Raw genomic sequence first — 72,089 nt, forward strand, 5'->3', positions numbered from 1 at the left:
AAAAGAATTTTCGGGAAAGGAGCGGGAAAATTATGACAGAAGGCAACTGAAGAACAGATTTGATGTATTGAGAAAAGATTGGAAGTTGTGGGAAAAACTGATGTCTGGGGAGACTGGCATTGGTTATGATGCAGCCACAAATAGGGTGTTGGCCTCTGATGAGTGGTGGCAACGAAAAATACTGGTAACTATTTGTGTTAGTTGAGTTTTAATTTTGAATATCAGAAGGAACATCGCTTAATTATGCCTAATTATGTTCATGTAGGTGGACCCTAATTTCAAGAAATTTAGACATCAGGGGTTGATGTTTGCATCAGATTGATGAAAATATTCAGAGATGTTGTGGCTTTGGGAGAGTATGCGTACGCACCATCAGCTCACAGCCTCAGCCAGCGTTTGCTCCACAGCCTGACATAGAAGAGGAGGAGGATGTTTATAGAGTCGGGCTAGACCAACAAGAAGGGTCAGGGGATAGTGAGGATGAAAACTTTGGTGTGGACCCAACAGCCAGTGTAGGGTTCACAAATGACTTCGCTGCTTGCAACATAAACACCCCCGCAAGTACTGGACCAAGTGGCTCAGGAAGCTATGGAAAGAGAAAGAGGGGTGAGACATCAGATGCAAAGAAGAAGAAGAAAGTTGCTGCATCTACATTAATTTCTGATAGCCTGAGTGTCATAGCAGCTGCTTCTGACAAGCGAGCAGCAGCATTGGTTGAAGATCCCCAAGTAGTTGATAAGGTTTTGGCACACCTGACTACCGTTGAGGAGCTTAATGATGACAATCAACTATATTATGCATGTGCCAAGATGCTTACGCGGTTGAGATGGGCTAGGCGAGCCTATTTGGGGTTTATGCATGATAGAAGCAAGTTGTTGAGGTGGTTGATACCGGCAGCACAAGACCCAGACACATGGAAGTGACCTGCAGAATAGGATTTAGTTTAGGACTTAGCTGTTTAACTATTGTTATTGCACTTGTTAACCTGAACTACCTGCTGTTTTAACCTAAACTGATGTGGCATGTTGTAGGAACTTTATTAATCATTATGTTTTAACTTAAACTGATGTGGCATGTTGTAGGAACTTTATTAATCATTATGTAATATATTTACGCTAATTTCTACTTGTCATCTATGCGTTTGGTTTTTCTGTTTGCAGTATGAAAATTATTTACACTTTGTTTAGTGTAATCCTTATAATGCTTACATTTTGTTTTCACCATAATTACAGGGTTAATTCCAGAAATGGCTAATTGGAACGATGATTCACCATGGAATGAAGATACTTTATGGAATTGGAATAACGATTCACAGCCAAATGAAGATGACCATTCAACCATAATTAATGAGGAATTAACACAATATGAAGCAGTAGGTGCATTGGTTGGTCATTATTGTGAAATGTACATGTTTAAACAACCGTGCAGAACTAGTGAGCAGACAGGAAATTTATGGGTACAAGGCATTATGAATGGGCATGATGATCGATGTCATGAAATGTTTAGAATGGATAAAGATGTTTTCCACCTCTTATGTACTAAATTGGTGGAACATGGTTTACAAAAGTCTAAGTACGTAGGAATTGAAGAAATGGTTGCGATGTTTTTAAACACGGTTGCACATGGACAATGCAATAGAATGATCCAGGAACGATTTCAACGATCAGGGGAAACTGTAAGTAGGCACTTTCATAATGTACTGCAAGCTTGTCTTAGCCTATCGAGTGAACTTATTCGACCCATAGATCCAACATTTCGTGGAACTCATAGAAAAATTGAGAACGATCCACGTTACTACCCATTTTTTAAGGACACAATCGAAGCAATTGATGGCACTCATATACAGTGTGTTGTCCCCGCTGCAAAACGAGACAAATTTATTGGCAGAAAGGGATATCCATCACAAAATGTCATGGCTGTATGTGACTGGGATATGTGTTTCACTTTTGTCTTGGCAGGATGGGAGGGATCTGCACATGATGCTCGTATATTTGATAGTGCTATTACAAATTCATCTCTTAATTTCCCTCATCCACCTCCAGGTATATGTTTACGTGTTCCAATCATGCATGTTTTTTTAATTATTTCATACTTTTATTCATTTCACAATCTCTCAAATTGTTTCATGAATCATTAGGGAAATATTACTTGGTTGATGCGGGATATCCAACACCAAATGGATATCTAGGTCCATACAGATCTGAGCGCTACCACCTTCCAGACTTTCGACGACAAGTAGGATTCCGAAATAGCAACGAAGCCTTTAATTATTATCATTCCAGTTTAAGGTGCACAATAGAAAGAACATTCAGTGTTTGGAAGAATAGATTTCAAGTCCTACGAAATATGCGCAGTTACGACTTCCAAACACAAGTGTATCTGGTTTGTGCAACAATGGCCATTCATAACCTTATAAGGAGACATTCGAGCTCCGACTTGTTTTTTGAATAAGCTGAAAATGGTAATAATGTGGGCGAACATGATCAGGCTGAAGCTAGTCAACCATCATCTTCAAATGTTACATCACAGTCTTCATCGCATATGAATCGCGTCCGTGATGCAATCAGAGACCAAATTATCCATAGCTTATCTATTGATTAGTTATGTAATATTATTTAGTTTCACTTTATTGCAATACTGTAAATTGGAGTTAAAAACATGTTTACCCATTCAAATTATGTTTCGTTTTATATTTGCAATTTTTTTTTTCATTTCTCTTATGTTTTCAAATTTAATTCCCTCGATCAATTTCACTTCTTCATATCAAATTAACAATAATTCACTGTATTATATCAATTCATTTTTTTTCATGTTTCACATTATATTTAAAATATTTGTTATGATTTTTTTGAAATTTTAAAATTTAATTCACTCATTAATTTGACTTCTTCATAATAAATTATTTTAATTTCATTGTATTATGTCAAATCATTTTTTTTTAATCATATTTCATTATTTATTAACACTTATACCCATTTTAGTCATTTTATAACCAAACTCACTTTTACTCAACTATAATCCAAACACCTTTTTACCAATCTCACTTCTGCAAATTAGCTTTTCTGAACTCCAATCTAAACACAATTCAGCTTATCCAATTTAGCTTTTACCAACTTCACTTCTCCATAAGCTACTTTTCCTATAAGTTGCTTTTCCAATCGCTCATCCAAACGGACCCAAGAAATCGATTCTTTTACCCGGTTCATCTTGTTCCCAGGGACTGTTTCGTTTCGGACTGGGTGAAGAAAGGCGGAAATGTAGTGGCCTGTTCGACTTTTCCCTGCAATATTTTAAAAAAAAGAGCAAAGGGAAAAAAAAAGAAGCTCGAGTGAAGACGCAACAGGGAGAAGACGAAAAGCGTTAGAGGGCGAAAATAGTGAGAAGTTCAGACGAAACGAGGTAAGAGTAAAATGCATGTAACGGTCTTGGGTTGCCTTCTGGTTCCGATTTCAACATTCAAGGTTTCCCTCGACGATTCATGCACGTTTTCGGTTTTGTTCATTTCACTCTCTCATTCTCTCTGAGATACAAACATTTGTTTGAGGATTGAGTAATAATTGTTTTTTCCCCCATTGCTGCTACGATCAGTTCTATTTTCACTCATAGAAGAAAGGCATTGACTTTCCAGATTATTAGTTTTTATTTGGTGAACTAGGGCGCTTGTGGGTTTCAAAACCATTTTTCAGGTTATGCTTGTTTAAACTTAAGATAAAGGATGAACTAAGGACTGATTCCAAATACAGCCACAGAATTTAGAGTGATGCTGAAACATTTATAGTCATTAGTGATATATCAGCTTGTTTAAAATGCCTTAAGATGGTTGATGACGATATTGTCAGTGCGCTTGGTCTACTTCTGCTATACGTGGATATAATCTTGAATTGATCTTCTATCTTGTATGTCTTTGTCAAACATCCTCTTTGTATGGCTAACGGATTCAAAAGCCACAGTAAGGAGACATAATAATCACCGTGATTTTCTCCTTTTGCTTTCTCATCCTTGCAGAAGAAGCAGCCCAGAAATCACAGTAAGAAGCCTTAAGCAGTCATGAAATTGGAGCAACAAGACGATACCCTCAGTGTAAGAGAAAATCCTAATTCCACTGTATTTGTTTCCGAAAGGAAATTTTACTTGTTCAAAAGGAGGGATCAAGAAGACTGGGCTTCTCTGTATAATTGATTTTCAAAAAGTTATCGTGTTTGTTTCCATTGCAGGTTGAACCTTGTGATGTATGTGGTGCTCTTGGGGCCAGAATCTATTGCTACGTGCTCCAAATGCAATGTAGCTCGCGAACATATGTATTGATCTCTCACCTTTGCCCCTTTCTATTTTTCAACATCAGTGGTTTGTATTTGTGTATGGTTTTCATTTCTAAGAGAAGGATGATTGCGTTAGCCACTTCCTTTTATAAGCCTGATGTGTGCAGTCATCCATCAAATGTCTTTAGTTGGCTTGATTTTCAATTGCTGTTGTGCTGTTTTTTAAAAAAAAAAAAATCCTTTTCTCCATTTTACTTGTGCAGTAATTTTGCAGAGCAAGTTAAAGAGCCAGATCTCATATTTGACATTTATAATCAATTTTCTAGATGTTATTACATAATTGGTCGCCTGATTGTCTTGCGATCATTTCAATGGCTTCATGAATTGTATTTTTGGGGCTAAATAGATCTCATTCTTAATTAATGCTATTCTCTCTGTTTGCAGTTATTGTATGCGAATTTCTGTCCGAAAAGCTCTTGATGATTGGATTTGTGAAACTTGCCATTATACAAATTCATTAAACATGAAGATCTCAAGAGGCCCTGGATTTGATGCTTCTAATAATATAACTGAACCTGAGATAACGCCTTCAACCAGTGGAGTTCAAATGACTAAAGAACATGGCTCTCATTCATTGGCAAGAGGTACTCTCTGTCTCTAGCTCCTCCCCTCTTCTCCCTGAAAATATGGAAACTTGGGCACGCACATGGAAGACATTTGATGGAAAGATAATCTGATGCTTTGTGATATTTTAAATTGTTATATTAATCTATTTATCTTAAACACTGGATTAGTTTGATAGGTGTTTTTTTTTTTTGAGGTCATGTTTAGCTTAAGCAATCTCATGTAGTGGGATAAGACTTGTTGTTATTTAGCTTAAGCTATGGATCATTTGGACCCGCACACATTTTAAACATGTTTATCATAATTTGCTTTGGAATGAGTAATGTTCTATCATTTGAATATTTCAGGAGGTTCAACTTCTAGGGAAAACTCTGCTGAATTCGTTTCAAAACTTGATGGGTAATATTCTTTCATGTTCTTTTTTTTTTTTTTTTTTTTTTTTTGTTGGGCTAAGAATTTCAATCTACTTACCTATCTCACCTTATTTTCTCAACAGGCACATGGAGGGTTCTAGTGGGAATAACATGAAGGGCATATCGAGTAGGAAAAGGGGTAGAGGCATAATTAAGTTCACAAAGCTGGGTGCACATCATGGTGCTACTGACAGGATGCATGTGGAATTTGATGATGGCAAGAATCCCCTTGGTGCAGAGGGGGGTAGATTCATTAGCTATATAGGCTTTATAGCCCAAAGTAAAGTTGGCATTTTGTTCCCTAATTGGAAGTCAGTACCAGAAACTACAAGGGACACGGTTTGGAAAGATATTTTGGCATACAGTTTTCTTCTCCTTTTCTTTTAAATGTTGTTTTAAATATAATTATTATTGGTACTTTTAATTTATTCAAATGCATGCAGCATACTTATGATGTCCCTCCCACCCATGAGATGAAGAAGCATTGGTTGCAGCAAGTACATGGGCGATGGAAAGATTTTAAGACAATACTCACCAGAGTATACATTCAAGGTGCTAAGAACAATGAGGATCCACGTTTAAAATGCCCATTTCTTGATCAAGAGACCTGGAGAAAGTTTGTGGAGTCACGTCAAGACCCTGAATTTCAAGTAAATTTCTTTAATCATCATTTTAGTTTACAGACAATTTATTTTGATTTATTTTATTTCATTGACTTAGTTTGCTTTGTTTTATTTTTACAGAAATTAAGTGTTGTAAATAAAGAGAGGCAGTCTAAAAATTTATATCAGCGTTGTATGTCTCGTGGGGGTTATAAGAAAGTAGAGCAGAATATCATGCAAGCTAATTTGAAGACAACGCAGGAAGTTGCAAAATCAAATCCTGGCATCATTGTTCAGGCCCCATCTCGTGCAACTCGCCACCAAAAATGGAAGGAAGGGAGGATAAAGAAAGGCCAATATATAAATCCAAAGGTTGCTGAGATTGCTGGAAAAATTGTAAGCAATCAAATTTAAATAAATTGAAGTTATGTTCATGTCTGCTTAAGATTATATTTATTGCTTGTATGTTACAGGATGCACTTGAGAAGCAAAGTAGTCAAGGTTCCTTCACTCAAAAGGGGAGAATGGACATCTTGGCAACAGCAATTGGGAAGCTGGATCACCTTGGTCGTGTTAGAGAGGTAGGAAAAACGATTGGTCTCATTCAATACTTTGGGCCAACTTCACGAAGCTCTCCAGCAAATGTATCTAAAGAGGAGATTACGGCCATGGTTCGAGAACAGATTCGTAAAGCGCTTCAGGAAATTTGTCAATCAACTCGAAATGAGATTATTGCTGAGCTTCATGATGAGATGAGAACTATGGTCTCTAACCTCTCTAACCTCCAACATGCTCAGACTCAACAAAAAAATTGTACATATCAGGTCTGTCATTAATTTCTGTTAAATTAGTATGGAGTTGATGTTTCCTTCATTTAGTTTAATTCTTCCGTTTCTTTCACCTAGGCTTCCCAAAGCATTTAAAGCACCAAAGATATTTATAATCCAGATGAGGCGTTGGCACCGCATGACCTTAGTCCCAAGGCAGAGGATGGAGATATGGATATTCTAGAGCCTCCACCTTCATTTGTTGATGTTGGACTCGGAGTTCAACCATCCTGCTACCTGTTCAGATTTTCCTAATTTGGCTGCTAATGATTTCTAAGGTGATATATGATTGAATATTTGCAGATTGGACTTCGGATGTATATTGTATTATGGGGAATGCACTATGACCATGCATAAGGATTGATACTGCTTTGGCGTTATTATTTTGCTAGTGAATCTGATTTGAGTGAATTTGATTTGATAGGTCTAAATTTACACACGTATTTTCAATGATATGAATCCATTACAGGGGATGACTTTGTCATAGAGGTTGATTAGTTCTGAGCCATCTGATGCTGACATTTCATTTTTAACTTGACTATATGTATAACAACTTATTGCTTGTAATCTAAGACACATTTAGTTTTGAATAGCTGGATCTATCTGAGATCATACGATTAACAGGTTCTGAATGGTTTAGGGTGGTTTGACATTGAAGATTTTGATGGTCAATACATGGGCATGGGAATATGGGATCTCTGCAGACAAGTTTGCTTGTTTGAGGTTGGTTTGATCCTCATATGACTTCATTGACGTTGGTTGGTTCAAGGTTGTTTTTCACTGAAGATTTTGGGGAATCTAACAATGAAGGGTGCAACCTTATGATTCTGCATTCTAATTTTGAACAAGGTTCCATTTCTAATGTGCGTGTCATTCAATTCTTCGTTGAAATAAAGAGAAAAAGAAATGAAATCTACCTTTATTCTTGTGAGTTCAAAATAGGTTAGGTTTATGTCTCTTATTCTTTCTTATTCCGATTCAATGTATCTTCGAATGTAGATTTATCAGAAGATCATCCTCTGCTTAGTTTAGAATTTTCCTTGTGGCATAACAGCACATTTTGGAAAAATTGTAGTAATGAAGTTTCTTGTTCTACTTTATGATAGTTAATTGTACACTGCTGGTGTGGAAAATGAGTTGCCATGTACTCTCTATATTTTACTAGTAACAGCGTACTCATTAGAGGAATTTGGCAATGCTACTTAGGTTTCAATTTCAAATCCTCAATATGCGCAAATTTTATGCCCAATGAGCTACTGAAAATTGAGCCGGCTTATTGAATCGGGTAATCAACCCAATCACAATTAAAATAATATGATTTGATTAAAATATACAAACATATCCATTTATAATCGTGAAAACTAAGGCCTTAAATTAAAAATGCAAGACCAAGAAATTGAAAAAGGTCCATTCACCGATAAATGCGAGAGGGTCTTGTACCACACCATCAACTCTAAAGCAAGTAATTAAATTGGCAATTCAATTTCTGCTCTAAATGTTGTGCTCAAGTAGTTTTAGATTTCAATATTTTTGGAATTGGTCTATGCCGATAGAGGGGGGGGGGGAATATCCTTGCAATTCCACCAATTCTACCAAATCTCAGTGATTCGAACATCTTGGGCATTCAACTATTGACAAACTTCCTAAACACGAAACTACACATAAGCAAGGGGGAAAAGGAATGCAGCAGCCATTCGCAACTAAAAAACCACAAAATTCAAAAAGCTAATACCAGAGGTATATGATTGAGCCAGAAAGATGAAAAGAAAAGGGGCGTTCATCTCTTGATGGATCGGACAAGATTAATGGAAGCAAGGTTTCGCATGTGATCGAGAAAATCAAAGAACGAGAGCGATTGCGAAGATGTTAATGCGCCCATGGAATCAATTGTTGGACCCAGTTGAATTGAAGAACGAGCAGCATATTAGAGTTAGATCAATGCAGAGCCCTAGGCAATACGATGAACATTAGGCATTGCGCACCCACCAGTCCAGCGTATTAATTTATACACAAACTGGTAGTTCGGTCCAAAACCCGTCAGAAGGGTACGTGGTTCTCGCTTTGTATTTTTGTAGAAGTTATATAAATTAAACTCAATTCATGTGTATCCAGTATAACTGCCTATACTCACTGTTTTTATGGGATTCTCGGCTAACACTTCCTCAGGTTCTTATTATAAGTCACAAGACAACAATTAATAGATACTTTTAGTCTTTTTCACAAGGCATTTGCTTAGTTTCAAGTAGTATTGAATTTTTTTTCTATATATGTCCATAATAAGAAGGGCAATGAGATAATAAAAATTAATACGATATCGGAACTCAATATGTCACTGTGTTTCTATTTATAAGTCATTTATAGTTATAGCAAAAAGGTTTGTTCTTAATTAATGAACTTTTTTCACCTTTACTTCTGTTGACTAACAAATACTGAGAAAAATAAAATATATGAGTGAGAGAAACTATGAAATATATTTTTAATACATTTTCTGGTATGTGAGAATTAGGGTAATATTAAAATTCACTTGAGTTTTAATACTTTATGACAAATTCAGTGCTATTAATTTTTTTTATTGGTATGTGAGAAGTATTGAAAATAACTTATAATAGGGACCAAAGGGAGTAGTATTTATCTAACATTAAATAATTATATGTTGTTAATATTAATATTAGCACTCCTCATGTCCTAAACGTAGAGATGAGTTAGGGAGTTGATTTTAATCTTAAATGTAAGACTATAATTCATTTTATTTTTCATATTTATTATTATTTTAGACTAAGCTATTTAACTTATAAACTAACATGTAATATAATATTACGTAGGAGTATTTTAAGAAGATCATGTCATATTTGCTAGAATTAAGTAATTTATTTTTTTTTATCCATCTAAACTAGTTAAGTAACTCTTATGTTAAAGATAGGAGGAATATTAACTTTGAAATAGTTTATAAGAATATCTCAAATGTTAAAAAGCTGCTATATTCACACTTCACAGATATAAAATGTTATGTAATCATGCTTTCCCCTAAAATTTTCCATATTAAATTTTGCCATGTATTTTCTAGTTCTACTTTTTCATTTTATTTCTTAATCAATGGTATTGCAGTGCATGCAAAAGGAAAGGTTGAGTTTTGATGGTTCACATTTGTGTATATAGCACAATCCCCCTATTATTTTTTTATCAGTTCCCCATTATTGTTATATACTCTTCTGCTTTAAATTTAAGAATTAGAAAACTAATTTATAAAAATTAAAAAAATTAATTAAGTTAATTATTTATATAAAATATGTGTTGTTTTTTTAAAGTACTCTTTTAATCATTTGTATTATAAAATAATCCTATTAAAATGCATCCCATAAACACGTGCGAGTAAACAGTTTTCCCTTTGTTATTATTTACAAATCATATTTCCAAAACCACTTCAGATTCAATTCACAAACATTTCACATATGTAATTCGGGCTTTCAAAGGCAAGTTCACAAATTCATTCACAAACCAACATTTGAAAATCATCAACAAATACCACTTGAAAATCATCAAAGGCGAGTTCACAAATTCATTCAAAAATCATATTAATGGGCTTTGCATATAGCTATTATAAATTATAATGTCATATTTGGTGCTAATGATGAAAAAGATAGATGGTACATCTATATATGTGTGCCTAATTTATAATTTCTTTTGTTTGTTATTTTGTATCTACATGGTAGAATTTTTGGGTTATGAGCATATGGAAATGGAAATGGAACCCAATTCCATGCTCTGAGTATATTTGGTAGCATGGAATTTGAAAAAATTCCATTTCCATATCCATCAAAATATATGGAAATGATTTCCATGTTAAGACCCCAACATTTCTAATTCCATATCAGTATTTTCATTTTTAGCCTTTGTCTCTTCCCTTTAAGTTGTCGAGCCACCATCTCCCTTGTCCTCCCGCTGCCGACGCAATCCACAGACAACTTGTGCTCACAAATGTGACGGCGATGGTGTTGTCGAGCGGCAACCTGGCGGTGGTGTCCAGCTTCATCTTGGCCTCCTCCCCCATTTTTCAAGGATCTCTAGCTTCATCTTCTCCTCAAATTTAAATTTGCCTTCTTCCCTCATTTCTTTTACTTTTTGAACAAGATTGTGCAACGGCTAATAGCACCCATGTTTTCTTCTCTGTCTTTGTCCCCTTATATCTGGCAACCGTCACCTTTCTCGATGTCGATGACCCCATCTATGATGACACCCTTGTTTTTCCCTACATTTGAACTTCTAAGCTTTCTCTCATGCTTGACAGTATTGATTGTAAATGATGATTTCATCTATTCATTGCATCTTGTTGAAGTTGCTTTGGGATTTTGAATTTTACAACCGATTAAGTATATTTGTAGTCAAATTCAATAGTGCATTAGTATTTGGCAAAAGTTGGCTCGACTTTTTTTTTGTTGCTAAAGCTTAGATATCTTCCTATTTGAGGTAATGCTATTCAAGGCACTATTGGATACTAAACGTGGGCACCTCTCATAGCGAGCAAAAGTTGGCTTAACTTTGATTAAAAAAATAAATGTAGGAAAAATAATACAAGATTCCTATCTTAGAAACATCATTTGAATGCTCATTTGGTGGAAACTTAGAAAACAAGAAATTCATATTGCTTCTAAAGGTGACAGTGGTTGACGAGTGATATGTAGGATGTCGATTTTGAAAGTTGATAATGTCCTTGGACTGTGTGATTATTTTGGGTTTGATTTATGTTGCTGGATTTTCTGGATTTTTCTTAGTGATGCTGCTTTGATTTATCTTGTCAATGAAGAAGAATGGTTTTTTATGAATGTTTATTGGGCAGGAGTTTTGTAGGAGGGCATTTTAGTATTTTATACAAAAATCCCATGTGTATGCAAACACAATTTTAAACTCTATTTTCATCTCCATATCCATTTCTATTTCCGTCACTACGAAAAACAGCAAATTAGTGACAAAATTTAGGGAGGAAATTTCTGTGACTAATCAAAATTAGTGGCAGAGAAAATTCTATTGCTAATTCCACTGTTACTAATTATTTAGTGACGCAATTCAAAATTCCGTTACTAATTAGCAACAGACTACTACCATATTATCAATAAAAATTGATGATGTAAAATTTTTGTCATTAATATATCACTAATTAGAAACGGATATCTCATGAAAATTCTGTCACAAAATAATGACAAATTTGTAATAAAATCCTGTCACAAATTAGTGATGGGAATTTATTTATCTAATCAAAGTTGCTAAATTTATTAGTGACCAAAATTTATTTGTTTAATGAAAGTTGCTAAATTTATTTGTTCTGTAAATTTAAAATACCACATGACAGCCATCACGTCATCATTACCCTCCACTTCACCTGCTTTAGAACCTCTCCTCTTCCTTTTCAATCCTCTTCCTTCCTCTTTCTTTTCTAAGCATTAGTTTAGCATACTTCAATAGTTAATCATTAATATTTTTATTCAAATATTAAATCAAATAATAATTATATTATATTTATTATTTATTTTTTGTTTATAATATTTGTATTTTTTATCTATATAATATATTTTGTGAGTGGAGTTAGGGATGGATTAGTAACAGAAATTAATGATGAGAAAATTCTGTCACTAATTCTTTTACAATAGAATTAATGACATATTAGTAACAGAATTTAAGAATAGATTAAATTTTCATCACTAAATTCTGTCACTAATTTTAGGAACGGAATTTGTTACAGATTAGCGATAGATTAATGAAGGAATAAAATTTGGTCGCTAAATTCCATCACTAATGCCTTTTTTTTTTTTGTGGTGCACATCTATGTCCATTTTCATTTCCATCAAAATCAATTCGAGCATACTAAACGACCCATTAGTGCTTGCCCATCATTTTAACATTTTAGGTGAGAGATCAAGTAGAAGTCAAGAGAATGCATTAAAGGAGGGAATCTTGAAGGCTTTATTATGCTCCTTGAGCACAAGTTGTGTTCATTTACATTTGATTGCTATGGTACTAAAATTGTATTTTATTTTATAAAATGTTTCGGCTTGAGTAACTGTTTGAGATTAATCCTTTGAGATAACAATTGCGTTAGGAAGGTTTTGTTTGGGCTTTGCATGGCTCTGGGACGAAGTTCTTAAGCCCTTATATGGTGTAATTAATTGGACACTAAGTATCCAAGTTGCGTGGTTGGGGTGTCATACAAAATGTTAGTACCTATAACTTTAGAAGGACATGAAATTGAGTTTAATGGTGTGACCTTCATCAATGTCGTTAAGTATATAGAGACCAAAATTAAAACTCATTAAAAATATAAGGATCAAAACCAAAACTTGTTAAAAGTATAAGGATAAGAATCAAAACGTGTTAAAAGTATAGATAAAAAAGGCAACTTAAATGCATGATGAGGGGTGCGCACGAGAGAAGATGGGATTGGCATACCCCCATCCCATGTCCCATCTTGAAAACTCTCATAAAATGGAATTCTCGTCTTGTATCCCATCCCATCTTGAAAGTTTCTTGGTCTTAATTGAGATAGGGACAAGACTAGGACAAATTAGGACGTCCTGTAAAAAAAGAAAAAAAAAGGCCCATCTAAACAACATTTAGGATAGAAGAAGCAAAGATAGAAATTAATTCTTTTCGGTACAAATCATTATATTAGATTGAAGCTTCATTTACACCAACTATAAAAAACAAATATAAAGCATAAGAAAATCAAAATCAGACTTACTCATATCCTTTTCTCTCACTTCATGGTCATCACTCTTCACCCTAATCCTCTTCTTCCCTTTTCTTTTCTATTATTTTATTCACCTTGATCTTTTACCTACGCCCTTCTCCTTTTGAAATCACCCAGGTTCAAAATTGTAGGTTCTTTTTGAGCATTGCATCAATGATGTTCTCCTTCTAAAATCACCCTTATCTAGATGAGTTTTCAAATTGAGAAGAGAGGGAGGAGAAATGTACCTAACAATGCTAGAAGAGTGAAGGCGATAGGTGATGAGCAAGCGGCCAATCATGATGAGTGATTGATGGGGAAAATGAGCAGGAGGTGAAACATACTTCCTTTCAACCCTTTTAGTGCATGTCTAAAAGCAAATTTAGGTTTAAAAGAGATAATCAAACGCTTTAAAATTTGAGTATAGTTATCAAAGTCATTATTGATAAGCTATGTTATCAATAAACTTATCGACAAATGGCTATTCTCTTGAAAGACAATGAATTGTCAAAAAGCTTATTGATAACTTTATCGATAAATTTTGATGCAAGAAAAATAAAGGTCAACTTTGAATGATTGTAAATCTTTCAATTCAACTCCAAATGTTACAAAGGATCTATCACCAAAAAGCTCTTTGAGTCAACTTTCCAACACAAGTCCTACTACAAAATGCATTGTTGTTTCAAAGTTATCTTCATCAAAGTGACTGAAGGTCAGTGATAAGGCACGAAACCTCAGTAGCATATCTCCTTCATATGAAACTCATTGGAGCTGATCTTGGTGTCCATGAACCTTATACTAAGTCTAGTTTTATATTAATCAAGTTTCACCTCAAATGATTTATAGTTTAGGAGATATTATAGAAATATTGAACATGTGTCAGAGCTGAATGAAGAACAAAACATAACATACTGATTTTTCAAAGAGGTTATAGATAAATATGTTTATTGATAATGAACTCAAAAAACACACTTGAAAATCATCTATGAAGATTATTTTCAAGCTTAGATAAAAGGTGACTGAAGGTATATTGATATAACTTCCAATTGGGCTTTTTAAACTTTCTGTTGTGCCACTCCAACTTCTTGTTGAGCATAGTAACCTTCAATATCAAATCTGAGAACTTAAATCTTAGCATTCCCATTTGATCTTGCAAATTCTTATTTCTTCTATCTCTATTCTTCTTCTTTTGAATCAATCTCATGATAACTTCTTTCTTTTGTTGAACAAATTACATAAGATAATCACATTAAGTATGGTAGTTGGTCAAAACATGAGATTAAGGAAGAGTAACAGGCTGGTTGGGCTACCCAGCCCCTAACCTATGGCTTGCCCATTTAAGATTATATGGGTATGGGTTAGCCCGTACCTGTAGATGCCCTGTTAAAGCCCATTGTTAAATCGGCTATTTTAACTAGGCGGGTTTTTGCGGGTTTTGGGGAAACCATTTAAGATACGAAATTCTAAAACCTATTTAAATTTGAAGACATTGAAATATTATATTATATTCTCATTCCTACTAAACCTTTTCAGCTTAAAGACAAGAAATAACTCAAGCAAGCAATAAATAAATAACTAATTAAACCATCAATCAATCATAACATAATATGATAATAATAGTATAACCATTAACCAATCAAATTTCAAGCTAAGGTCTTTCATTATTGAAATTAAAAGTTCAAACTTCAAAAAATCAAACCATAAAATAGAATGATCATCACTAATCAAAGTCCACACTCCATAGTACACAAAATCACAAACCATCTTTCTAATGTTCAAGCTTAAAATAGGACAACCACAAATATAAAAATCTAAAGGATTATTCATCGAATCATCATCATTCATCATCATAATCATCTTCTTCTTCAGAGGTGAGATAGGGAGACTAACAGGGAAGGGAGATTTATAGCTTACTAAAGTGTAGAATGTAAATACTAGGAGGTGAGAGGGGGAGACTAATAAGTAAGGGAGACATCGTCGTTGACATCACAATGAGGGAGGACGTGAGATGCCAACAAGACTGAGAGTGAGAGGTGATGCGATAGGAGGAGTTATTGTCGGATGTTGCTACTTTGATATTGGGACTAAGTGATCGATTGAGCGAGCAACGAGACTGTGGGTGTGAGAGACAGAGCTAGAAGGCAAGAGCAAGAAGCGAGATGGCAAGAGTGCGGAGAGTTAGAGTTGGGAGGCAGTGCCGAAGGTAAGACATTGAGTGAGGGTGTGCAAGGCTGTGTGTTGTGCGACACTTTTTGTCCTAGGTCTCCCACCTTTTTCTTTAACCAAAAAAAAAAAAGCTAAACGGGCAGGTACGGGTAGCCTGTTCCTATGCCCATAGCCAGCCCATTTAATATTGAAACCCACCCATTTATTTCTTTTTTGGACAGGCTCAAATAGGCCCAATCTTTATTGTTGCGGGCAAGGTGGTCAAGTTGCGGGTTACTTGTCAGCCCTACATGAGATAAACATTTGCTGCAAACCTTTTGTTTTGATATTTGACATCACCAAAACTAATAATATCTAACAGCTTTTTGTTTAAAATTTATAAAATCGGAGACATAGATAGCATTGATTATTAGATTATGAGAATAAGCTAATCATTTTAAACATCAACCAAAATTGGAGTTACCGTGTTAGTTTTAGTGAAAAAAAAAAAATTTGACCGCTTAAACATAAGGTTTTGAGTTTGATTTGAATTCATGTGACTACAAAAAAAAAACATCATTTGAAGAGTTGTTCTCAATTTGGCCTATTAGATACTCATAAAAAAATTAATTATCTATAGCAAGAAAAAAGTTAATCATTTTAAACGTTTTTAACATAAACTTCAATTAAGAAAAATATTTTTAGAATTTTTTACCAAAACATTATTAAAAACTGCTAAAACATAAATAGATTAAAATTAAGGCTGTGAAAATATTCGAAAGTTTTTTGTAATTTTAGCAAAACTGAGGCATGTCAAGTGTTATACCAAAAAAATTGACCTTGATAGTCATACATCATTTGATGACAAATATTAAAGACTCACAAAAGGGGACCACTTTAAAACGGACAAAAAAGAACAATTGTCACAGCAGCGATAGAAAAATTTTGTATTTTATTTGAAGTAAACAGTATAGTGAGGAATCTTTTGCTTTTCTTATGTGAAAAAATTTGTTCATAAATGGGAAAGGAATTTGGCAAGAGAGGAGTGGAGAAGAAAATTCCATGATTCTTGTTCTATCATGATTGATTTGTCCTATCGTATAGTGATTGGAGAAGAAAATCTTCATTTAATTTGCCTGATAGTCATATAACACATTATATATATAAAAATATTCTTATGATTATATTTAAAAATATTGCTGTTGTTATTTTTTTAAAAAAATTTTGTTAAGTTGAAAAGGAAAAGGATTATATATACGTTTTTGTTTTATTTGGGGTGAAAATATTGTGAGATAAGAAAACTGTTGTTTTTTTAAATGTCAAAAATTTCTTTGTTGATTCGAAAACACCTTTTGAAAATAAGAGAAATGAGTCGAAAACCCTGCACACAAGTTTCGTATTGTTCACTCGTATGCAGAAAAAGTTTGCCAACTATGTCTCTAATTTCCAGAATTTGCAACCATTTTTCTAAAATTGCCGTTCGACTGGGGGGGTTGAAACTAAAAGTTCAATCCAATTGGCTTATCTTCAAGTTATTGTCTCCATCTGAAGCTTCTAGATTTTTTACGTTTTTTTTCCAGTTTTTTCAATGACTCGAAAAGATTTGTGTAGATCAACGCACTTGATCTAAATCAATATAGTAATATTGATCAGTGCCATTTATTTTTGCACATTTGAAAAACGTATGATATTTGACGCACTTTGAAAAAAAATTTATAAGCATTTTTGTAAATTTACTTTTTATATTTTTTAAATAGCATGTGTCCCACTATAAAAAGTAAACGGATTTTATGTTATTTTAGTAGTTGTATCATTTTCACTCTAATTTTGCATTTTTATGTGCATTTTTGAACCTCCAAAAAGCATATGATGTTTGGTGCATTTTATGTAAAAGTTAATGAGTTTTTCTGCACACTTGGCTTTTTAAAAAGAAAAACAATAATTTGTGCTACCTTTTTTATTGCGGGTTCTATCTTCATTAACCATTTTTTTCATTGTAGGTCCCATACCCACTTTTTCATTGGGGCTTTACATTCTCCTTTATTCTTTTTTACTATGTCAAAATTGGAAAATATTATGTAAAATAAAACTAAAGCCAAAAGAAAATAAACATTGGATGGGTGCTCATCCGACAAAAATTATAAAGGAAAGAGAGTTTACTAAAATATTTATTTAAATATTATGCTGTTTTTTGTTTAAGATTCATTAAATTGACGACAAAGAAAGCATTGATTGTTAAATTATGATCTTAGTGAAATAGGTTTTGATCGCTTAAATATGAGATGTTGAGTTTAATTTGAGTTCATGTGAATTTAAAAAAAAAACATCTTTTAGAGAGTTATTCTCAATTTGGCCTTCTAGATAGTCATATAAACATTTTTAACATAAACTTCAATTAAGAAAAATATTTTTAGAATTTGTTACCAAAACATTATTAAAAAATGTTGAAAATATATATTAAAATTAAGGTTGTCAAAATATTTGAGAGGTTTTTGTAATCTTAGCAAAATTGGGGTAGATCAAGTGTTATACTGAAAAAATTGATGTTGATAGTCACACATCATTTGGTGACAAATACTAAAATAGAAAAATTTTTGTATTCTATTTGGAGTAAATGTTAGGGTGAGGAATCTGTTACTTTTCTTATGTGGAAAAATTTGTTCATAATTTGAAAAGGAATTTGGCAAGAGAGGAGTGGAGAAGAAAATTCTATGATTCTTCTTCTATCCTAATTGATTTGTCTCATCGTATAGTGATAGTAGAAGAAAATTTCTATTTAATTTTTCTGACATTCATATAAGACATTATACATATAAATATTCCTATGATTATATTTAAACATAATATTCATTTAAAATTATTTCTGTTCTTGTTTTCAAAATATTTTAACTAGTTGAAAAGGAAAAAGATTATACATGCCTTTTTGGTTTGTTCGGGATGAAAATATTGTGAGATGAGGAAACTTTTATTTTTTTTTTAATGTGAAAATTTTTTTTGTTAAATTTGAAAAGAGCTTTGGAAAATAAAAGAAATAATGAGTCAAGAACCCTCCACACAAATTTTGTATGGTTAACTTGTGTGAAAAAAGTTTGCCGGCTATGTTTTTACTTTCCAGTATTTGTAACCATGCATCTAACATTATAAATATAAATATTAATTGAGTAAATTTATTCATGACAATTCGACTAATTTGTCTGTAGGAAATCCTATGAAGTCCAACACTTGTATAAGAAACTCTTTGGATCCAACAAACAAGTTAGGTAGGGGAGTCATTTGTAATTATCACTGAAGGGACAATAGAAAACTTCGCGCACATGCACTCATTTTTCATGAAATTTGAAAAAGATTTTATAATGAGAAAGAATATATGAACATATTTTTTAAATTAGAATCAATTATAATATTTATGAAGATTTATCAATTAAATTTTATTTATTAACAGTTAATTAAATTGTCAAAGGCAGATTCTTCAAGATTTATCACTGGTACATATATAAAAAAGTATAAACACCTTACTTATGAGGAAAAAAAAAAAGTACATATGTAAGAATATATTGTATACGAAGATTAGGTGTACTGTTCCTTTAAATTATTTTCATCAATTTATACGTATGTATGTGATTTGCTAATAATAGCAATAACGTTTTATAACTTTTACAGTCATATTTGGAGACGAATATAACAATTAAAATTACTTAAATCCATGATTTTTTAAGGAAATGGTGAGACCTATTAAGCTATAACTTTGCACAAATAATAAAGAATTATGTATACCTTTTACATACATAATCGTCTCAAGTTTCACATCTCACTGTCATCGTGTATTGACCAAGACGCCTATAGAATGAATGCTTTGCTAGGAAGTCATTCACTATTATGTGAAAGTTTTGCTTAAACCCCCACTTTCTAACACTATAAATACCAGTAGTTTTGTGTAGAGTTGTAAGCCAGCTCTAGTAAAGAAACTAATCAAGGGTCAGTGGGAAAATACCATTATGTTCATTTTGATTTGCTCACTCACCCTATCACTAAACCCCTTATGCAAATGCAAAGCATCTGATCAAGTTGTTTGCATTCCTAGTGAGAGACAAGCCCTGCTTAATTTCAAGCTACATCTTCGTGATCCTTCAAACAGGCTTGCCACTTGGTGTGATGATAACACAAATTGTTGCAACTGGACATCAAATTCTTGCAATCACGAAACAGGTCACATTCTTGAACTTCACCTCTCAACTTCAATTACTTACTCGTATGGGGGTTATGATGTTTCTGAGATATCAATGTTTGGGGGTGAAATACATCCTTCGATACTTCAGTTGAAAGAACTAAGTTACTTGGATTTGAGCAGCAACTATTTTGAAGGCATGTAGTTTCCAAGTTTCCTTTGTTCAATGAAGAGCTTGACATATTTGAACCTCTCTTCTGCGGGATTCAGTGGAAGCATTCCTCACCAAATAGGAAATCTCTCTGGTTTGCTCTATCTTGACCTTGGAGGAGATAATTATTTTATTGGAAAGATTCCCCATCAAATTGGTAATTTATCAAATGTACTCTATCTTGGTCTCTTCGGTGGTCATCAATATGACGAGGATGGGATATCAGTGTATGAAGAAAATCTTCAGTGGATATCATCTCTTTCTTCACTCCAATATCTTCAATTGAGTTCTGTTAATCTGTCTAATGCCTTTGATTGGTTGCCTGTTTTGCAATCTCTTCCCTCATTGACAGAGTTACACCTACAAGAGTGTGCTCTTCATCACAATTTCCATCCAGCCATTGCCATAAACTTTTCATCTTTAAAAATCCTTGACATTTCCTTCTCTTTTGATTTTGGATCTCCTTCCATTCCAAAGTGGATTTTTCGGCTAAAGAATTTGGTTTCGCTTAAATTAAGAGATAATTATTTGCAAGGATCCATCCCAAATGGTATTCATAACCTCTCTCTCATTGAAGATCTTGATTTGTGTGAAAATTTGTTTAATTCTTCTATCCCTAATTGCTTATATACTTTGAACCATCTCAAGTCTCTTGATCTTTCTACAAACAATTTGCATGGAACAATTTCACATGCAATTGGAAACTTGACTTCTATGGTTACTCTTGCTTTGTCAGGCAATGAGTTGGAAGGACCATTTCCAAACTCTTTAAGCAATTTCTGTAACTTAAGAAGTGTTTATCACTCTAACAACAACTTCAGACAACAAGTTTTTGGGTTAGTAGAAATAATCTCTAATTGTGCTTCCCACACACTCGAGGATTTGTCAATTGGTGGTTTAAAAGTTTATGATAATTTGACGAATTGGGATTTTCAAAAATCTCCGTGTCCTTTCTATCCCTGACTATTCTATTCAAGGTGCAATTCCTATATCTTTAGGAAATCTTACCTTTTTGAAATTTCTTGCTGTTTAGGGAAATAAAGTTGATGGGAATCCTTTTGATGCTTTGCAATCATTTTCTGAATTAGAATATCTTGATATCAGAGATAATCTTTTTCGTGGAATTGTGAATGAACATCACCTCGCCAATTTCGCTAAATTAAGTTATTTCACCGCATCAGGAAACAGACTTACTTTAAAAGTAGGTCCCAATTGGAAGCCATCTTTTCAAAAGTTGATCTCCTTGGACATGATCTTATGGCATTTAGGTCCCCACTTTCCATCATGGATTCGATCACTAAAACATCTTGAGGAGTTGTACATACCTAATACCAACATCTCTGATTCTATCCCCACATGGCTATGGGGTGCATTCCCCTATGCTTCTTATTTTGATTTCTCTAACAATGATATCCATGGAGAGCTTTCTTATACATTGAAGAATCCCATGAATGTCCACACCATTGATTTAAGCTCAAATCGCTTAAGTGGTTCTTTACCACACATATCACCAATTGTGAAATACTTAGACCTCTCAAATAATTGGTTTTCTGGATCCATAGCCTCCTTCTCATGTCAGGAAAAGGAGCAGCCAATGACGTTAGAATATCTCAATTTAGTATCAAATAATTTGTCAGGTGAAATACCTGATTGTTGGAAGATGTGTTCAAATAATCTAATGATCGTCAAGTTTGATAATAACCATTTCAATGGGAAGTTGCCCACATCCTTGGGATCCTTACCTTGGTTGTCCTCATTGCAACTCCGTAACAATGCTTTTTCAAGAAATTTTCCTCTTTGTTTGAAGAATAGTACTAAATTGGTATTTTTGGATCTTAGAGAGAATCAATTTTCAGGAATCATTCCACCATGGGTTGGAGACATTCTCTTAACTTTAAAGATCTTTCTCCTCAGATCAAACCAATTCAATGGTAAGATTCCCAATCAAATATGCTCTTTGAAGTCGCTACATATCTTGGATCTTGCACAGAACAACTTGACCGGACAAATACCAAAATGCATCAATCAATTGAGTGTTATGCTAGTAAAGAATACCACTCTAGAATCGGACATCTATGGCAAAGGAAATGGTAGTACAAGATCTATAACTGATGTGCTTCTAGAGCTGAAAGGAAGAGATGATGTATATACTTTGCCGGGCCTCGTCACAAGCATAGATCTCTCTGGTAATAAATTGTGTGGGGAGATGCCAAGTGAAATTACATCTCTTAAGGGGTTGCATTTCCTGAACTTGTCAAACAATCTTTTGAGTGGTAAGATTCCTCAAAATATTGGAAACATGGAATGGTTGGAGTCAATGGATCTCTCAGAAAATCAGCTTTATGGTGAAATCCCATAAAGCATGTCCAATTTGAATTTCTTGAGCAAGTTGAACTTGTCATCCAACAATTTGATGGGGAAAATTCCAACAGGAAGTCAATTGCAAAGCTTCGAAGCATCAAGTTTTGTGGGCAACAATCTCTGTGGTCCTCCACTACCAAAGAATTGGGATGATTTGCAGAATATCCCAAATCGCCTTGATGACAAAGAAGGTAAGAGAAATGGGGTCAATTGGTTTTACGTGAGCATGTCTCTAGGATTTGTTTCGGGATTTTGGATAGTTGTTGGTCCTTTGCTCTATAGTAGATCCTGGAGGTATACTGACTTTCGGTTCATAGACTGCATGTGGTACAAACTTCGATATTGTTGGTGGTGAGAAGGGGGAAAAAAAGAGTTGTGTGATTGTAGTTATGGCTTATTACAAGCATTTTGTATGTTGTTGTTTCTGTTTATCGTTAATCACTTAGGCTTTTCAATAATATAAGCCTTGTTAGGATTATGCTTTCTAACAAGAATGTGTACTCTATATATGTTTGATAATGTATTGCTCTATTGAAGAAAGGGTCTCCAATCTGTTCGTTGCTTCTTGGCAAACGCTATAGTTGAGAATAATAACTTCTGGGAAAAAAAAGGATAAAGTAAAATAAAAAAATAAGTTAAAAAATCGACATTAGGCATATTAGGACGTTGGACATCGGTGGTCAATCTACTAACTTTCCGTTTATTTTTTATAATTTGAACGAAGAGGTTATATATATTTTTATATTTATATAGAAGCACCTTCACAAGTGAATGTATGAAAAATTAAATTTCAATTAGGATTTAAAAAGAAATTCAAAACATATCTAACCTCACTAGGTGGCAAGTGAGATGCGTATTTTAAATTACATCCCTCTATTTATTCATTCGTTCGTTAAGTAAGTTGATCTTTTCCATCATTATTTTGACGCTTTTTTTTTAAATCTCATTTGGATAAAAAAATATTTATTTGAAAGTTTAAATTAATGTATTGACTTAAAATTATGGTTTTTATATTTAACATATTATAGTCAACTTCATTATTTTTATCTCTTAATATTATTGAAAACTTCAATTAATTTCTGAAATGACATTTTATCAAAATAATCCATGAATTTATATTGCATCTCATAAAGTTCTTAATTTTTTTTATATGTTTAAGGTTACATATGTATGCTATCTAATGATGCTACTTGAACAGTAAATTCAAGTGGCATATGAATGCACACCACTTATTGCCGAGGAAAAAAAAAATGAACACCATAGTCAAAATGTTATTTAAGATCTAATATGGCAAATCAAGGTTTAAATCTTTGTTAGGAGAGGTATCCACTTTTGGTGTTCTATAATGGCTCAAAAAAAATTGCTTCCAATAAGAGAATACATGTACCTACAACAAATATTTTAAAATTGTTATCAAAATATTATTATAAACATTAAGAAATTTATTAAAATTAAGGTTCGGAAAATATCTAGACAGTTTTGTAATTTTAGCAAAATTAAGGTAGATCAAGTCTTATACTGAAAAACTTGGTGGTAGTATAAAAGAAGATTTACAAAAAGGTGAAGAATTACCAAAGTAGTGATAGAGAAATTTTATTTTGTTTGAAGTAAACATCACGATGAGGAATCTTTTACTTTTCTTATGTGGAAAAAGTTGCTCATAAATTGAAAAGACATTTGGCCTGAGAGGGATGGAGAAGACAATTCCATGATTTTTGTTGTGTCTGTTGAATACTATTATGCTTTTAGTTATAATAATTATATCTGACACAACGACTAATGGATTATCAAGCATTTATCAGTAGAAATTATATTTGGCAAAAAAAAAAAAAGAAGAACAATAGAGCATGTACGTAAAAATATTTTTCTGACTATATTTAGAAATATTATTATTTTAAAATTATTGCTGTGAATTTTTTTAAAGTATTTTAGTTGTAAATAAAAATAAAAATCATATATATTTGTTTTATTTCAAGTGAAAATGAAAGTAATAAAAACTAGACTAGTTGAGACAATGTGTTAAGGATCAATAGGTTATATCAGGATCAAACTACTGGAAAATAAAAAATTAAAAAATAATTTAAGTTTTCATCCTACCATCTAAGAACTAAATATTAGTTCATTGCCTTGAATTACAAACAAAATAATCAAATACTTACAATTTTTTCCAACATTCTTTACAATTCTTTTGACAATTAGCATCATAGTATCATATTAAAAAGATCACTATAGATTAATCCTAGCAAAATACCAAAATAGATATATGATAACAAAATATTCCTGCCTACAATCGATTAATTACTAAGCTAATAGTTATCAATAGCTTATGAAAAAAATAGAGTTTTTGGCTCAAAATAGCTTTTTTTAATTTAAAACAAAAAGAGCAACCATGTTAACCCACCAAAGTAGGCTAGTTAACTAGGTTGCTCCTAATCTGGTCCGATTTATACTGGGTCACCCTCTCGGATCAATTTAGCTTCGATTTGCATGCTCAACAGGATTGACTACTAGGCCGATTTGCTGATTTTTGGTTGAACCAATTGAACCTGTCTGGGTTTCCATACTAAGTTGTAGTGAAAATATTATGGGATGAGGAAACTTTTTTCTAATATGGAAAAGTTTTCCCTTATATTGAAAAGACCATTGAAAAATAAAAGAGGATGGACCAAGAAACCTTAACAAGTTTTGTGTATTTGGCTCATTTTTCCATGAAAATATAGTTAATTAACGTGTCCACCATAGGTGGAAAAAGTTAGCCAGTAAGCCAACTACGTTTCCACTATCTCAAAATTTTAATCATGTAACATTAAATAATAAAAAAATTATTAAATAATTTTATTTGATAAAATTTGAATAATTTGTCAGCGGGAAATCCTATAAAACCCAAAACGCGTTTGGAGAAATTCTCTGAATCGAACAAAAATGTTGGGTGAAGGGAAGTCATTTGTAGTTATGATCAATTATACTACTAATATTTATGAAGATTTATTGAGTAAATTTTATTTATTAAAACTTGAATAAATTGCAAAGGCAGAAACTATAAGATCTATCACCTGTGCACAAGAAAACATAAACACCTTAGTTAAAAGGTAAATATCAAGAATATATTTTATGTGAAGATTAATTTTACTATTCATTTCAATTATTTTCATTAATTTGAAGTATGAGAAAATTAATATTTTAATTTTTCAACTTTTGACTCACTCATATTTAAGAGAAATTCAAGTTATTCCCAAGTGATTATTTTGGACTTGTGACTGATTCTTAGTGAGTTGGGTGCGTTTTACCTCAATTATAGCTCAGTTGCTTGGTACTACTCAGTGCTTGAATTTTGGACTCATTTTTTACTCAATCCCTTACATATTAGGGCCTTGGACATAGATGGTCAATCTACTAACTTTCAGCTTATTTTTTATAATTTGAACGAATAGGTAATATTAATACACACACACATATATAGAGAGAAGCACATTCCAAGCGAATGTATGAAAAATTAAATTTCAATTTGGATTTAAAAAGAAATTCAAAACACATCTAACCTCACTAGGTGGCAAATGAGGTGTGTATTTTAAATAACATCCCTTTATTTATTCATTCGTTTGTTAAGTAAGTTGATCTTTTTCATCATTATTTTGATACTATTTTTAATCTCATTTGGATAAAAAATATATATTTGAAAGTTTAAATTAATTTATTGACTAAAAGTTATTGTTTTTGTATTTAACATATTATAGTCAACTTCATTATTTTTATCTCTTTTATTGAAAAGTTCACTTAATTTTTGAACTGACATTTTATCAAAAATAATGCATGAATTTATATTGCATCTCATAAAGTTCTTAATTTTTTTTATATGTTTAAAGTTACATATGTTTGCTATCTAATGATGCTACTTAATAGTAAATTCAAGTAGGGTTGGTAAAATGGGCCAACCCGCGGGTTGCAGGTTGGCTCGTGGCGGGCTGCGGGTTATTTGGGTTGGGCTCAAAAAGCCTGTTTTCTGGTGGGTTGGTATTCTGCCAACCCTAACCCACCAAGGTGGGTTGGCAGGTCAACCCACCAACTCGCTAGATTTTTTAAAAGAATTTTTTCTCATAAATAATAAAAAATTAGAAAAAATTAGATATGATTTAAAGTATTCCAAGCATTCAAACAAAATTACAACTCATTAAAACACAAAATATACAATTGTCCAAAGTTCAAATTCCAAACATGATAAAACACAAGTGCAAACATAAATTTTTCCTACCTTTCCAGCCCAGCTCCTAATATTTTAATAAATATATAAATAAAAAAATTTAGGCGGGTTGGCGGGTTGAACCCACTCGTTTAATATTGAAACCCACCCGTTTATTTCTTCTTTGGACAGGCTCAAACAAGCCCAATCTTTACTGGTTGCAAGCAAGGTGGTCAGGTTGCGGGTTACTTGTTAGCCCTACATGAGATAAACATTTGCTGCAAACGTTTTGTTCTGATATTTGACATCAACAAAACTAATAATATCTAACAGCTTTTTGTTTAAAATTTATAAAATCGGAGACATAGATAGCATTGATTATTAGATTATGAGAATAAGCTAATCATTTTAAACATCAACTAGGGTTGGAATTACCGTGTTAGTTTTAGTATTGATTTGATTTGAATTCATGTGACGACCAAAAAAAAAAACATCATTTGAAGAGTTATTCTCAATTTGGCCTGTTAAATACTCATATAAAAAAATTAATTAGCTATAGCAAGAAAAAAGTTTAATCATTTTAAATGTTTTTAACATAAACTTCAATTAAGAAAAATATTTTTATAATTTTTTTACCAAAACATTTTTAAAAACTGCTGAAACATAGATTAAAATGAAGACTGTGAAAATATTTGAAAGTTTTTTGTAATTTTAGCAAAACTGAGGTATATCAAGTGTTATACTGAAAAAGTTGATCTTGATAGTCATACATCATTTGATGACAAATACTAAAGAAGACTCACAAAAGATGACCACTTTAAAACGGACAAAACAGATGAACAATTGTCACAGCAGTGATAGAAAAAATTTGTATTTTATTTGAAGCAAACATTACGTTGAGGAATCTTTCGCTTTTCTTATGTGGAAAAATTTGTTCACAAATGGGAAAGGAATTTGGCAAGAGAGGAGTGGAGAAGAAAATTCCATGATTCTTGTTCTGTCTTGATTGATTTGTCCTATCGTATAGTGATTGGAGAAGAAAATTTCCATTTAATTTGCCTGACAGTTATATAACACATTATATATATAAATATTCTTATGATTATATTTAAAAATATTGCTGTTGTCATTTTCCTTAAAATTTTAATCAGTTGAAAAGGAAAAGGATTATATATACATTTTTGTTTTATTTGGGGTGAAAATATTATGAGACGTGGAAATTGTTGTTTTTTTAAATGTCAAAATTTTTTTTGTTGATTCGAAAAGACCTTTTGAAAATAAGAGAAATGAGTCAAAAACCCTCCACAAAAGTTTCGTATGGTTCACTCATATGCGGAAAAAGTTTGCCAACTATGTCTCTAATTGCCAGAATTTGTAGCCATGCTTCTAAAATTGTCGTTCGACTAGGGGGTTGAAATTAAAAGTTCAATCCAATTGGCTTATCTTCAAGTTATTGTCTCCATTTGAAGCTTTTGGGTTTTTTACGCTTTTTTTTTAGTTTTTTCAATGACTTGGAAAGATTTGTGTAGATCAGCGCACTTGATCTAAATCAACATAGTAATATTGATCAGTGTAGTTTATTTTTGCACATTTGAAAAACATATGATATTTGGTGCACTTTGAAAAAAAATTTATAAGTATTTTTGTAAATTTACTTTTTATATTTTCTAAATATAATGTGTCCTACTATAAAAAGTAAACGGATTTTATGTTATTTTAGTCGTTGTATCATTTTCACTCTAATTTTGCATTTTTATGTGCATTTTCGGCCTTTGTTGGGCTATGGAGTAGCCAGCCCAACTCAACTTAGATCTTTTTCTGAGCATTTATGAAAAGTGACAACATGCAGGTTGATGAAATGCAGGAAGAGGGAGAAAACAAAGGAGATAATAATTAATACAACCTTCAATACTTAATATAAGAGCTAGATGATTAATTTGAATTAATTAAAAAAGTTTCTTAAGTTAGTTATTTGTAATAAATAGGTGTTGTCTTCCTTAAAATACCCATGTTAATCATATCCGTTTGCTAGAACTGCCATTTGATTAAATCCTTAATATTCTCAATTACTACAAGGACTACAACAACAAGAAGCCTTATCCCACTAGGTGGGGTCGGCTACATGAATCACACGATGCCATCGTGCTCTGTCAACAACCCAGTCCTTAGATATGTTGTTGACTAGGAGGTCTCGTTCAATGACCTTATTAAGTGTTCTTCTTGGTCTTCCTCTGTTCCTTTTTATGGGACTCCATCTTGTCTGATCCACCCTCCTCACCAGGGCCTCTAATGGCCTCTCTGCACATGTCTAAACCATCTTAAGCGATTTTCAACCATTTTCTCTTGGATAGGTGCCACACCGACTCTTGCTCTAATATTTTCATTTCGAATTCTATCTTTTCTTGTATAACCACACATCCATCTCAACATCCTCATTTCTGCTACCCCAACTTTGTGCTCTTGTTTTCCCTTTATTGCCCAACATTCACTACCATACAACATAGTCGGTCTTATAGCAGTCCGATAAAATTTTCCTTTAAGTTTCTCAGGTACTTTCTTATCGCAAATAACTCCGGTAGCTTTCCTCCACTTTAACCAGCCAGTTTGTATTCTATGAGAAACGTCTCCATTAATTTCTCCATCCTCCTGTATAATGCATCCTAGGTATTTAAACTTTGATACTTGAGGAATGATTTGCTCCCCCATCTTTACCTCCAAATCTCCATTGCCTTGCCTCCCCCCAAAATCACAATGCATATATTCTGTTTTGTTCCTGCTCAAGCGGAAACCTTTCGACTCCAACGTCCTTCTCCATAACTCCAATCTAGTGTTAATCTCTTCTTTTGATTCTGCCATGAGAACTATATCATCCGCGAAAAGCATGGACTTAAGGATTCTTTCTTGAATAGGTTCAGTTAGAACATCCAGAACAATGTTGAACAAGTACGGACTCAAAGAGGATCCCTAATGTAGGCCAATCTGAATAGGGAAGTCCTTTGTCTCACCTCCAGGCGTCCTTACACTGGTAGTTACCCCCTCATACATATCTTGTATGGCTTTGATATAAGCAACCTGTACACCTTCTTTTTTCAAAGCCTTCCACATTACTTCTCTTGCCACACGATCGTAAGCCTTTTCCAGGTCAATAAAGACCATATGTAAATCCCTTCTTTTACTTCTATATCTTTCCATTAACCCTCTTAGTAAATAGATTGCTTCCGAAGTGGATCTCCCCGGCATAAATCCAAATTGGTTTTCTGAAATAGAAGTCTCCAGCCTCAACCTATATTCCATCACTTTTTCTCACAACTTCATTGTATGACTCATAAGTTTTATCCTTCTGTAGCTTGCACAGTTTTGAATGTTTCCTTTATTCTTGTAAATAGGAACTAAAATGCTTCTCCTCCACTCATCCGGCATATTCTTAGAGCGTAAAATTTCATTAAAAAGCTTGGTTAGCCACACCTCACCCTCATCTCTCAGACATTTCCAAACTTCAATAGGGATACCATCAGGCACAATGGCTTTTCCATTGTCCATTTTCTTGAGAGCTGGCTTAACCTCTCCGATACGGATCCTGCAGTAGAAAGCCAAATTCTGATCATCTTCATTAATTAGCAAGTCCTGTAAGTCCTGAGTCACATAATTGCTTCCCTCGTTAAACAACTTGTAAAAATAAGCCTCCCATCTGTCCTTAATATCACCATCAGTAACTAACACTTTACCATCTTCATCCTTTATACACTTTACTTGGTCCAAATCTCTCTTTTTCCTCTCCCTTTGCTTCGCAATCTTGTAAATATTTCTTTCTCCCGTCTTTGTTCCTAACTCCTGATAAAACCCTTCATAAGCTTTAGTACGTGCTTCACTCACTGCTTTCTTCGTCTCTTTTTTAGCCAACTAATACTTTTCTCAGTTTTCTACACTATTGCACAAGTGTGTGGCCTTAAAACAATCTCTTTTCTGTTTGACTTTCTCTTGCACACTCTTATCCCACCACCAAGTCTCCTTATCTCTCTGCCCAGGACCTTTGGATTCTCCCAAAATTTCTTTACCTACCAAACGAACCCTTGTAGCTATCTCTTCCCACATCATGTTTGCATTTCCCTGCGACTCCCAAATCCCTTCCTCCACAAGGGTCCTTTTGAATAACTCTCGTTTCTCACCCTTTAACTGCCACCACCTAACCTTGGGTTTTACCACTTGATGGTACTTTTGCCTGGTACTCTTAAAACGTACATAAAGAATAAGTACTCTATGTTGGGCAGTCACCCCATCTCCTGGAATCATTTTGCAATTAGTACACAATCTTCTGTCTGGATTCTTAACCAAAAAGAAATCAATCTGTGATTTTGAGACACCACTTTTGTACGTGATTAAATGCTCCTCTCGCTTCTTAAAACAAGTGTTGACAATCTTAAGATTATATGCAAGAGAAAAGTCGAGAATAGATTGTCCTCCACTATTAAGCTCCCCAAAACCAAAACCACCATGGGCCCCATTGAATTGTCCTGCTTCCTTACCGACATGTCCATTAAGGTCCCCACCGATAAAAAATTTTTCTTCGAGTGGTATGCTTTGAGCCAACCCCTCCATATCTTCCCAGAACTTATCTTTAAGGTGTGTCTCTGCCCCAACCTGAGGTGCATAGGCACTAATGATATTGATAGTATCTTTTCCAATAATTACTCTTAACGATATTATTCTGTCCTCAAACCTTTTAACCTCTACCACGTTTCTTTTCCATATTCCATCAACGATAATACCAACCCCATTCCTTGCACTCACCTTTCCTGTATACCAAAGTTTATACTCTCCAAGTTCCTTGGCAGCTTCTCCAGTCCATTTGGTTTCTTGGAGGCACAATATATTAATCCTTCTATCTCTCATAACTCCTGCTACTTCCATAGATTTCTCATTCAGCGACCCAATATTCTAAGTGCCAAATCTAATCTCAGTCTCATGAACTAACTTCTTTAGCCGCCTCCGTCCAAGAGAGTGCGGTAGCCCTTGCTCATTTAACACTACATCCGGGCGATGATGCAGCGGCTCTAGCTCATTTCTCACTGTACTTGAGCCATACAGCGCGTCACTTCTGGGCAACAACCTAGCATTAGCGTAATTACTTTGTTGATCCATGTTCATGAGATTCGATGGGTTTTTACGTTGGTTGTCGAGGGCCTAACACAACCCTCCTCCTTTATCCGGGCTTGGGACCGGCTATACAATATAGGCGGAGTTAATTACTACAAGGACTACTTTGGAAAAAAAAAAAGGAACAAATATGAGAGACTAAATGGATTGGGATATTATTTTTAAGACCAAATTAAAAGTCAAACTAACTCTTTTATCAAAGACTAGAGGTAGTAAGTATAAACAGGAGACAAGAGTTTGATATGCAATGAATATAGTTTTGGATTAGTCTGGGAAGGTATGAACAAAGAAGGAGATAATGCATTTACGGTGGAAGAGGAGTTGTTGGAGTCGTTAAATGCAGGTGAAGGAAGAGAGGTAAGGATTATGATGTTGAAACGAGACATTTGGTTAATGTAATTGATGCAAAGAAGTATGTGGTTTTCTTAATGGTTGTGATTGTTAGAGAAGGTGGGTACAAGTTGCCAAATAATGGGCAGAGTTGATTCATGCATCTCTACTGCTCCTGAAAATGGTTGGTGAGTCAAGCAAGGCAGATTGAAAGATGATTGGTCACAGTAGTGAGATTTGTGAGGACGGTGCATGGTTAAAGCCAAATGGCTCCTCATGCTATTGGACTGCCGACTTAACATGTTTGGCAGTTAGTAGGACCCGACACCCTCTATGTCCTAACATTATTGCGCCATCATTCTTTTATCACCCTTCTTCTTCTGCTGCCTCATACTGTAATATAAGAATGTTTGCCTCTGCCCGTCACCTTATCACCCTCTCTGTTTTCCTCTTTAAGGTCATGGTAGAGAGTAGAGGAAGTTATTGGCTCATCTTCAAGTTATTGTCTCCATTTGAAGCTTCTAGATTTTTTTATGCTTTATTTCAGTTTTTTCAACGACTTGAAAAGATTTGTGTAGATCAGCGCACTTGATCTAAATCAACATAGTACTCCTGTCCTAAATATAAGACTCTTATACACACTAGTATGGAGGTCTTATATTTAGGACCGAAGGAGTAATATTGATCAGTGCAATTTATTTTTGCACATTTGATAAACATATGATATTGGGCGCACTTTGAAAAAAAGTTTATAAGTATTTTTGTAAATTTACTTTTTATATTTTTTGAATGGCATGTGTCCCACTATAAAAAGTAATCATACTTTATGTTATTTTAGTAGTTGTATCATTTTCACTCTAATTTTGCATTTGTGCTACCTTTTTTATTGCGGGTTCTATCTTCATCAACCATTTTTTCATTGTAGGTTGCGTATCCACTTTTTCATTAGAGCTTTACATTATCCTTTATTCTTTTTTACTAAGTTAAAATTGGAATATGCTATGTAAAATAAAACTAAAACCAAAAGAAAATAAACATTGGATGGGTGCACATCCGACCAAAATTATAAAGGAAAGAAATTTTACTAAAATATTTATTAAAATATTATGCTATTTTCTGTTTAAGATTCATTAAATTGACGACAAAGAAAGCATTGATGTTATATTATGAGAATAAAAGAGTGTTTGGATGGAATAAAAACTATGATTTTAAAAGTACTTTTACAGTGTACGAAATAAATATGTGGAAGAGTTTGTCTCGTTTTGCGAAAAAGTGTCTCAGAGAAGCACTTTTGAAAGCACCCACTAAGTTAATCATTTTAAACACCAACCTGCATTGATCTCGGTGAAAGAGGTTTTAAACGCTTAAATATGAGATGTTGAGTTTAATTTGAGTTCATGTGAATATTTAAAAAAAAAATCTTTTAGAGAGTTACTTTCAATTTGGCCTTCTAGATAGTCATATAAACGTTTTTAACATAAACTTCAATTAAGAAAAATAATTTTAGAATTTATTACCAAAACATTATTAAAAATTTTTGAAAAAATATATTAAAATTAAGGTTGTGAAAATATTTGAAAGATTTTTGTAATTTTAGCAAAATTGAGGTAGATCAAGTGTTATACTGAAAAAATTGATGTTGATAGTCACACATCATTTGATGACAACTACTAAAGAAGATTCACAAAAGGTAACCACTTTAAAACAGACAAAAGAGATGAACAATTCTCACAGTAGTGATAGAAAATTTTTTGTATTCTATTTGAAGTAAACGTTAGGGTCAGGAATCTTTTACTTTTCTTGTGTCGAAAAATTTGTTCATAATTTGAAAAGGAATTTGGCAAGAGAGGAGTGGAGAAGAAAATTCCATGATTCTTTCTTTGTCCTAATCGATTTGTCCCATCGTATAGTGATAGTAGAAGAAAATTTCTATTTAATTTTCCTGACATTCATATAAGACATTATCTATATAAATATTCTTATGATTATATTTAAACACAATATTCATTTAAAATTATTTTTGTTGTTGTTTTTAAAATATTTTAATTAGTTAAAAAGGAAAAAGGTTATACATGCATTTTTGGTTTGTTCGGGATGAAAATATTGTGAGATGAGGAAACTTTTATTTTTTTTTAATGTGAAAAAGTTTTCTGTTAAATTTGAAAAGAGCTTTGAAAAATAAAAGAAATGATGAGTCAAGAACCCTCCACACAAGTTTCGTATGGTTAACTCGTATGAAAAAAGTTTGCCAACTATGTTTTTACTTTCCCAAATTTGTAACCATGCATCTAACATTATAAATATAAATATTAATTGAGTAAATTTATTCATGACAATTCGACTAATTTGTCTGTAGGAAATCTTATGAAGTCCAACACTTGTATAAGAAACTCTTTGGATCCAACAAACAAGTTAGGTAGGGGAGTCATTTGTAATTATCATGGAAGGGACAATAGAAAACTTCGTGCATATTCACTCATTTTTCATGAAATTTGAAAAAGAGTTTATTATAAGAAAGAATATATGAACTTTTTTTTAATTAAAATCAATTATAATATTTATGAAGATCTATCAATTAAATTTTATTTATTAACACTTAATTAAATTGTCAAAGGCAGATTCTTCAAGAGTTATCACTCGTATATATATAAAAAGTATAAACACCTTACCTATAAGAAAAAAAAAAGGTGCATATGTAAGAATATATTGTATATGAAGATTAGTTGTACTGTTCCTTTAAATTATTTTCATCAATTTATACGTCTGTATGTGATTTGCTAATAATAGCAATAGCGTTTTATAACTTTTACAGTCATATTTGGAGACGAATATAACAATTAAAATTACTTAAATCCATGATTTTTTAAGGAAATGGTGAGACCTATGAGGCTATAACTTTGCATAAATAATAAAGAATTATGGATACCTTTTACATACATAATCGTCTCAAGCTTCACATCTCACTGTCATCGTGTATTGACCAAGACGCCTATCGAATGAACGCTTTGCTAGGAAGTCATTCACTGTTATGTGAAAGTTTTGCTTAAACCCCCACTTTCTAACACTATAAATACCAGTAATTTTGCACAGAGTTGTAAGCCAGCTATAGTAAAGAAACTAATCAAGGGTATACGCGAAAATACCATTGTGTTCATTTTGGTTTGCTCACTCACCTCATCACTAGATCCCTTATGCAAATGCAAAGCATCTGATCAAGTTCTTTGCATTCCTAGTGAGCGACAAGCCCTGCTTAATTTCAAGCAACATCTTCATGATCCTTCAAACAGGCTTGTCACTTGGTCTGATGATAACACAAATTGCTGCAACTGGACATCAGTTTCTTACAATCATGAAACAGGTCACATTCTTGAACTTCACCTCTCAACTTCAATTACTTGCTCGTATGGGGGTTATGAGGTTTCTGAGATATCAAGGTTTGGGGGGTGAAATACACCCTTCGATACTTCAGTTGAAAGAACCAAGTTACTTGGATTTGAGCAGCAACTATTTTGGAGGCATGCAGTTTCCAAGTTTCCTTTGTTCAATGAAGAGCTTGACATATTTAAACCTCTCTTATGCGAGGTTCAGTGGAAGCATTCCACAACAAATAGGAAATCTCTTTGGTTTGCTCCATCTTGACCTTGGAGGTAATTCTTTTACTGGAAAGATTCCCCATCAAATTGGTAATTTATCAAATCTACTCTATCTTGATCTCTCTGGTGGTCATCAATATGACGAGGATGGGATATCAATGTATGAAGAAAATCTTTAGTGGATATCATCTCTTTCGTCATTCCAATATCTTCGATTGAGTTTTGTTAATCTGTCTAACGCCTTTGATTGGTTGCCTGTTTTGCAATCTCTTCCCTCGTTGACAGAGTTACACCTATAAGGGTATGCTCTTCATCACAATTTCCATCCAGCCATTGCCATAAACTTTTCATCTTTAACAATCCTTGACATTTCCTTCTCTTTTGATTTTGGATTTCCTTCCATTCCAAAGTGGATTTTTCGGCTAAAGAATTTGGTTTCGCTTAAATTAAGAGATAATTATTTGCAAGGATCCATCCCAAATGGTATTCATAACCTCTCTCTCATTGAAGATCTTGATTTGTGTGAAAATTTGTTTAATTCTTCTGTCCCTGATTGCTTATATACTTTGAACCATCTTAAGTCCCTTGATCTTTCTAGAAACAATTTACATGGAAGAATTTCACTTGCAATTGGAAACTTGACTTCTATGGTTACTCTTGCTTTGTCAGACAACCAATTGGAAGGGCCATTTCCAAACTCTTTAAGAAATCTCTATAACTTAAGAAGTGTTGATCTCTCTAACAATAACTTCAGTCAACAAGTTTCTGGGTTAATAGAAATAATCTCTAATTGTGCTTCTCGCACACTCAAGGTTTTGTCAATTAGTAGTTCAAAAGTTTATGGTAATTTGACAGCCTAAATTGGGATTTTCAAAAGTCTTCGTGACCTTTCTATCTTTAACAATTTTATTCAAGGTGCAATTCCTATATCTTTAGGAAAACTTACCTCTTTGAAATATCTTAAAGTTCGGGGAAATAAATTTGATGGGAATCCTTTTGATGTTTTGCAATCACTTTCTGAATTAGAATATCTTGATATCAGAGATAATCTTTTCCATGGAATCGTAAATGAACATCACCTCGCCAATTTCGCTAAATTAAATTATTTCATTACATCAGGAAACAGACTAACTTTAAAAGTAGGTCCCAATTGGAAGCCATCTTTTCAAAAGTTGATCTCCTTGGACATGGCCTTATGGCATTTAGGTCCCCTTTTTCCATCATGGATTCGATCACTGAAACATCTTAGGGGATTGTCCATACCTAACACCAACATCTCTGATTCTATCCCCACATGGCTGTGGGATGCGTTCCCCTATGCTTCTTATTTTGGTTTCTCTAACAATGATATCCATGGAGAGCTTTCTTATACTTTGAAGAATCCCGTCAATGTCCACACCATTGATTTAAGCTCAAATCGCTTAAGTCGTCCTTTACCACACATATCACCAATTGTGGAATACTTAGACCTCTCAAATAATTGGTTTTCTGGATCCATGGCCTCCTTCTCATGTCAGGAAAAGGAACAGCCAATGACGTTAGAATATCTCAATTTAGTATCAAATAATTTGTCAGGTGAAATACTTGATTGTTGGAAGATGTGGTCAAATAATCTAATGATCGTCAAGTTTGATAATAACCATTTCAATGGGAAGTTGCCCACATCCTTGGGATCCTTACCTTGGTTGTACTCATTGCAACTCCGTAACAACTCTCTTTTAGGAAATTTTCCTGTTTGTTTCAAGAATATTACTAAATTGGTATTTTTGGATCTTAGAGAGAATCAATTTTCAGGAATCATTCCACCATGGGTTGGAGACATTCTCTTAAATTTGAAGATCTTCCTCCTCAAATCAAACCAATTTAATGGTAAGATTCCCAATCAAATATGCTCTTTGAATTCGCTACATATATTGGATCTTGCACAGAACAACCTGACAGGACAAATACCAAAATGCATCAATCAATTGAGTGTTATGCTAGTAAAGAATACCACTCTAGAGTCAGACATCTATGGCGAAAGAAATGGAACTTCTCTATCTATAACTGATGTGCTTCTAGAGCTGAAAGGAAAAGATGATGTATATACTTGGCTGGGCCTCTTCACAAGCATAGATCTCTCTGGTAATAAATTATGTGGGGAGGTACCAAGTGAAATTACATCTCTCAAGGGGTTGCATTTCCTGAACTTGTCAAACAATCTTTTGAGTGGTAAGATTCCTCAAAATATTGGAAATATGGAATGGTTGGAGTCAATGGATCTCTCAGAAAATCAGCTGTATGGTGAAATCCCATCAAGCATGTCCAATTTGAATTTCTTGAGCAAATTGAACTTTTCATTCAACAATGTGATGGGGAAAATTCCAACAGGCACTCTATTACAAAGCTTCAAAGCATCAAGTTTTGGGCAACAATCTCTATGGTCCTCCACTACCAAAGAATTGTGATGATTTGCAGAATATCCCAAGCCGTCATGATGACAAAGAAGGTAAGAGAAATGGGGTCAATTGGTTTTATGTGAGCATGTCTCTGGGATTTGTTTCAGGATTTTGGATAGTTGTTGGTCTTTTACTCTACAGTAGATCCTGGAGGTATACTTACTTTCAGTTCATAGACTGCATGTGGTACAAACTTTGATATTGTTGGTGGTGAGAAGGGGAAAAAAGGAGTTGTGTGATTGTAGTTATGGCTTATTACAAGCATTTTTATGTTGTTGCTTCTGGTTATCGTTAATCACTTGGGCTTTTGAATAATATAAGCCTTGTTGGGATTATGCTTTCTAGCAAGAATGTGTACTATATATATATGTTTGATAATGTATTGCTATATTGAAGAAAGGGTCTCTGATTTGTTCGTTGCTTCTTGGCCAAAGCTATAGTTGAGAATAATAGCTTCTTGGAAAAAAAAGATAAAGTAAAATAAAAAAAATAAGTTAAAAATTGACATAAGGCATATTAGGACGTTGGGCATATTAGGACGTTGGACATAGGTGGTCAATCTACTAACTTTCAGTTTATTTTTTATAATTTGAACAAAAAGGTTATATATATATATTTTATAGAAGCACCGTAGCAAGCGAATGTAGAAAAAATTAAATTTCAATTAGGATTTAAAAAGAAGTTCAAAACATATCTAACCTCACTAGGTGGCAAGTGAGGTGTGTATTTTAAATTACATCCCCCTATTTATTGATTCGTTCGTTGAGTAAGTTGATCTTTTCCATCATTATTTTGATGCTTTTTTTAATCTCATTTGGATAAAAAAAATATATTTGAAAGTTTAAATTAATTTATTGACTTAAAATTATTGTTTTCATATTTAACATGTTATGGTCAACTTCATTATTTTATCCCTTAATTTTATTGAAAACTTTAATTAATTTCTGAACTGGCATTTTATCAAAATAATCCATGAATTTATATTGCATCTTATTTTTTATATGTTTAAAGTTACATATGTTTGCCATCTAATGATGCTACTTGAACAGTAAATCCAAATGGCATATGAATGCGCACCACTTATCACCGGGGAAAAAAAAAGAATACCACAGTCAAAATCCAAAACGAAATTTAAAGATTACTTCCAAATAAGAGAATACATCAAACTATGGTTTAAATAAATCTTTGTTGGGAGAGCTATCTACATTTAGTGTTTAACAATGCCTCAAAAAGATTGCTTCCAAATAAGAGAATACATGTCCTTGAAACAAAATATTTTAGAATTGTTATCAAAATATTATTAAAAATGTAAAGAAATTATTAAAATTAAGGCTGTGAAAATATTTGGACGACTTATGTAATTTTAGAAAAATAATCCAGATGAAGTCTTATACTAAAAATATTAATGTTGGTATAGAAGAAGACTTACAAAAAAGTGTAGATTTTAAAAAGGACAGAAGAGATGAGGAATTACCATAGCAGCAATAAAAAAAAAATTATTTCAGTAGAAGTAAACATCATGGCGAGGAATCTGGTACTTTTTTTGTGGGGAAAAAGTTGCTCATAAAAGGGATGGAGAAGAAAATTTCATGATTCTTGTTGTTTGTGTTGAATACTATTTTGCTTTTAGTTAATAATTATATTTGACATAACAACTAATGGATTACGAAGCATTTATTAGTAGAAATTATTTTTGTCCCAAATAAAAACAAGAAGAAGAACAAGAGAGTATATACGTAAAAATACTTTTCTGATTATATTTAGAAATACTATTCCTTTAAAAATATTGCTGTGAACTTTTTAAAGTATTTTAGTTTTAAAAAAAACTTATATATATTTGTTTTATCTAAGGTGAAAATCATTGCTGTGAATATTTTTCAAGTATTTTAGTTCAAAAAAAACTTATATATATTTGTTTTATCGAAGGTGAAAATCAAGGTACTAAAAATGGGACCAGTTGAGGCAAAAGGTCAATGATCAATGGGTCAGACCAGAGTCAACCAAGGGTCAAACGTGTAAGAAATAAAAAATTGAAAAACAATTTAAATTTTCATCATACCACCTAAGGACTAAATATTAGTTCATTACCTTGAATTACAAACAAAATAATCACATACTTACAATTTTGATCTTCTTTACAATTTCTTTGACAAATTCACATCATAGTATCATATTAAAAAGATAACTTTATATTAATCCTAGTAAAATATCAAACTAAATATAGGATAACAAAATATTCCTACCTACAGTTTATTAATCACTAAACTAATAATTATCAATAGCGACTAAACTAATAATTATCAATAGCTTAAACTACTATTATGCAACATTCCATGTGCATATCATTTGCCATGTAAAAAGAACAATTCATCAAGCCATCAAACCATTCCTTTTACATGTTGACAAGGCATATTCAACATGTAATTTCATGCATCATCACATATATTGCTCAATCACATTATGGCACCACGAATAACATAACACATACACATTTAAACAAGTACAAAAGCAATCAAATTATAAGTTTAATTCTACCTCCTGGTTAATAATTCAATTCAGCCTCTCTAGGGAATTGGTGTCCCTCTTTGATCTCTTGCAATGTGCCTATTATTCCAAGCACAAATACATTTCAAATTACCAATCATTCAAGCATAAACACAATAATCTAACATTAGCCTCAATTAACATCCCTTTTTCCTTCATTTTTGACCAAATTATTCTCTCTTTGTTTCATCTAATCTCTTGGGCCATTCGTATGCAATTTTTCATGTAGAATTTAAATATCAAATCAGATTTCACAAAATCATACTCCTTCCTCTCTAGTTAGACTTGGCCAAATTGGGGTATTGTTTTTTCAAAAATTTCATTTTTGATTCCAATAATTCTAAACACTTTTCTTTGGTATATCCCTACATAAAAACACCTTTTAAACTCATTGAAATCAACAAATCACATTAAAAAACTCCTACTCCTAGATTACATAGTGGCTGAATAGGGGTGTTAAAACCCTAACTTTGATTTCTTCCAAAATTCAATCCAAAAATTTCAAGCTTATATTCATGGTCTCTATCTTTCCTTAAACCATTCTTGGCCTAACCAAAATTTGGCAGCATCATAACATAAGAATTATCATCAAAATAACCCTTGAATCCAACCAAAATCAGTTTATACATACCTTGATGGATCCTACTTGGAGCTTGATAATTTTTCTTGGATTTAGAAGGTATTTGGAGCTGTTTGGAGGTGATTTTTGATTTTGGCAGAATTTCCCCTTATTTCTCCCAAGTTGGCCTAATATATGCATAAATGAAGGGATATTTATAGGCTCAAAAATCTGATCCCTTTCCTTTAATGTGGTGCCAGATTTTGCCACCTAAAGGGGCTATGTGGCTGCCATCCAAAACTTCAATTTTTGTGATCATGCAAGTGTCCCAATTCATGATTTTTCATAGATCTTTTACCTTACTTGGAGCTCAAGACACCTTTAACCTTGGGCCAATATTTGCAAAAATTTTCTGGGCATTCTTGACCCTGTAAGAATGGCTGAACACCCAAGAGGGGGGGTGAACTGGGTGTTAATTAAAATTAAAAACCTTTTCGCAATGTAATGAAATTCATAAGAAATTCTGAGTATAAAAACAATGAATCGACATAAGCATAATCACAATAGTAAAATGGTTTAGCTGGAAATATAAAAAGGTAAGGGAAGAGAAGATGCAAACTGTGATTTATTCTGGTTCGGTCCTCACTGACCTACGTCCAGTCCCCAGGCTCCCCCTGAGATTTTCAATCAACTATCTCCCTCAAGTTTAACACGGGTAGTTGAGAACCACTACAACCACAAGTTTGATTCGGGCACTTGTGACGCCACTTACAACTCTTAGACTAATTAGTCTATTCAGCGGCAACCTCACACCGAGGTAAATACTCCCCCTTACTCACCGTAAGGATACAATCTAATAATGATAATGAAGATTGAATATTTCTTCTCTCAAAGAAGTGATAGATGAATCTTAAGCACATTTTAGGAAACTCTCCTCTCTATCTTACGGATACATATGTTTTCGTCTATGGAGCACAGAGACAGGGAGTTTTCTTTCGGAGCTCTAAATGAGAATATGTTGATTCGGCATTTTAGCATTTGATGTTGTAAGCTCGGACTCTTCTCCTTTTCTTGTTTTGAATGCTCTTTATTTATAGATGATGTTGGGTAGTTGACCGTTGAGCTTTTTCTTCCCGTTGGCTTGAAGAATATGACCGTTGAAACTAGCCGTTGGAAGCTTCTGACGAACGTCGATTCTTCACATCATAAATTCGTTGTGGCTCTTTATCTGAAATAATCTTCCTCAGATCAAGTGATAAGTATCTGATAATCATAGAAACAATAAGTTGGAAAAACATGGAATCAATCATCAGATATTCAGAAAGTAAGATGAACTTACTTGATCGATGTCTTGATCGATAAAGCTTTGATCGATTATATTATCGATTAATTACATGAAGAAAAGATATAGCAGATAGATGCAATTATCGAATAGATTATGGATCATATGATGATCGAACAAATGATCGATAAATGATGAAGCATGAATACAGTGACCCAAAAATGATTTATGCAAGAATAAACCTTTTCAAGTTACGCTTGTCTTCGTATCCTTTTAATAGAGAGTTATGTGTTAAAAAGGAAGGCTGAGAAAAGCTTGAAGATAAAAAGATAAAAGATTTCAAATCATCGTGAATGCTGTTATGAAATGAATTTGTACAATGATCGAACAAGTGATCGAATACTTGTTGATTGAACAGATTATCGATAATCCAAGTGTTACAAAAATGAAACTTCAGTCATTGATGATCGAACACATTATTGATAAATGGATGATGGATAAGGTTATCGATAAAAAATGAGTAAGAATATATTCAGTGAAAAATACAGACTATATGGATTAATCGAACAGGTGATTGATCAATGAATATTCGATCAAGTGATCGATAAAATGAAAAACAGAGATTTAATCCTGTAAGGTAAAGAAACTGATTATCGATCACGTTATGTGAAAACAGGAGTTTCAGGAAATCGGATGATCGATCATTTTATTGATAAATCAATGATCGATTAGGTGATCGAAAAAATGATTAAACATAAGTTAATGCAGTGAAGATAATAATCGATCATTTGATCGATCAATTGATCGATAAAAGATTTTGAATGAATGGTTTTGACAGAGCACTATATCGAGTAAGAAGACATGTAATATTCGAACAAGTTATCGATAAAGGTCTGATTGATTAAGTGATCGATTATTTCCTGCAACATCTTATATTAAGCAACTATACCAATGATCGATTAGTTGATTGATCAATCTAGCAAGTTATTGAGCAGACTAAATTATCTATCACGTGATTGATAAAACTTGACAGTTATCGATCAAGTGATTGATAAACATATTCATCTATAACGTTATCCAAAAATCATTTATCCAACATGTTACTGATAAAACCTTAATAATATGTATGAAGATAAAGGAGAAGAATTGAGGAGATAGTACCAGTAACTCGATGAGTATGTAGTCGCTTAATCAGGCTCGAGTAACATATGATAATGGCTTTTTATTTCTTCATCTCTTCTAGAGCTTTTACTCAATAACATGTTTGAGTAGCATGTTGCTTGAGAACTTAATCGTTCAGTGTAGAACTTCTGGTCTTTGCCTCAATAAATTCGAAGTCTGATTCCAGCAAAACGAAGGTCAACTTTGGGTGATCATAAATCTTCCAATTCAACTCCAAATTTTGCAAATGACCTATCCCCAGAAAGCTCTTTGAGTCTAACAAGAATCACCCCAAAATTCGTTGTGGTTGCAAAGTTATCTTCATCACAGTGACTGAAGGTCGGAATCAAGGCGTTAATCCTTACTGAAATGTTTCGAACAACATATCTCCCTCATATGAAACTCTTTGAAGCTTATTTTGGTGTCCATGAACCGTGTTCTGAGTCTAGTTTCATATGAATCAAGTTTCACTTTAAACGGATTTGTGGTTTAGGAGATATTAGAGAAATACCGAATCTATGTCAGAGCTGAACGAAGAACAGAGCATAACAGAGTATGTGTTTTTATCGATAACTTGATCGATAAATGGATGATCGATCAAGTGATCGATAATTGCCCATGAAAATTACCTCTGAAGCTTATTTTCCATGTTTATATGAAGGGTGACTCAATATATGATGGTATAACTTCCCGGTTGTATATTTTAGCTTTCGACTGAGCCATTCAAACTTCTGATTGAGTATAGCAACATTTAACATCAAATCTATGAACTTGAATCTTGATATTTTCATTTGATCCTGCAAGTTCTTCTTTTCTCAATCTCTGTTCTTCTTCTTCCTCTTGATCATTCTCCGTAACTCAAAGTGCAACATGATAACTCCTTTCTTTTCTTGAGGAAACTATACAAGATAGTAAGTATGATAGTTAGTCAAAATATGAGATAAATAATTTATGTAAACTTTTTGCTCTATTATTTGACATCATCAAAACTAATCATATCTAACAGACCCAATATTAAGCCCAAATACGATTTAAAAAGTGAGAAAAAGTAGGGCCCACACATAAATATCAATTTTTGACCAAAATCCAGTATTTTGACTTTTATTTTCAAAAATAGTTCTGAGCCTCCAAAAATTCATTTTGTCCATCAACAACTCCTATCTCATATGGGAAAGCCCTTTAAAAATTTTCAGAATTTATCTCTAAAAATTTTCAGAATTTATCTCAAGTTCTAGCTATGTATCTTGAATTTTTTTTCCAAAATAGGGCTTTACTAATAAGATTTTAGTAATAAATATTCTAGAACTAATTCCTGTACTTTCAAAGCCTGAAATCAATTTTAGAAATTCAAACAGACCCTTAGATAATTTTCTCATATCTTTTCAAGAATTATTGATGCCTCTAAATATTTAAAATAATTATTTTCACCCAATTTTAACTATTTTTCCTGAAAAACCTCTATTTTCAGAAAATTCTGTAATAAATTGTTTTCACTCCATTTTTACCTTTCAGGCCTCCATTGAGATTTCAAAACCTCTAATTCACCAATTTTCTATTTTTAGGAAATTTTTTTAGAATTTTTCTCTAATTTTTCTATTTTGCCCTTAATTGACCAATAAATTTGAAAATGTCAGTCCGAACCCTTCTTGAGTCTCACATCATGTTTAGTTTTCTTAGCCAATATTCTTTTCCTATTGGCCCTCAAACCAAAGTTTTCATTCTTTCTATCGATACTAAATTTTGTGAGATGTGACAGATACTATAAGATTTATCACTCGTACAAAAGAAAGTATAAACACCTTAGTTAAAAAGTACATATCAAGAATATATTGTATGTGAAGATTAATTTTACTATTCCTTTTGATTATCTTCATTGAGAAAATTAATATTTTTTATTTTTCAGCTTTTAACTCACTTATATTTAGGAGTATTTTAAGGTATCCCCAAGTAATCATTTTAGACTTGTGATTGATCCTTATTAGGTTAAGAGCATTTTGTTTCAATTATGACTAGGTTGATCGGTACGACTTAGTGCTTGAATTTTGGACTCATTTTTAACTCAATCCCCTACATATGGAGATCTTAATGTTGTCCACCTACGGTCCCTTTAATAAATTAAAGAGAAAATTAGAGAGAATGACCAAAAGAAATTATATTTATTGTAGAGGATCTTAAAAATTGTAATTACTTAAAAAGAGAAAAATAAAAATAAAAATAAAAATAAAAATAAAAATATTTAAATACCAAATTACTCCCATTAAATCACCTACATTTACTCTCTGACCCCACCTTAAAATGTTTTACAGTCACTATTAATATTTACCATGTTTTTATTTATCAGAAAAAAAAAATGCAACCAAAATTTTTAACCAAAAAAGAAGTTTTCTTTAGTCACTTAAGTGAGGACAAATTGTTAATCTCCATTTATTTTCTCTCAAAAAAATTTCATCCTATTACATATAATATAATCAAAAAAATTTATATGCAATACTATTACATATAATATAATCAAAAAAATTTATATACAATACTTTTAAAAATTAGATTAAGTAATTTCTTTTGTTTTTTTTTTTGAACTACAAGGGGCAAGCTTAACGTTTGAAAGGAACAGACATCAAAATAATCAACATTAAAAAAGAAATTCTAGCATCTAGGATCAAAACCCTCAGTTTTCTGTGCGTCTCAGTAAATAACAGGTCTGCAGTAGCCTACCACTTGCGGCAATAACTTCGTCTGCATATCATCTGAATGTGCACGTCGTGCTAAGCTATTGGCACACTTCAAAGCTTCCCTATTAGCATGAGCCAGCTCAATATCCCAATCCTCATATAACAATTGTCTTGTCTCTTCAGTAATCTGCCCATATGGGTGATTCTCGCCACTATCTCTAAGCTAGATGGTTATTGCTCCTAACGAATCAGAGCAAATTTGGATGTTTCGGTCCAAGGGATTGACAGGCCTCCAATCCTGTTTTGATTGCCAATACTTTGGCTATCATGATAGGATAGAAGCCAAGATTTTTTGGAATCCCATGACCCACTTTCCTATTTCGTCACTTAAAATCCCTTCACTAGCAGCTCTGTTGAAATCTATGACCGAGGCATCCACATCCAAACAAATAGCTCCTGGTGAGATTAAGTAATTTTTAAAAAATAGCCAAATGTAATAAATGAGTGAAAATGTTATTAAAAATATATAGATTGACAAAGATATTATAACACTTACAAAAAAATTAATAACAAATTAATTTTATGATTTTAATCAAAATCAAAATCAAAATTATTTTTCATAACATATTTCAGGATGCCTAAATTTTTATGTAAATTTTAAATTAATTTAATATAATTTAATTTTTTTTAAAAAGTGGTATCTGCATTAATTTCATTGCTTCTAATTTAATTTTATAGAAAAGACAAAATTAAATTCACCTAAAAACTTAAGTTTTTATAACAAATAAAATTTAGAACACCAACTATGAAATTTTAGTGATCAAATGTAAGTGAAAATTACTAAATATAATTATCTTGTTAATTTTTTTAATGTATAAATTGAATAAAAAAATAAAAATTGACGACAATGGAGTGCTCCCCTATGTTTTAGCTAATAATTGTCATGTAATTGAGATGTGGTTAGAGGGAGTATAAGGTAGTGGGTTAGGGTAATTTAGTATTAGTATATTTTCATTCTGGTTCTTGGTCTTTTTAAGTAATTAAGATCTTTAAGGTCCTCGGGAATAAATATTATTTCCTTTAGGTTATTTATTCTAATTTTTCCTAAAATAAATAAGTAGGAAATGTTGTGGAATATTCTAAAAAGGATAATTAAGACAGTGAAAAGCACCAAATATTGTCTAGACAAAACTTTTGGGTCCATGACAACTTTTCGAAGTGAGGATTGCAATGGGAATGGCTTTCTGTCTGGAAATTTTGGGTAAAAGAGACCTGAAATGATCTATTATATTTTTTAATTATTACAAATAATTACTATTTTTTTCACCCGGATAGTTTATCTAAGGACATATATTATATTTAATATTTCAAAAGTTTTATTTTTTTTCGTCCAATTATTTTTCCCCACCCTTTCCACAAATCAAAGCGACCTTTATTCTAAAAAGTCTATGTTAGTCAAATTTTTTGCCAGAAGCATTTTAAACGTATTTATGTGATTTGCTATAATAGCAATAAACTATTATAACCTTTACATTCAGATTTGGAGATGAAGATAACAATTAAAATTACTGCAATCCATAAAAGCTTTATGGGCAATGACCTTTGTGATCCTCCACTACCAAAGAATTGTACTGATTTGTATAAATGCCTAAACCACGACCGTGATGGGAGAAGGTAAGGAAAATGGGATCTATTGGTTTTATGTGAGCATATCATGGGATTTATTGTTTTAGCATTTTGGGTAGTAGTTACTCCTTTGTTCTCTGCAGCAGATTATGGCGATGCACTTATTTTCTGTGTGCATAATTATATGATGTGCACTCAATCGAAACTTGTGCTAAAAAACTTAGAAATTACAAATTGTAACAAGTTATAGAAGTAATTAAAAAATAGAATAAAAATAATAAAAAAAATAAAGAAAGAAGTAATCTTAACACTGGAAGCCAGGACACGCAATCCAAGAAACATTGAACCATTGTGTATATGAAACTGAGTGCCCAAAGAAAAAAAAATGACTCAAGAATGTACAAATATGTTTCGGCCAAGGCTTGTTTATAGGGAACAAGTTAGATTTTGTTTAATTTGAGCTTAGAAATACATTCTACATACAAATATATGGAAGAATGACATATGAAATTAATTTTAGAAAAATAGAAATTAAAGCTCAAAAGTTAAGCTTAAAGGGTTAAAGTATGTTAAAAAGAGCAAAGTAGGAATGTTGTCTGTTACCATGGATCTAATGAATAAATGACAATGATATGTTGAAGTATTTAGGGACATAAGATATTAAGGAAGAGAAATGGGAAGGTTGATCAAGCAACATTGATGGTCGGAAGCAAGAAGAAGCAAAGAGAAAGTTTAAAAATAGAAGGTAGTGAACTTGTCGTTATTTTGTGCTTGATATGTATGCTTGAGTGTTGGTGTTACTTGATGATGATTTAGAATATGAAAGATTGAATGTTACTCTATTTCTTCTATGCTCCATGGCCATGTGTAAATAAAACATTGAGTATTAAAGCATGTCATTTTATAGGCATGAAAACATGAGACTAAGCATGTCATCCACTTAGCATTTGTCTAGCATATATATGGGTAACGTTTGCTACTAAGATTCTTCTAAATTTTACTATCCCTTAACCAACCCTAATAGGTGTTAATGAGCAAGCAAAATGATACATGAAATGGAAGCAAAAAAAAAAAAAAAAGAAAAGAAAAGAATTGAGAAAATGTATTATATTATATTATGTAATTTCTATGTCACTGTATATATGGATTAGTGCTAATGATATTATGTAGAGTTAAATGATGATGATGGCATAGATGATGGAACATGATAATAGATGAGAAGGAATTATGCAATGTTGAAATGATTGCATATAAAGAAATGAATAATTATGAATTATTAATGCAAGTAAGGAGGATAAGTTACCCCAAAATAAACCACAGGTTTATGACAGAGTGGAAGAAAGGATAATGATTAAATCTTCTCATGAAATTTGGTTTGCTTAAAGTACACATCTTGAGATTTAAAACAAGGGATAGATCACTTAAAATGGATGTGTACGCTAAGAGTTATAACTGTTCAAAGTTAGGATAGAGAAATTGGAAAGTATAGTTTTTATCAAATGAATTGTAAACTTCCACAAATTAACTATACGAATTGACAAGAGTTAAGTCTAGAATTATATTTTTTTCCTGTACAGAATTGAAAGAGCTTTATAATTAATTATGAATTTTTAAAATTAGACCAAAGATCTGAAATTCACAAGTGGATAGTAATTTGAGAAATTAAATTCAAGTTTTCAATCTATGGACTTGTTTTATGATTTGTTTGAATCATAATGCTTCCAGACACATACTAAAGGGGATTTAAGGAATGATGTTTTATCTTTTATGGCGTGCTTCCTTGCTCTTGTCATTAGCCGTCAAATTCCTCTTAATGAATTATGCAACATGTGTTTTGAGGCTCCTTGATCTTCAACACTACATGCAGTACAAATTTCTATCTTACTGGTGTTGAGAAAAGAAAAAAGAAATTGTGTGATTGTGTAGTTAAGGGCTTTAGAAGCATTTGATTTTTTGTTTTTGCTTCCACTTATTGTTTAATGATATGGGCCTTTGAATAATATCACACATGTTAGGATCATTCCTAAACTTTAAGCTAGAATATGTACTTTTTTTTCTTAATTAAATTAAGGGATAGATATTAACAATATGTACTACTAAAAAAAAATATTTTTAGCAATATCATTTTATAATGGTTAAAAAGAAAAAAACTATAAAAAAAAAGTGGTGATATTTTTATAATTAAAGCATAGTAAGTTTTGACTTTTCATGACGGCTGCCATAATAATCACTGGTAAAAGTACTTTTCATGACGGTTATTAATATAACCTCTATTAAAAATACTTTTCATGGTGGTTATTAATATAACTATCATGAAAAGTATTACTGTAAGTTTGGATAAACCCTATCACGCATTTAGTTTTAAAGATTTCACTATCATACCATTATCCCCTCTTTTGCCCAATAACCCAAATTGCATTTTTTTGGCAAAATCTCATTGTATATCCTTGCTTTTGGCCCTCTGTTTGCCGCGTTTTGCCTTGCCATCGTGTTTTGCCACTCAAACTCGCCTCTTCTCATGTTTTACTCATCTCTCACACCGTGAGTGTAACACTTCAAATTTTCTGACTTAAGAAGAGCAGAAAAAATTCATTAAAATTATTTAAAACGTGAATAAAATTGGAAAACATTATGGAATATTGATTTTGAGGGCTTAGGAATATTTTGAAAAAGTTCATTTCACAAAAATAGCTTAAATAATCTTAAAAGCTAATTTTTAGAGTAACAATGGTTTTTCTTTGAAAATTCTAAGAAAAATACCTAGAGGTTTATATTTAAAAGGTGTTAATTGAGGTATCAAGTCCTTAAAATGAATTAAGGATTAATTTCTGAAATTAAGAGCTATTTTCTTGGAAAATTCAAGAAAAATAGTTAGGAGTTGATTTTTGACCCTCGATTTTTAGAGGAATTATTTTATGGCACAATGAAGTTAATGGATAAGGAAAATCCATATAAAATATTATGGGTTAATCTTTGGATTTATTATACAATTTCCAAATTATAGAAGAGGGATGAAGTTACAAGTAAGGAATGAAGTTAAGGGCATAATAGTCATTTACTGCCAACACCCCTCCCCCTTTTCATTTTCATCGTGCTGAGCTCCTGAAAATTGAGTGTGACCAAGAGTGAGAGTTGAGAGCCAGCAATCGATGAAGCTAGAGGAGTGACTGGAGGTGGTGAAGCTTACATGCAATTGTAATTTTCAGCAAAGGTCAGCATTATGAACACTCTCCTACCCTTCCTTCCTCTATTCTTTGTGAGATTGAAGGGTTGATGGGAAAATGAAACTTCTGGGTTATGGAGAAATGGGGGAAAACAAATGAAATAATGATGGAAAAAGTAGATTAAATATTTTTTAAGTGAGTTTAAGTGTTGCATGTTGATAATGTTGGAAATTGTGTGGGTGTGTCAAAAGGACAAGTCCCACGTTGCTCAAGAGAGTGAAGACACAAGTCTATAAATACAAGCTTGTGTTCTTGGGCCAGTGAATGGGCCTAGAGGAGAAGGAGGATCTTGTGTGTGCAAGCATGGGCCACCGGAGGCAAACGCACTGGAAATCCAGCGATTCCCCCCGCATGAGTTAAAGACAGATAAGGCACCCTTTTACTTAGACGTTTTAACAAAATCTGAAATTAATTTTAATAATTTCAGAGCTTACCTAAAAACATGATTTATTGCCTTTTGAATTGTTGAAATCCTCAGAAACGTAAAGGCTTTAATGCTACCTGAACGGATTATCCTTTAATTATAGAAACAGTTTTAAGTTGATCCTAACGTGCTTTAATCACCCAACGTTCAGAAACCGCCACATTAAGCACCTTCATTGCTGCAACATCTGAAACGGTGATATTAATCACATTTAAATGTGATTAATTTGTGTTTAATGGTGTAGTGGGTTGAGGCCTATATAAGGTGCTTTGAGGCTAAGATCTAGGCATCTCGCACTTGAGCTTTCATGGAACTCTCTCCTCCTCTGAAATTTTCTTTGCCTGCTTGAGTTTATATTTTCCTCCTGCTGTTCTATTCACCCTGTTCTTGCAGGAGAAGTCTGTTTAATCCTGGGAAGTGCCGCTTCCTCACTTGCCAGTGGTCGCGGAATAGCTCTTAAGGACAGCGTTTGTAGGACGTGACTCGGACTAACAGTTTTCTGCAAGTGTTTCCGCTAACAATCTTAAGAGCTATCCACATCATAGAGCAACCTTGCAACATTGTTGGTCAGAATGACAATGATGCTGCCTTAGTCACTGTTGTCCCAACAACAGTACCTATTCCTAGGTCGTTCCCCGATACATCTAAAACAGAGACATTTGACGGAAGGAACTTTAGGCGATGGCAGGAGCGAATTTACTCCATCTTTAACATGTATGGAGTGGTCGCTGCTCTTACTCAGTTCGAACCAACCCCAGATGCTGGTCAAGCCCAAAAAGATATTTGGATGCATGATAATAAGGCTTGCAGACACACTATCATCAGCACTTTATCTAACGACCTGTTCGATATGTACTGTGTCTATAAGGAAGAACACAAGATATAGGAGTCTTTTATCCTCAAATACACTACTGAGGATGCTGGTAAGCAAAAATTTGTGGTGGGAAACTTCTACAAATGGGAGATGACCAAAGAGAAAGACATCAAGCTTCCAATCAACGAGTACCACAACTTGTTGGAGGAGCTGCGTGCTGAGAAGATTAACCTGCCAGATGAGTTTGTAGTTGGCATACTGATCGAGAAGCTGCCGGAAACATAGAGTGACTACAAACAGCAATCAAAGTACAGGTAGAAGCAGTTGTCCCTGTCAGATCTTATTACCCACATAATAATTGAAGACATGAACAGAAAGGCCATACAAGATGCGAAGGGAAAGAAAATAGCTGCTAAAGCAAACTTGACGGAATCAAAATTGCGCTCCAAGAGGTATAATCCCAAAAACAAAAATAATAAAAATAAGAAATTTGATTACAAACCCAAGGATTTTAACTCTAAGTTCAAAAAGAAAGGCAATTGTTTTGTCTGTGGAAAGTCAGGGTACCGTGCGATGCAATTCAAGAAAAGGGCTACTCTAAAGGATGATAATCCTCCTAAACCAAATGTAGATTTGGTTCAAGGAGATGGTGAATCAAAAAATTTTCATGAAGCAGTTTCTTCTCCAGATTCTCAATTTTGGAAAAAAGCTATTAAAGCTGAAATAGGTTCTTTAAATCAAAATAAAACATGGGTTTTGGTTGACTTGCCCCCCGGAAAAAAAAAACCTATTAGGTGCAAATGGGTTTTTTTGGAAAAATACTTTTCAGATAGGTCAATTGATAAATACAAGGCTAGATTGGTGGTCAAAAGTTTTACTCAAAAAGAAAACATTGACTATTTCGATACTTTTACTCCCGTGACTAGGATTTCTTCTGTTAGAATCCTGATTGCTTTAGCTTCGATCCACGAACTTTTTATTCACCAAATGGAAGCTAAAACAGCCTTTTTAAATGGTGACATAGAAGAAGAAATTTACATGATCCAACCTGTGGGGTGTACAGTTCCTGGGCAAGAAAACAAAGTTTGCAAACTTGTTAAGTCTTTGTATGGTTTGACACAAACACTTAAACAATGGCATGAAAAGCTAGATCAAGTTTTGTTGAGTGGTGGTTTCTCTACTGTTAAGGTAGAATGTTGTGTTTATACAAAACTTGTAAATAGTGATTGTGTGATTATTTGCTTATATGTGGATGACAAGCTTATTTTCGGTACTAGCATGAATGTTGTGTGTGAGACAAAATGTTTTCTTGCTTCAAATTTTGACATGAAAGATTTGAGTGAAGCAAAGGTTATATTGAGTGTTAAAATCATAAGGAATGAACATGGCATCCTACTTTCTCAAGAGCATTATGTTGAGAAAATCTTGAGAAAGTTTGAATATTATGATGTTCCTCCGGTTAGCACTCCTTATGATTCAAATGTGCATTTAACAAAACATGAAGGAGATCCAGTTGCTCAATCTAGATATGCATATATTGTTAGGAGTCTGCTGCATTTAATGAATTATACCAAGCCAGACATAGCTTATGCTGCATGCAGGTTGAGCATATATACTCACTACCTAAGCAGTAAGCATTGGAAGGCTCTGCTGAGGGTATTGAGTTACTTGAGGGGTACTATGAATTATGGTATATTATATAGTGGATTTCTCACTGTATTAGAAGGATACAGTGATGCTAGTTGGGTTTCAGACTCAGATGAGACAAAATCCACTAGTGGCTACATTTTTAATCTTAATGGTGGTGCAATAACATGGAAGTCAATCAAACAAACTATACTAACCAAATCCTCAAGGTATTCTGAGTTTATTACAATGGAGTTGGCTGGTTCTGAGGCTGAGTGGTTGAAAAACTTCTTAGCGAACATTCCACTAGGTAAAAAGCCAACACCATCAATAATTTTACACTGTGATAACCAATCGGCGATAGCTACGACTAAAAATAAAACCTTCAATGGTAAAAGAAAATATATTCGATTGAGACATAATATTATAAGGCAGCTGCTAAAAAATGGAGTAATCTCAATCAATTACGTGAAGTCAAAAGTGAACCTAGCGGATTTGTTAACGAAACCTCTAGGGAGGAAACAAATTTATGAAACATCGAGGGGAATAGGACTGAAGCCAATTCAAAATTAACAGCGATGGCAACCCAACCTTTGTGATTGGTGATCCTATGAAGAAGGTTCAATGGGTAAGAACAAGTCATTTGTTAGTTCTGCTAGCACTAAATAAACAGGTAGTCCCTTCCTATCATGTGTGAGAAAGTGCTAGAATGCATTTTGGTGAGGCTGAGAGGAAGCTCTTAATGATTTCATAGTCCTACAGGATGGTGTGCTTATTGCAGGTACACTTAATGAAATCATCTCTATGAATGTGGAGTGGAGCCGCTCCTATGAGATGGTGACAAAATCTCTAGAGCATTTGTTATGCACTAGGCATGCACATGGCCGTCTTAAAGCACAAAAACACTGCTAACAGCAGAAATGTGGGGGTATAACCTGACTGATAATGCCTCTAGTTTACACCTAAGAGGTGTGAGTTCATAATCCATAGGACCACTGACATCTCTGTGTACTAAGTGTTGTTGGTCTAGGTCTAGTTCATAGTCTAAAGGACCACTAGATACAACAATTATATCCATGTGTGAAACTTAGCAAATGGCATCCCTTTTGACACATGTGGGGGATTGTTGGAAATTGTGTGTGTGTGTCAAAAGTACAAGTCCCACATTACTCAAGAGAGTAAAGGCACAAGTCTATAAATACAAGCTTGTGTTCTTGGGCTAGTGAATGGGCCTAAAGGAGAAGGAGGATCTCATGCGCACAAGCATGGGCCACTGGAGGCAAAAGCAGTGGAAAGCCGGTGATTTTTCCCCCGCCCGCAAGTTAGCGGATAAGGCACCCTTTTAATTAGACATTTTTACAAAATCTGAAATTAATTTTAATAATTTCGGAGCTTACTTGAAAACATATTTATTGCCTTTTGAATTTTTAAAATCCTTAAAAATGTAAAGGCTTTAATGCTACTTGAACGGATTATCCTTTAACTGCAAAAACAGTTTTGTTTAAGCTGACCTTAACGTGCCTTAATCACCCAACATTCAGAAACTGCCGCATTAAGCACCTTTATTGCTGCAATGTCTAAAACGGTGATATTAATCACATTTAAATGTGATTAATTTGTGTTCAACGGTGCAGTGGGTTGAGGCCTATATAAGGTGCTTCGAGGCTGAGGCTTAGGTATCCCGTACTTGAGCTTTCGTGCAACTCTCTCCTCCTCTGAAATTTTCTCTGCCTGCTTGAGTTTATATTTTCCTTCTGCTGTTCTATTTACCCTGTTCTTACAGGAGGAGTCTATTTAATCCTGGGGAGTGCCGCTTCCTCACTTTCCGGTGTTCGCGGAATAGCTCTTAAGGACAGCGTTCGTAAGACGTGACTCAGACTAACAATTTTTTCTAGGTGCTACCGCTAACAGATAATTGCATTTGCGTGTGGAATTCCTTGCTCTGTCTGTGTTGACCGAAACAAGGGTTAAAAGATTCATTAAATCAATTATAAATGACTTGGCTGACACGAGATTTGTGAAATAATATTCAGGCTCTGATATGAGCTTTGCTTGCCTTCGATACAATTGGATAAATTTGAGGTTTGATTGCAATTGAGGAGGATCTGCCTGGTATATATCAGATGAAAAATCTCAATTATTGACATTCAGCCATCCCAAATAATTAAAAACAATAATACTTTTACAAGCCAAAGAAACAAAATTGAAAGACATAATGTTAGAGAGGAACGGACACTAAAATTTGATGGAACCCAACTCAAAAACCAATTCCAAACCTATAGCAAAAATAAGAATTTAAGGGGGACTGGAATGGCAATCACTAGAGGAGAGGATAGGAAGATTGTTGGTTCTAGTGGGTGACAAATAAAATATTCACCCAAAGAACAGCCAGCTATATTTCGGTCATGGGCAAATTATTTGATTGTTTTACCAGACTCTGATCTATTTGTTACTTTATTACCCTGATAGATCATTCTTTCCTATTTTCAAGGGAATCCATTTCTTTACCAATTTATTTTTCACATCAATCAATGAATAAAGCAAGCACAGAGGATTGTAATAGTCGCAGTAAAATTACACATGATCTTAGAAAGTGGATGCAGGTAGAGTGCGTTTGAAGAGAAGAGCCATGAACTAGTTTGAAAAGGCAGAAAATAAGGCAGCTAGGCACTTAAGGGTGGAGTCCAAGGTCTTGATTTATTCATTGCTTTCATCATTTCCAACTAGGAAGTGGATGAAATTTGGATGCCCCTCAAGAAAGAATGGCAAGTTTGCGACTACATAGAACACTTTGAGTAGTTGAGAATCCCTTTGAAAGACTCTACTCTTATGGTACTAAAAGAGGAGCCTTTAAGGATGGGTTGAAGCAACAAATCTAGGCTATATTGAGGATGCACAGAGCCAAAAGACTACAGGAATTGAACACACGGGTTTGCTGAGAGAAACATGATCCAAAAGTTTCCATTAGGACCAAAATGGGTTGAATCGCCTAGCTCTAGCAAGGGTCAACCCCCCTAAAAGAGAAAAGTCTAATGCCAGTTTTTCCAAAATCATTAACAACAAAGCGTGTATGCAATTTCAAGGAGCTACAGAGGCAGATGATGGAAGAAAGTGGAGAAAAGAGGGGTGAGGGAGAGACGAAATTCCAAAGGTAGATGATGGATTCCAAGAGAAAGTGAGATGATAATGGAGTTGCAAAACTGACAATCACAACGTGGAGCATTAAGCATAAGATGAAACTGAAGGGAAAAGAGGTAATCATATCGAGTGATAGTGGAGCTTCACATAGCTTTGCATCCACCACATTAAGAAGAAATTAGTTACTGCTAGCACAAGGTGCAAGTGAAAACAACGAGGCATTAGGGAAAGGAAATAAAGGGAAGCTAGCTGTGCATGGGCCTTATTTTTGCTAAAAAAGAAATTTAATACATTTACTCAAAAAAAAAAAAGAAAAGAAATTTAACACAGTGCCACAGTAAACGACCCCGCAAAAGAACAATATCAATACACATCAGCAATCGCTTGCAGCCTAGAGGAAGAGAACATGGGCCTTACCACTCCACGTATGCAAAACATGCAAGAAATACGTGTATGAAGAGTGCTCTTGCACTTTATTGTCCAGTATAAATTAAAATTTAACAGTGAGAGAGGGTCAAGGCTTTTAAACAGAATCTTAGTTCAGTAAAGAACAAGGAATAATGTTGATCAACATAGGAGGGGAGTCTATTTTGAGGTAGGGGAATATGCGTATCTCAAATTAAAACCTTAGAGGTTGATGTTATTGGCTAGAAAGCTCAATGATAAATGAAGCCTCAAGTGCTATTGCATAGAAGGGATGTCTATAAGCATGTCTTAAGAAAACTTCTACATATGCAAAGGGTTTCATATGCCATATCTGAAGTCTAGGATTTAAAACACAGTATAGCCACCTCATTGAATTTCACAATACCTTACTTTTCGTAAAAAAAATTAAATTATTTGTCATTTATTTATTTTAATATATATGATATATGATGGGCCAAAACATTTTGAATCTGCTCATGAGTTCAGGTCAACAGGAGGCCCAATTTGACATTAATCATCTAGAACTCAAACTGAAACTAAACTTTCATCAACGCACTTTCCCTATATGCTCTTCAGTTTCTTGTCTTGATAATGATCAAACAAAGATTTAAAAAGGCAACAAGCATGGGCAACACAACTAAAAAAAGTTAGGAATCAAATAACTAGCTGAATGGCTCTTGCCTTGACTGTCACATATATAATCACAGGAAGAAATTCATCTGCTCCAGCCGGCACGTGATTTGTGGTCATTGCTGCACTGAGTAGAAGGTTGTTGATGACCCTACAACAATTCATTATACTTGACAGTTTCACAAGGAGCTTTAAAAGTGTTGATTTTCTGCAATTCTTTCTCTGCAAGCTGGACGTAAAGGGAAAAAGCAGATAATTAATTTCTCAAGAAACCGGGCTCACTCTGTTAAAAAATCCAAGTTGGAAAAATGAAAAAAAACTAAGGGCCTTAGATTAAAAATGCAAGACTAAGAAATTGAAAAAGGTCCAAATGCAAGAGGGTCTTGTACCACACTATTAGCTCTAAAGCAAGTAATTAAATTGGCAATTCAATTTCTGCTCTAAATGTTATGCTTAAATAGTTTTAGATTTTAATATTTTTGGAATTGGTCTGTGCCAATAGGGGGAAAAAAGATCCTTGCAATACCACCAAATCTCAAACATTTGGGCACCCGACTATTGCCGAATTTCGTAAAGATGAAACTACACATAAACCGGGGGGAAAAGGAATGCAGCACCCATTCGCAACTAGAAAACCACAAAATTCGAAAAAACAATACCATAGGTGCACAAAGACCGGGTTGGACCGGTTTCCACCCCAACCCGATGTCTAGTCTAAAATAACACCGGGTTTAAAAAACTAGTCCATGGTCTAGTCTGACCCGAACACAACCCAGTCCTTATCTAGATCAGACTGGGTTATACAAACTTTCGGGTTGGTCCAGTTAAAAATATAACAAAGCAAAAATTTTAAAATGTTTAATAGCCCAGCCCAAACTGAAAACCTATTTGTGCCACATCATTAACACACTCTCATTCTTCACTGTTGCTAGATGTATATGGAAAACGGTAAACCCATATCCTCTCTTCTTCATCCTGGTAGCTAGATCTAACAAGCAAGGTTTGATTTATTCGAACCCACATCATCCTCTCTTTTCCAAAGGCACAACTTCATCTCCTCTCTTCTTCCATTACGTTGAGATTTATTTGAGATCTGAGATGAAGTTGAAGAAAAGGTAAGATCTGAGAAACCCAGGCCGATATGCTTAGCGTCACAGACTAAGAAGATGGGAGAGGAAGGGTGGAAACTACAGAACAACAACTGAGGAGGATTGAACTTGAAAGGACTGCTTAGAGGTTTTGAAGATATGAACAGTAAAATGGGCAACGTCATGACACGATATTGAAGAAGAAGACCTGAGGAGGATATGATTAGGGGGGAAAAAACAAGAAGAGCTGAGCAGGAGGACTAGGAGGCGAAGACCTAATCAGGAAAAGTCGAACAAATGGGGTTTATTATTGGTAGAGGAATTGAACTTTTTAATAAAAATTAAATCCATGCACTGGGTCAGACCAGACTATTTGGTCCGAAGGGTTAGTCTAGAACCCAGTCTGACCCGATGATCAACCCGGTCTGGTCTAGTTCGTTTTTTTTCAGGTTACTTTTTTCCGTGCTGGACTAGACTGGGTTCCTAGACCGACTATTTTTTGAGTAGCCCTAACTATTAATGAAGTCCATAGGTATATGATCGAGCCAGAGAGATGAAAAGAAAAGAGTCGTTCACCTCTTGATGGATCAGACAAGATTAATGGAAGCAAGGTTTCACATGTGATCGAGAAAATCAAAGAACGAGAGCGATTGCGAAGATTAATTAGTGAACTTTTTTCAACTTTACTCCTATTGACTTAACAAATAATGAGAAAAATAAAATATATGGGCGAGAGAAACTATAACATACATTTTTAATACATTTTCTGGTATGTGAGAATTAGGGTAATATTAAAATTCGCTTGAATTTTAATATTTTATGATAAATTCAGTGCTATTAATTTTTTTATTGGTACCTGAGAATTATTGAAAAATAACTTATAATAGTGACCAAAGGGAGTACTATTTATCCAACATTAAATAATTATATGTTGTTAATATTAATATTAACACTCCTCATGTCCTAAACGTAGAGATGAGTTAGGGAGTTGATTTTAATGTTAAATGTAAGACTATAATTCACTTGATTTCTCATATTTATTATTTTTCAGACTAATTTATTTAACTTATAAACTATATGTAATATAATATTACATAGAAGTATTTTAAGAAGATCATGTCATATTTGCTAGAATTAAGTAATTTTTTTTATCCATCTAAACTAGTTAAATAACTCTTATGTTAAGAATAGAAGGAATATTAACTTTTGATATAGTTTATAAAAATATTTCAAATGTCAAAAAGCTGCGATATTCACACTTCACAGGTATAAAATGTTATGTAATCATGCTTTGCCCTAAAATTTTCCATATTAAATTTTGCCATGTATTGTCTATTTCCACGTTTTCATTTTATTTCTTAACCAATGGTGTTGCAGAGCATGCAAATGGAAAGGTTGAGTTTTGATGGTTCACAATCCCCCTGTTATTTTTTTTTTAATAAACAGTTCCCCATTATTGTTATATGCTCTTCTGTTTTAAATTTAAGAATTAGACAACTAATTTACGGAAATTAAAAAAATTAATTAAGTTAATTATTTATATAAAATATTTGTTGGTTTTCTTAAAGTACTCTTTTAATCATTTGTATTATAAAATATTCCTATTAAAATGCATCCCATAAATACGTGCGACTCCTTGGGTGACATTCAACCAAAAAGAGTTTTCCCTTTGTTACTATTTACAAATCATATTAACAAAACCATTTCAGTTCAATTCACAAACATTTCACAAATGTAATTCAGGCTTTCAAAGGCAAGTCCACAAACTCTTTCACAAATTACCACTTGAAAATCATCAACAAATACCACTTGAAAATCATCAAAGGCGAGTTCACAAATTCATTCAAAAATCATATTAATGGGCTTTGCATATAGCTATCATAAATTATAATGTCACATTTGGTGCTAATGACGAATAAGATAGATGGTACATCTATATATGTGTGCCTAATTTATAATTTCTTTTGTTTGTTATTTTGTATCTACATGGTAGAATTTTTGGGTTATGAGCTTATGGAAATGGAAATGGAACCCAATTCCATGCTTTGAGTATATTTGGTAGCATGGAATTTGAAAAAATTCCATTTCCATATCCATCAAAATATATGGAAATGATTTCCATGTTAGGACCCCAACATTTCTAATTCCGTATCAGTATTTTCATTTTTAACCTTTTTCTCTTCCCTTTAAGTTGTCGAGCCACCATCACCCTTGTCCTCCCATTGCTGGCGCAATCCACAGACAACTTGTGTTCACAAATGTGACAATGATGGTGTTGTCGAGCGGCAACCTGGCGGTGGTGTCCAGCTTCATCTTGGCCTCCTCCCCCATTTTTCACGGATCTCTAGCTTCATCTTCTCCTTAACTTTAAATTTGCCTTCTTCCCTAATTTCTTTTACTTCTTGAACAAGATTGTGCGCCGGCTAATGGCACCCATGTTTTCTTCTCTTTGTCTTTGTCCCCTTCTTTATATCTGGCAACTGTCACCTTTCTCGATGTTGATGACCCCATCTATAATGACACCCTTGTTTTGTCCTACATTTGAACTTCTAAGCTTTCTCTCATGCTTGATAGTATTGGTTGTGGATGATGATTTCATCTATTCATTGCATCTTGTTGAAGTTGCTTTGGGATTTTTAATTTTACAACTGATTAAGTATATTGTAGTCAAATTCAATAGTACGTTAGTATTTGGCAAAAGTTGGCTTGACCTTTTTTTTTTTTTTTGCTAAAGCATAGATATCTTCCTATTAGAACCCATGCTATTCGAGACACTGTTAGACACTAAACATGGGCACCTCTCATAGCAAGCAAAAGTTCGCTTGACTTTGATTAAACAAATAAATGTAGGAAAAATAATACAAGAATCCTATCTTAGAAACATCATTTGAAATGCTCATTTGGTGAAAACCTAGAAATAAGAAATTCATATTGCTTATAAAGGTGACAGTGGTTGACGGGTGATATGTAGGATGTCGATTTTGAAAGTTGATAATGTCTTTGGACTGTGTGATTATTTTGGGTTTGATTTATATTGCTGGATTTTCTGAATTTTTCTTAGTGATGGTGGTTTTATTTATCTTGTCAATAAAGAAGAATGGTTTTTGATGAATGTTTATTGAGCAGGAGTTTTGTAGGTGGGCATTTTAGTATTTTTATACAAAAATCCCATGTTTATGCAAACACAATTTTAAATTCTATTTTCATCTCCATATCCATTTCTATTTCCATCACTACAAAAAAAAAACAGCAAATTAGTGACAAAATTTAGGAACGAAATTTCTGTCGCTAATCAAAATTAGTGACGAATTAGTGACAGAGAAAATTCCATTGCTAATTCCACCGTTACTAATTATTTAGTGACTCAATTCAAAATTTCGTTACTAATTAGTGACGAACTACTGCCAGATTATTGATAAAAATTAGTAATGTAAAATTTTCGTCACTAATCTGTTACTAATTAGAGACAAATATCTCACGAAAATTCTGTCACAAAATAATGACAAATTTGCAATGAAAATTCTATCACAAATTAGTGACGGAAATTTATTTATCTAATCAAAGTTGCTAAATTTATTAGTGACTGAAATTTATTTGTTTAATAAAAGTTGTTAAATTTATTTGTTTTGTAAATTTAAAATACCACATGACAACCGCCACATCATCACTACCTTCCACCTCACCTGGTTCAGAACCTCACCTCTTCCCTTTCAATCATCTTCCTTCCTCTTCCTTTTTTAAGCATTAGATTAACATACTTCAACAGTTAAGATTTTAATTTTTATAAACTATTTATAAAAACAATTTTAAAAATATTTAATATATTTGCAAACCATTAGAATTAAATTTTAATAGATTTTGTAACTTATTATTTATTTATTTTTATAACTTAATAATAATTTTAAAAATATTTAAATTTGAATCGTTAAAATATTAATCTAATGGTGAAAAAAAAGGAGGGTGATAGCATACAATATGGAGGTCATGAAGTCCAAGTAGCACTCATCCAATTAGAGGCCCAACAAGCCCTCCAGAGTATTCAGGAAATTTATAACTCAAGAATGCTTACATGGAGGAGGACATGGATCATTTCTTGGATGATGACATGGACACGTGCGGAGCTTGATGTGACATATGGAAGGCCACCTCGAAAGCCACCATGGCATGTGAGTCATTGGAGTATAAATACTTGGACCTTGAGCAAGACAAGAGCACGTGTTCTAAGAGCCCAAAAGGAGCATTTGGAGCCAATTCTCATGTTATTAAAGGCCCAACACAATTATATGTGCCTGGAGGAATCCATTAGAGCTATAATCTTTTAAATTGGGGCCCAAATGCATTTTGTTATGGACCATGGGAGTTTCAGAACGTGATTTAAATATATTCAAGCCCAAATGGATGCCTAAAAGGCCCATGCATGCTTATGGACGTGAATAGTAATTATGAAGATCCATTTGGAAGGTCCAAGAATATTCAAGAAGCATCAAGAAGACGTCTTTATGTATTAGTTATGGTTTAATTTCGTTTTTTTTAAGTTTCCATTTTTATTTGCATTAAATAAGGCCTTTTGGTCAAAGATTGCATAAGACTATTTTAGGTTTGTTTCCTATTTTTAGGTAGCAGCCTTTTTCTTCAAGAAAAGGTAATTTCTTATTTCCTTTAGCCTTAATTGGTGCCAACCAAGATAGTCAATCATCATTAAGGCACATTTATGGCATTTATGACCTAGGTTTTTTTTATTCTAGATTGTTCTTTTGCTGCCTATGTAAGGCTACGTTTTTTGTAATTGGAGGGGAGATTTGAATGAATGAATTTTAGAGAATTTTATTTCTCTTGAGTGTCTTGCCGCCTCGTATTCTCGTGGGAATACTCGACTGTATCAAGGACTGATCATCCTTGTGGTGTCTCCATGGCTAGGGTTGTAAGAGGCAAGTTCTCTTAAGGTCCTACCTAGATCAACCGTCCGTCCGTTACTTGATTCTAGCCGGTCCGTACGTCCCCTTATATCAGAGGGAAAAGGAGAGATTCCAAATTGTCACCTTACCACCCGCTCTCTCTCTCATGTTGCCATGTCATCACCATATCATTGCTTCCTCTCTCCTATGATGACCACATCATCACTTTCTCACATCATCCTCTCGTCCATGTCATCACCATATCACAAATTAAGCCAACTTTTATGAAGGAATGGTGGTTCGAGCTTAGGACCTCTTACGCATATTGAAGCTTTTGCCAGAGAAACACCTACAAATTTTTTATACAAAAATAAATATATATATATATAATATGTCTAATTATAAATACAAACATATATAATAAATATTATATATAATTTAACATATTTATAATTTAATATATTATTATTTATTTTATTTTATTTTTTTATTTTATTAAAAATAATTAATCATTAATATTTTTATTCAAATATTAAATAAAATAATTATTATATTATAATTATTATTTATTTTTTTGTTTATAATATTTGTATTTTTTATCTATATAATATATTTTGTGAGGGGAGTTAGGGATGGATTAGAATGAAAATTAGTGATGAAAAAATTCTGTTACTAATTCTTTTACAATAGAATCGATGACAGATTAGTGACAGAATTTAGAGATAGATTAAATTTTTGTTACTAAATTCTGCCACTAATTTTAGGGATGGAATTTGTCACAGATTAGCGATGGATTAATGAAGGAATAAAATTTTGTCACTGATTCCATCGCTAATGCCCTATATTTTTGTAGTGCATATCTATGTCCATTTTCATTTCCATCAAAATCAATTCGAGCATACTAAACGACCCATTAGTTCTTGCCCATCATTTTAACATTTTAGGCTAGAGATCAAGTAGAAGTCAAGAGAATGCATTAAAGGAGGGAATCTTGAAGGCTCTATTATGCGCCTTGAGCACAAGTTGTGTTCATTTACATTTAATTGCTATGGTACTAAAATTGTATTTTATTTTATAAAATATTTGGGCTTGAGTAACTGTCTGAGATTAATTCTTTAAGATAACAATTGCGTTGGGAAGGTTTTGTTTGGGCTTTGCATAGCTTTGGGACGAAGTTCTTAAGCCCTTATATGGTGTAATTGATTGGACCCTAAGTATCCAAGTTGCGTGGTTGGGGTGTCACACAAAATGTTATTACCTATAAGTTTAGAAGGACATGAAATTGAGTTTTCACACCATTCGTTAATGTCCTTAGGTATATAGAGACCAAAATTAAAACTCATTAATAATAGAGGGATCAAAACCAAAACTTGTTGAAAGTACAAGGATCAGAATCAAAACATGTTAAAAGTATAGACAAAAAAAGCAACTTAAATGCATGATGAGGGGTGCTCACAGGAGAGGATGGGACTGGCATACCCCCATCCCATGTCCCCTCTTGAAAACTCTCATAAAATGGAATTTTTGTCTTGTATCCCATCCCATCCTGAAAGTTTCCTAGTCTTAATTGAGACAGGGACAAGACTAGGAGAAACTAGGATGTCTCGTAAAAAAAAAAAAGGCCCATCTAAACAACATTTAAGAAAGAAGAAGCAAAGATAGAAATTAATGCTTTCCATCATTATATCATATTGAAGCTTCATTTACACCAACTATAAAGAAAAAAATAAGGCATAAGAAAACCAAGATCAGACTTAGCCATATCCTTTTCTCTCACCTCATGGTCATCACTCTTCAAATCCATCCTTGATCCCTGATCCTTATCTCCCCTTTTCTTCTCTATTATTTTATTCACCCCGATCTTTTACCTACCCCCTTCTCCTTTTGAAATCGCCCAGGTTGAAAATTGCAGGTTCTTTTTGAGCATTGCATCAATGGTGTTCTCCTTCTAAAATCACCTGTATCCAGATGAGTTTTCAAATTGAGAAGGGAGGGAGGAGAAATGTACCTAACAACACTAGAAGAGCGAAGGCGATAGTTGATGAGCAACCGGCCAATCACGATGAGTGATTGATGAGGAAGATAAGCAGGAGGTGAAACATACTTCCTTTCAACCCCTTTAGTGCGTGTCCAAAAGCAAATTTAGCTTTAACAGAGATAATCAAACGCTTTAAAATTTGAGTATAATTATCAAAGTCAATATTGACAAACTATGTTATCAATAAACTTATCCATAAATGACTCTTCTCTTGAAAAATAATGAATTGTCGAAAAGCTTATTCATAACTTCATCGATAAATTTTGATGCAAAAAAAATGAAGGTCAACTTTGAATGATTGTAAATCTTTCCATTCAACTCCAAATGTTACAAAGGACCTATCACCAGAAAGCTCTTTGAGTCAATCTTCCAACACAACAAGTCCTACTGCAAAAATGCATTGTAGTTTCAAAGTTATCTTCATCAAAGTGGTTGAAGGTCAGTGACAAGGCATGAAACCTCAGTAGCATATCTCCTTCACATGAAACTCATTGGAGTTGATCTTGGTGTTCATGAACCTTGTACTAAGTCTAGTTTTATAATAATCAAGTTTCACCTCAAATGTTTTATAGTTTAGGAGATATTGTAGAAATACTGAACATGTGTCAGAGTTAAATGAAGAACAAAGCATAACATACTGATTTTTCGAAGATGTTATAGATAAATGTGTTTATCGATAATGAACTTAAAAAACACACTTGAAAATGATCTATGAAGATTATATTCAAGCTTAGATAAAAGGTGACTCAAGGTATATTGATATAACTTCCATAACTTTTAATTGGGCCGCTCCAACTTCTTATTCAGTATAGTAACCTTCAATATCAAATTTGAGAACTTAAATCTTGGTATTTCCATTTGATCTTGCAAATTTTTATTTCTTCTATCTCTATTCTTCTTCTTTTGAATCAATCTCATGATAAATCCTGTCTTTTGTTGAACAAATTATATAAGATAATCACATTAAGTATGATAGTTGGTCAAGGCTTGAGATTAGGGAAGAGTAAGAGGCTGGTTGGGCTACCCGGCCCCTAACACATGGCCTGCCCATTTAAGATTATATGGGTACGGGTTAGCCCGTACCCATAGATGCCCCGTTAAAGCCTGTTATTAAACTGACTATTTTAACTAGGCGGGTTTTTACAGGTTCTGGGGAACCCGTTTAAGATACAAAATTCTCAAACCTATTTAAATTTGAAGACATTGAAATATTATCTCATATTCTCATTCCTACAAAACCTTTTCAGCTTAAAGACAAGAAATGACTCAAGCAAGTAGTAAATAAATAACTAATTAAACCATCAATCAATCACCACATAATATGATAATAATATTATAACCATTAACCAATCAAATTTCAAGCCAAGGTCTTTCATTCTTGAAATTAAAGTTCAAACTTCAAAAAATCGAACCACAAAATAAAATAACCATCACTAATCAAAGTCCATACTCCATAGTACACAAAATCACAAATCATCATTCTCATGTCCAAGCTTAAAATAGGACAACTACAAATCTAAAAATCTAAAGGATTATTTATCCAATCATCATCACTCATCATCATAATCTTCTTCTTCTTCAGAGGTGAGATAGGGAGATTAACAAGGAAGGGAGATTTATAGCTTACCAAAGTGTAGAATGTAGAGACTGAGAGGTGAGAGGGGGAGACTAATAAGTAAGGGAGACATCGTCGTTGACATCACAATGAGGCAGGACGTGAGATGCCGACAAGACTGAGAGTAAGAGTGATGCGATGGGAGGAGTTATTGTTGAATGTTGCTACTCTGGTACTGGGACTAAGTGATCGATTGAGCGAGCAACGAGATTGTGGGTGTGAGAGACCGAGCTAAGCTAAAAGGCAAGAGCAAGAAGCGAGATGGCAAGAGTGTGGAGAGTCAGAGTCGGGAGGCAATGCCCCAAGGTAAGACATTGAGTGAGGGTGTGAAAGGCTATGTGTTGTGCGACACTTTCTATCCTAGGTCTCCTACCTTTCTTTATTTTTTTAACATAAAAAAAAAAGATAAACGGGCAAGTACGGGTAGCCCGTTTCTATGCCCTTAGCCAACCCATTTAATATTGAAAACCACACGTTTATTTCTTTTTTAGACAGGCTCAAACAGGCTCGATCTTTACATGTTGCGGGCAGGGTAGTCAGGTTGCGGGTTACTTGTCAGCCCTACATGAGATAAACATTTATTGCAAACTTTTTGTTCTAATATTTGACATCATCAAAACTAATAATATCTAACAGCTTTTTGTTTAAAATTTATAAAATTGGAGACATAGCTAGCATTTATTATTAGATTATGAGAATAAGCTAATCATTTTAAACATCAACCAGGGTTGGAGTTACTGTGTTAGTTTTAGTGAAAAAAAAAAATTTGACCGCTTAAATATAGGGTATTGAGTTTGATTTGAATTCATGCGCCTACCCAAAAAAAAATCATTTGAAGAGTTATTCTCAATTTGGCCTATTAAATACTCATATAAAAAAAATTAATTATCTATAGCAAGAAAAAAGTTAATCATTTTAAACGTTTTTAACATAAACTTTAATTAAGAAAAATATTTTTAGAATTTTTTACCAAAACATTATTAAAAACTGCCAAAACATAGATTAAAATTAAGGCTGTAAAAATATTTGAAAGTTTTTTGTAATTTTAGCAAAATTGAGGTATATCAAGTGTTATACTGAAAAAATTGATGTTGATAGTCATACATCATTTGATGACAAATACGAAAGAAGCTTCACAAAAGGTGACCACTTTAAAACGGACAGAAAAGATGAACAATTGTCATAACAGTGATAGAAAAATTTGGTATTTTATTTGAATAAACATTACGGGGAGGAATCTTTTGCTTTTCCTATGTGGAAAAATTTGTTCATAAATGGGAAAGGAATTTGGCAAGAGAGGAGTGGAGAAGAAAGTTCCATGATTCTTGTTCTGTCCTGATTGATTTGTCCTATCATATAGTGATTGGAGAACAAAATTTCCATTTAATTTACCTGACAGTCATATAACACATTATATATATAAAGATATTCTCATGATTATAGTTTAAAATATTTCTGTTGTTTTTTTTAATTTTAATCAGTTGAAAAGGAAAAGGATTATATATAAATTTTTGTTTTATTTGGGGTGAAAATATTGTGAGATGAGGAAACTGTTATTTTTATAAATGTCAAAAAAATTTCTGTTGATTCGAAAAGACTTTTTGAAGATGAGAGAAATGAGTCAAAAACCCTCCACACAAGTTTCGCATGGTTTACTTGTATGCGGAAAAAGTTTGCCAACTATGTCTCTAATTTCCACAATTGGCAACCATGCTTCTAAAATTGCCGTTCGACTGGGGGCTTCTAGTTTTGTTGAAATTAAAAGTTCAATCCAATCAAGTTTTTAAGGGTAGAGTTGAGAGTAGAGGAAGTTGTTGGCTCATCTTCAAGTTATTGTCTCCATTTGAAGCTTCTGAAATTTTTTACGCTTTTTTTTAGTTTTTTCAACGACTTAGAAAAGTTTGTGTAGATTAGCGCACTTGGTCTAAATCAACATAGTAATATTGATCAGTGCAATTTATTTTTGCACATTTGAAAAACATATGATATTTGGCGCACTTTGAAAAAAAGTTTATAAGTATTTTTGTAAATTTACTTTTTATATTTTTTAAATAGCATGTGTCCCAGTATAAAAAGTAAACGGACTTTATATTGTTTTAGTAGTTGTATCATTTTCACTCTAATTTTGCATTTCATGTGCATTTTTGAAGCTCCAAAAAGCATATGATGTTTGGCACATTTTATGTAAAAGTTAATGAGTTTTTCTGCACACTTAGCTTTTTAGAAAAAATAATTTGTGCTACCTTTTTTGTTGCGGGTTCTATCTTCATCACCCATTTTTTCATTGTAGGTCCCGTACCCACTTTTTCATTGGGGCTTTACATTCTCCTTTATTCTTTTTTACTACGTCAAAATTGGAAAATACTATGTAAAATAAAACTAAAACCAAAAGAAAATAAACATTGGATGGGTGCTCATCCGACCAAAATTTTAAAGGAGAGAGAGTTTACCAAAATATTTATTTAAATATTATGATGTTTTCTGTTTAAGATTCATTAAATTGACAATAAAGAAAGCGTTGATTGTTAAATTATGAGAATAAATTAATCATTTTAAACACCACTCTGCATTGATCTTAGTGAAAGAGGTTTTGAATGCTTAAATATGAGATGTTGAGTTTAATTTGAGTTCATGTGAATTAAAAAAAAACATCTTTTAGAAAGTTATTCTCAATTTGGCCTTCTAGATAGTCATATAAACGTTTTTAACATAAACTTCAATTAAGAAAAATATTTTTAGAATTTTTTACCAAAACATTATTAAAAACTACCAAAATAAACAATTGTCATAGCAGTGATAGAAAAATTTTGTATTTTATTTGAAGTAAACATTATGGGGAGGAATCTTTTACATTTCTTATGTGTAAAAATTTATTCATAAATGGGAAAGGAATTTGGCAAGAGAGGAGTGGAGAATAAAATTCCATGATTCTTGTTCTGTCCTGATTGATTTGTCCTATCATTTAGTGATTGGAGAAGAAAATTTCCATTTAGTTTGCCTGACAGTCACATAACACATTATATGTATAAAAATATTCTTATGATTATATTTAAAAATAATATTCATTTAAAATTATTGCTGTTGTTATTTTTTAAAAAAAAATTTAATCGGTTGAAAAGGAAGAAGATTATATATACGTTTTTGTTTTATTTGAGGTGAAAATATTGTGAGATGAGAAAACTGTTATTTTTTTGAATGTCAAAAATTTTTCTATTGATTCGAAAAGACTTTTTGAAAATGAGAGAAATGAGTCAAAAACCCTCCACACAAGTTTCGTATGGTTCACTCGTATGCGGAAAAAGTTTGCCAACTATGTCTCTAATTTCCACAATTTACAACCATGCTTCTAAAATTGCCGTTCGATTGGGGACTTCTAGTTTTTTTGAAATTAAAAGTTCAATCCAATCAAGTTTTTAAGGGCAGGGTAGAGTAGAGGAAGCTTTTGGCTCATCTTCAAGTTATTGTCTCCATTTGAAGCTTTTGGATTTTTTATGCTTTTTTTCAGTTTTTTCAACGACTTGGAAAGATTTGTGTAGATCAGCGCACTTGATCTAAATCAACATAGTAATATTGATCAGTGCAATTTATTTTTGCATATTTGAAAAACATATGATATTTGGCTTAGTTTGAAAAAAAGTTTATAAGTATTTTTGTAGATTTACTTTTTATATTTTTTAAATAGCATGTGTCCCAGTATAAAAAGTAAACGGACTTTATGTTATTTTAGTAGTTGTATCATTTTCACTCTAATTTTGCATTTTTATGTGCATTTTTGAACCTCCAAAAAGCATATGATGTTTGGCGCATTTTATGTAAAAGTTAATGAGTTTTTCTGCACACTTAGCGTCTTAGAAAAAAATAATTTGTGCTACCTTTTTTATTGCAGGTTCTATCTTCATCACCTATTTTTTCATTGTAGGTCCTCGTACCCACTTTTTCATTGGGGCTTTACATTCTCCTTTATTCTTTTTTACTACGTCAAAATTGGAAAATGCTGTGTAAAATAAAACTAAAAACCAAAAGAAAATAAACATTGGATGGGTGCTCATCCGACTAAAATTTCAAAGGAGAGAGAGTTTACTAAAATATTTACTTAAATATTATGCTGTTTTTTGTATAAGATTCATTAAATTGATGACAAAGAAAGCGTTGATTGTTAAATTATGAGAATAGTTAATCATTTTAAACACCAACCTGTATTGATCTTAGTGAAAGAGGTTTTGAACGCTTAAATATGAGATGTTGAGTTTAATTTGAGTTCATGTGAATTAAAAAAAACAACATCTTTTAGAGAGTTATTCTCAATTTGGCCT

General features: G+C 33.1%; 4 protein-coding genes across 4 annotated transcripts; all 4 read left to right on the forward strand.

Annotated features, from left to right (window-relative positions):
• The first annotated feature begins 321 nt into the window (after nucleotides 1–321).
• Nucleotides 322–923, forward strand: LOC114745654 (uncharacterized). The gene is made up of 2 exons (XM_028933815.1): nucleotides 322–394; nucleotides 508–923. The coding sequence occupies exons 1-2, from the start codon at nucleotides 322–324 to the stop codon at nucleotides 921–923; spliced, it is 489 nt and encodes a 162-aa protein (XP_028789648.1).
• Nucleotides 924–4,780: 3,857 nt separating this feature from the next.
• LOC114745655 (uncharacterized) lies at nucleotides 4,781–7,469 on the forward strand. The gene is made up of 7 exons (XM_028933816.1): nucleotides 4,781–4,903; nucleotides 5,231–5,282; nucleotides 5,380–5,635; nucleotides 5,740–5,946; nucleotides 6,040–6,294; nucleotides 6,372–6,662; nucleotides 7,350–7,469. The coding sequence occupies exons 1-7, from the start codon at nucleotides 4,783–4,785 to the stop codon at nucleotides 7,467–7,469; spliced, it is 1,302 nt and encodes a 433-aa protein (XP_028789649.1). The 5' UTR covers nucleotides 4,781–4,782.
• A 12,510-nt stretch (nucleotides 7,470–19,979) lies between these two features.
• LOC114745656 (receptor-like protein EIX1) lies at nucleotides 19,980–22,323 on the forward strand. Its single transcript, XM_028933817.1, has 2 exons — nucleotides 19,980–20,681; nucleotides 20,998–22,323. Exons 1-2 carry the CDS (start codon nucleotides 19,980–19,982, stop codon nucleotides 22,321–22,323), a joined length of 2,028 nt encoding a protein of 675 aa, XP_028789650.1.
• Nucleotides 22,324–22,326: 3 nt separating this feature from the next.
• Nucleotides 22,327–38,026, forward strand: LOC114745657 (receptor-like protein EIX2). The gene is made up of 3 exons (XM_028933819.1): nucleotides 22,327–22,619; nucleotides 35,064–35,344; nucleotides 37,374–38,026. Exons 1-3 carry the CDS (start codon nucleotides 22,327–22,329, stop codon nucleotides 38,024–38,026), a joined length of 1,227 nt encoding a protein of 408 aa, XP_028789652.1.
• The last annotated feature ends 34,063 nt before the right edge of the window (nucleotides 38,027–72,089 follow it).

Source organism: Neltuma alba, unplaced genomic scaffold (genome assembly GCF_004799145.2).
Source record: "Neltuma alba isolate B1F8T4 unplaced genomic scaffold, ASM479914v2 tig00004747_pilon, whole genome shotgun sequence".
In the NCBI taxonomy this organism is placed as follows: Eukaryota; Viridiplantae; Streptophyta; class Magnoliopsida; order Fabales; family Fabaceae; genus Neltuma; species Neltuma alba.

Excerpts from the sequence above, each read along its gene's own strand:
- LOC114745654 (XM_028933815.1), top strand. The coding sequence starts at position 322 with ATGAAAATATTCAGAGATGTTGTGGCTTTGGGAGAGTATGCGTACGCA. Across the intron at positions 395-507 it reads AGCTCACAGCCTCAGCCAGC|CCAGTGTAGGGTTCACAAAT; the intron begins GTTTGCTCCACA and ends TGGACCCAACAG.
- LOC114745656 (XM_028933817.1), top strand. The coding sequence starts at position 19,980 with ATGAAGAGCTTGACATATTTGAACCTCTCTTCTGCGGGATTCAGTGGA. Across the intron at positions 20,682-20,997 it reads TTGGAAACTTGACTTCTATG|GGAAATAAAGTTGATGGGAA; the intron begins GTTACTCTTGCT and ends CTTGCTGTTTAG.
- LOC114745655 (XM_028933816.1), top strand. The coding sequence starts at position 4,783 with ATGAAGATCTCAAGAGGCCCTGGATTTGATGCTTCTAATAATATAACT. Across the intron at positions 5,636-5,739 it reads CAGAAACTACAAGGGACACG|CATACTTATGATGTCCCTCC; the intron begins GTTTGGAAAGAT and ends AAATGCATGCAG. Across the intron at positions 6,663-7,349 it reads ATGATGAGATGAGAACTATG|GTTCTGAATGGTTTAGGGTG; the intron begins GTCTCTAACCTC and ends TACGATTAACAG.
- LOC114745657 (XM_028933819.1), top strand. The coding sequence starts at position 22,327 with ATGTCCAATTTGAATTTCTTGAGCAAGTTGAACTTGTCATCCAACAAT. Across the intron at positions 22,620-35,063 it reads CTCTATAGTAGATCCTGGAG|TAATTTTGCACAGAGTTGTA; the intron begins GTATACTGACTT and ends TATAAATACCAG. Across the intron at positions 35,345-37,373 it reads TTCTTACAATCATGAAACAG|GAATCATTCCACCATGGGTT; the intron begins GTCACATTCTTG and ends ATCAATTTTCAG.